At 39.0% G+C, this 72,089-nt stretch overlaps 1 protein-coding gene across 4 annotated transcripts; it reads right to left on the reverse strand.

Moving 5' to 3' along the window:
• Positions 1-204: 204 nt before the first annotated feature.
• CPSF6 (cleavage and polyadenylation specific factor 6) lies at positions 205-30,324 on the reverse strand. 4 transcript variants are annotated; one of them, XM_057740817.1, is made up of 11 exons: positions 30,100-30,324; positions 22,282-22,491; positions 20,717-20,820; positions 16,149-16,294; positions 15,048-15,221; positions 14,808-14,918; positions 13,860-14,364; positions 10,988-11,103; positions 10,041-10,194; positions 7,177-7,369; positions 205-632 (listed from the first exon to the last, which is right to left on the reverse strand). In XM_057740817.1, the coding sequence occupies exons 1-10, from the start codon at positions 30,157-30,159 to the stop codon at positions 7,180-7,182; spliced, it is 1,770 nt and encodes a 589-aa protein (XP_057596800.1). In that variant the 5' UTR covers positions 30,160-30,324; the 3' UTR covers positions 205-632; positions 7,177-7,179. The 4 variants fall into 4 exon arrangements, with proteins under 4 accessions (XP_057596800.1, XP_057596801.1, XP_057596802.1 ...); XM_057740818.1 differs by having other exon boundaries at positions 7,177-7,366; positions 30,100-30,320; XM_057740819.1 differs by lacking the exon at positions 14,808-14,918 and having other exon boundaries at positions 30,100-30,318.
• Between the last annotated feature and the right edge of the window lie 41,765 nt (positions 30,325-72,089).

Here is a 72,089-nt window from a genome sequence, read left to right on the forward strand (position 1 = left end):
CAAAATCAAGGGCAAGAGACACTTAATTAGTATGTTTAATTCACTGAACGCAAGATTAGATTGATGCATATCCAAAACCGCTACTGCAATGTTTTTTTAAAGGACAGTATAAATGTCATAGTAACATTATCTTTAGATATTGCTGAACACAAGACTTTCCCTGAGGTGTAAACATCAAATAACTTGAACAGCTTTACACATCAGCCCCATTAAACAGTTTATTACAACACTACATCTATTGTAATCAAAGTGGTGCTGTTTACAGACATTATCATATGAACATTTTTAACAAGAACAAACTACTATAAAACAAGCATTTACTTGACGTTTTTTTCCAATTGCTTGCACATTATAATGGCCAAATGTATATAACCAGTAATAAAGTTGCAAAAGCTATAACTTTTTAAATCACACAGGTTTCCTTCAAATAAAACAGTTAAGCAACATAAAAAATAAAAGTAGAGCTACTGGTTACCATTTATGCAGATTTGCTTTATTCAGATCTATTCCTGTTCATTTTATCCATGAATCCTTACAGGTTCAGTTCAATCACAAGAAGCAAACTGCTGGACAAGCGTCATTTTTCCCCCATGAAGACTGTTTTGTCTTGGAAGGTGTTCCTCTTCCTTCAGCTGTAATGTGTCAAAATTTATGATGTAGATTTTGCTATTCCCCATAATACACAGAAAAACGCTGGCTTAACTATACATACACAAGTCGTGCATCTACTTCACTGTTACGTATTCTAACACAAAATAAGAATTAACTGAAACAGTAGCTGCCTTTGTGATGGAGAAACGCTCCCAATGTATGTGATGATTAAAACTAAGACATTCTGATTTCGTTCTTCTTAAATATTATTGCCTTATAAATTTAATGACCGAAACAGAAATGAAAATGTAGCAGCTACTGTTTCTGTGAAGATGGAAACATTTATAAGTCATTTTCTAAAGTATGCATACTACAAAAATAAATGGAAAAATGCTTGGATGATTTTAATGTAAATATTTTTCATTCACCCACATAAATTCTATATAACTCATAAACAATTAAATGAGAACTGAATATAAATGCAATAAATTATGTTACAAATTAGTTGTATTTATTTGACAGCATACAGGAACTTCTGTAAATGTTATATATCAAGCGGTCCTCCATGTTACAATATAAGCTCAGTATGCACATTTAAATAAATATAACGACATCCACATACAAATCTTTACATATACAAATTTATAACATTACTGTCACTCTATTCCACCTATATTGAAATATCTAATGTAGTATATAAACTAAGCCAAAACAAGCTAAATGGCAATCTACAATGATAAATTTCATTGAAAACTCACATAAAGAAAAAAAACCCCCAATAAATGAGATAACTAAAATTTCAGGAATACATAAATATGCAAACTTCAGGTAGAGGTTCACAAAAGAAACATTCAATTGACATGGATATAAGTGATCACGGAAATATCAGATATTTAAAATATAAATTCCAAGAGAGTGTTTCAATAAGATGACGTAAGAGGCAAAAGGGCAAAATGCTTAGTGACAGTCTTCCATAAAAGTAACTGAAGAATACTTTTTGCTCTACAATTAAGAGTAATTAATATTCTGTCACAGCTATAAATTTTCTTTTATGTCCTTTCCTCTTCAATTAGGGAATAAGCATCTTAAGAGCATCAGTACACATATGCATTCCCACTACCTAGCAGTAAAAACTTAGTTTTTATTTGCCTATTTTTCAAATAGATACTTAAGCCATTTCTAATGTTTCCTTTTATTGTACTTTATCTTACGCTAATAAAGCTTTTGGTGGAATTATTTCATGGAAAAAATCTAGAAAGGTAGCTTTCATATATTTTATCTTTACTACTTTGCAATACACTTAAAAAAAAACTGGTACTGAGGTATTAAACAGAGACAAGGCATGTGTTCTAATCTGAAAAAATAGATTAAATGAGAAATTCATAAATCTTACTGCAAAAGAATGCTATGTCCCTAATTATTTTGTCATGCTGGAAGGGATAAATGAGGAAAAAATTAAGTCAGAGTGAGCAAAACAAAAATACCCAACCCTTCCAAAAAACATATGGCATATGCTGCAATTTTATATCCTCCAACAGAGAATTTTTTACTACTGTAGAGAATCCTGTTTGTGAAATTACAACACATGTCTTTAGGATGAATGCACTTATCTCTTGCTTTATAGATAGATCTGTACTATTAATATTCTCTGATTTTCACCATACAGACATAAAATCTGGGGGTAATCTAACAGTTTTTATTTCTGTTTCTAAACACTTTACATTTATTTATCCATTTGGAAATACAAATCGTACAATCTCAAAAAAAAAAAAAAAAAAAGCAAATTTGAAGGCAATACAACCCATTTCCAATAACTCAATTCCATATTATAGTCTCATGTTTCTAAGTAGAAATCTACATAAACAAAGATACCAAAAAGAAGCTTAGAAGTGACAAATACATTCAATACTTATGTTTTCAGAATACCATGTGGTCAAATCTGTAATGTCAAAGCCACAAAATTTCTTGCTTTAGCTATCAGTTATAGAAGGAAGATATATGTAAACAGTTATTTAAAAAACTAAGACAGATGGAATCTACGGCTCTTTAATGAAGTATATAAAGTGACCACTAAGTTAAAATTTCAATACAGAGAAGCATCTGCATTTTGAGATAATGTAAGAGCAAGTCAATACTAACAACTCAAATTGAGTGTTTCTGTTAGAAACTTATCCGAACAAATTTATTGTTATCAGTTAATTCATCTTTCAAGTAAAAGATCCAAATATATATTAGATATGTCTCTTTTACAGGTTTTCACTTTAATGTACTGAATTAGGACCGTAATATAATTTGAGAGAGATACTTTTATTTACTCAGTATAATAAAATTCACTTTTACCTGAAAATTTCTCAATGAGAAGAATGAAGATGAGGTGGGCAAAAGAAATAGAAGTATCTAAATACAAGTTAACTTTTTTTAAAATCAAAATCCCTTCTTGCATTGACTAGAACATATTACACAAAATCCTGTTTATTGTAGCTGTTTACAAAAAACTCCCTCACTACCAGGACATTTTGTACTTTCATCTTTTCACCTCTGGAGATGGTACTTACCTCATTTTAACTAAAGCATTTCATTACACTATAAAATATACACATGACTGTTGCTCTAGGCAGTCCACTAAATAGTAGAAATAAACTTCACAGTTAAAGAATACTCATCTTTGCCCCCAAATGTGACAAAATGGACATTTGAAAATAAGCTGCTGTGTGATTTAGATTTCACTATGAGAGTTAAAACATGCTACCACCAAGGCAAATTAGTAAATCTGGATAGCATATGACACCCTTACTCCTTTTTTGGTTATTAGATTTCCTTTAAACAATGCTAACTATTCATTCAAATCATTATTTATTCAAAACAATCTAATTTACAAACTAAAACAATGGTAGTAAATTTCACACTGAGATGAAGGTGAGAGATCAAGGTGACACATTGGCACTGATTTTTTTTTTTTTTTTAAACAGGGAACATTAATCATTTGTAAACAAAACCATATTCTTAAACCACAGTGAGCAAAACACACACTATACATCCATTCTAGGGATCACTTCCTATCCTCTTCTCACTTCAATTAACATAACTGTGTAGTCAGACAGGTTTTGCAAATAATACTAAAAGCAAGGAAAATTAGAGTGAAAAAAGTGACAGCTGGCACATCCAGATGAAGCAGTTAGGATATACGGGGAAATCATAAACACACGGCCGGACAATATTAGTCACATGACCCAAGAGTTGCAGAAATAATTTTTTAAATCTCATTACCACCAGCATCATTCATCACATAATTAGAAGAATTTAATTTTCACATAAGACTCAAAGTAACACTAACTCTTAAGGAGATAAAATATCTTAACATTTAAGAAAGAATTTTTGATTCTTTTGCCTTTTTGTTTTTCCCAAATTAACGCAAAGCTATAAATTGAATAAGGAATGAGAAACACCCTAAATCTTGTACAATGACAACAAAATCTAAGATCATGATATTTATGATAGGAGAAAAGTATTCATACAGCAAAGGAAAGTACTGAACCTATACTCCACACACTGCTTAAAATTTAACCAAAGGAATGGACGATCATTTGAGAAAGTGTAAGACGCATGTGTCAGAGAGAGGGAAAGCACAAATAAAAGAGCACTTTAAACAATCATTTCATTTCGTTTCCTTTCAGTGTACAAAGAACAGTGGAACTGTTAACAGAAATTTGCTGAGTAAGGTTGTTCCCAACAAGTAATAAGAGGAACACAAAAGAAAATACCTATGAAAATAAAGTTATTTCTGTAAAAACTATACAATCCTAAACCACTAAGTACTTTTGTTTTGCTCAGAGTGGTCTGAGAATAGAGGCAGAAATTACAGAATATGAAGCACAATGTATTTACATGCTGAAATTTACAATACCGATAGTCCCATTAAAATATTATATATTTGAACTTAGATATTAAATGCTTTTAGGAAAACTAATACATTTTTTAAATGAGAGAATGCAATTAACATTACCAACAGTTCAAACACAAAAAAAATTAGATGGGACAGACATTAACAGCTTGCCAACATCATTAAGTTTCCAGTTAAATTAAGAACTTGACCTTTTAGCCATTCATCATCACTTTAATAATAGATTACATTATTGTTTTATTTGTATACAGACTTACTACTGACATTCACTTTAGCTTCCAAATTACTCTTATTCCATTTAGCCCATTTAAGATTGACACGAAAGTTCAAAAGGACTCATATTTTAAAACTTCTAAAAAAGGTCAATAGACCTTATTATGATGGTGATTAAATGTGCAGATATTTTTTATTTGCTTAAAAAAGTTTTTCACTTGGATATATTTAATCCCAGTCCCCACCCATTTATTCACATCTACAGCCGCAATAAATACTATTTGGCATAGCAAAGTTACAATACTTCAGGATAACAGAATTTTTTGCACTGGAAATGCTTATGTAAAATTTTGTTTGGATGAAGGCACATAACAATATTACAACTCAATTCTGATTAATGTACAAACAAAACATGGGAATTTTGGTATGGTACACATCAGTGATTAAGGAAAAATGTCAACAATAGTTTGCAAGTTAGGAATTCATAGTTAATGTCTGAATGTAATGAAACTCAAACCATGATATAGTTAGGTGTACCCATTACTGGAATGTAATGTTAGTTAATTCAAAGTACTTAACAATGGACTTTTCAGAAGGAGTTTACTTGATTATGATAGTTTAACTAAAACCAGTAAGAAAACCTGTTAATTAACTTCGGGTAAACTGGTTCAGAATGCCCTTAATGGGCATATCTTGGAGAAGACTGAAAATGTATGCAAGTTCCATTATCATGACTTCAGTAACTAGAAGCTTGCTGATAACTGACAAAGTCTACATAAAAATATAACTTGAAGGACCTGTACCTTACTTTAAATAAATGGCTGATATATGTTAAACATTTCAATAAGTTAGCCACAATTCACCTTAAGCAACTGATAGATACTGAGAATATTTTCATGGATGGGATCAGATCTATTCAACTTGGGGAGGAGACGGTGGGCTACATCCTTAAAATTTAGTGGTTAGTTTTACATGATACAACAATTCAATTCTTATGTCCAAAAACAGTATCAATTTCAATAAACTTAGTTTTAAAAATAAAAAAGTGTTTTGCCTCATTAAAATGTTTTGAGAATTATTTATATTAAGTTCTTTAATACAGTACATGGAGAACTATTTTAAAATTAAGGTTTTGATATATACTCAAGATGCATATTCAAAATGTAAGGAAAAGTATTAAAACTTGCCTTTTCACTTCAAAAAGCCCTTATAACTGTAAATAATGTAACAGCTTATTTGTGTACCATAAAAATAAGACTTACATGCTTGTTTTCTAAGTAGTATGACTTAAAAAGGATCTTGTTTGCTAAAATATATCTACTTCACTTAAAGAAACGCTATTCTGTCACAGAATTACATACAAGTCTTTCATTTCGCCCATAACAATTTAAATACTAATAATTACCATAATTGAATTTTCAATATTTCCCAATTTTATTCATGGAAAATAATCATGTAAAGAGTAATTACCTATAAGGGGTTTGTTTTAGCCTAATTTAATTTGGATATGCCACCAACATATGAAGGAAAAAAAAATCTGTTTACAGAATAACCTTTGTGTCACATGCACAAGCCTTACAGTGCCCTCTCCCCACTTTTCACATGAATAAATGCTGTTCACAAATATAAAAATAAAATTACACGTGAAAATGAAGTATAAACAGACAACTCTTCCCGCTTTATGAAAAATGTACACAGTAGATAGTTTTAAAATACAGAAAAAAAAGACACAATGATTATGGTTTATGAATGAAACATTAAAGAAAATTATTTCAAGGTTATTCTAACCTGGGATGTATGATTTGATACAATTTAAAATTCTCTATATGGAATACCCTGAATCCATTTTAATTGAGTAACTTTCTTATCTTCTATGCAAATTAAAGAATACGGTTTCTTTTCTTTTAAAAACAAAACCCAGATGGCAGGAAAAGTGTCTTTTCTAAAAAACAAAAAAACTTTTTTCTCAATGCTGAGAAACCTCCTGTATTTAAACTATTATCAGATTTTCTTTAAAATTTTTAGGGATAAATAAAGTTAGTTCAAGGAGAGAAATTTTAAATTTATTTTTTAAAGTCCAAGCATATTATATATAGTATGAATTAACTCTCTATTTTATATTTTAAATCATATGCAAACTATGTATGTGATTAAAAGAATTCCAATTTTTAGATTTTAGAAGTAGACAATGAGTCCTCTTGATTATTTTCTTGCTTTCTTAGGACCATTAACAATCTGAAGCCTAAAAGCTGTAACTCAAGCAAGTAACAATATTCAAGGATAAGAGGTCAAAATGTTTACCTGTCATTACTCACCTGTCATTTATCTCAGATGTTCCCAGAAGATTAAATTCAGAACAAGTAGTTGGACCATATAAAATGTGGGTATATACTGTATAAACAATAGCCTCGGAGTTATAATTACTATTAATAATACACATGCTGAAGACAGCAGGAACAAGGAATACCCACCTTCTAACGATGACGATACTCGCGCTCTCGGTCACGCTCGCGGTCCCGGTCCCGGTCCCGGTCCCGGTGTCTCTCTCGTTCTCTGCTTCTCTCTCTGTAATAATCATCATGACGATCTCTACTGCGGGATTTATGACGCCGACTCTTTTCTCGTGATCTACTATGATCCCTTTCTCTTGATCGTTCACGTCTTCTAAAAGAAATTACTGGATTAATGCTCTCCATAGATAGCTTAAAAAGATATTTAATATTTTGGTTTAAAAATACCTAATGCAAAAAATAATTTGGACAAATCTAGTTTACACTAAAATATCCTCAACTGCCAATAATGATTTGCCAACTCACCTACAAGCATGAACTAGGAATCCCATTTTTAAAAACATTCACCCCAAAACTGGGAACCAGACACACCACGGCAACACATAATATCATCTATTACATGTACTATAACTAGTAGCCTAAAACAGGTACGCAGCATTTACTGAATGAAAAACATGAAGGTAAAGGAGATAAAATTTCAAAGGACTTGTGTTTCAAGCTAATGAACATATATAGAAGGTAGTTTTCTAGACATAAAATTCACGAAATCACTCAATATACAATAAGACTTAAATACATGAAATTACCTCCCATTAACAAAGGTTACCTAAACCAATATGTAAATATCAATTTTACATTTACAACTAGCCAAAATTTGGTTCATCACGAGTGTTACCCCACTAAGAACCTTTCTAATGAAATATATACATATGTATGCTTCGGCGGGGGGGGGGGGGGGGGAGGTGCTGAGGGACATAGTGGAAAGCAGAGAAGAAACTTAGTAAACATGACCGGTAGAAAAGACTGAGATGCCATGCACATTGTTACTTAATAAAGAGAAACGTTTCATGAACTGCCTTTAAAAACAACAACAACAACAAAACAGGTACTTTAACCAAAATATATACCTTAGAAATCCTATTCGTCTAAATTCTGAAATTCACAATAAGGAAATAACTGCCTGTTAGTTTAATCTCTATTTTGTATTTCTGCACCAGACAGCTCAACTTAGCAAACATTATTAAGCGCTAAGCTTGTGATCAAGGCAGAAGTTATTATTCTGGACTTAAAAAGGTAAAAGAAGACTGTAAGGGGACTTTCCCTGGTGGTCCAGTGGTTAAGAATCTGCCTTCCTGCTGGGCAGTGGCAGTGAGCCACAGGTCCTAGTCAGCTACGTGATCACAAGGATAAACAACCGATACACTTATAACTCTTCTGTACCCATAAGATCATTCTCTTTTTCACTTTCAGTATAGTATTCAATAAATTACATGAAATAAAAAAAAAAAAAAGAATCTGCCTTCCAATGCAGGCAATGTGGGTTTGATCCCTGGTTGGGGAACTAAGATCCTACATGCCGTGGGGCAACTAAGCCTGTGTGCCGCAACTACTGAGCATGCAGGCCACGACCACAGAGCCCGTGCACCACAGTGGAAGATCCCGGGTGCCACAACTAAGATACAACACAGGCAAAAATAAAATAAAATTTAAAAATAAATATTAAAAAAAAAAAGAAAAAGACTATATAAGATACAGTCTTTCACTATGACAAATTTATTCAGATCCAAACATCCATATACTGGATCACAAAGGTAAAAATTACAAAGTTGGGGACCATGACAAAGACAAGCTCCTTTTCCTAACTTAATGAAGACAACTCTACCACCAAAGTACACTAAAGACCTAAAAGTATCATGTCAAGATTAAAGATCTACCTTTCAAAAATACGTAAAATCTCAAGGTTAGCAGTAATACCAAAAAAAATAAAGAAAGGAGCTGCTTAATTAAAAATAAACTAAGAGGGACTTCCCTGGTGGCGCAGTGGTTAAGAATCCACCTGCCAATGCAGGGGACATGGGTTCAATCCCTGGTCCGGGAAGATTCCACATGCTGTGGAGCAACTAAGCCCATGCGCTACAACTACTGAACCTGCACTCTAGAGCCCGAGAGCCACAATTACTGAAGCCCATGTGCCTAGAGTCCATGCTCCACAACAAGAGAAGCCACCGCAACAAGAAGCCTGAGCACAATAGTAGCCCCAGGTCTTTGCAACTAGAGAAAGCCCGTGCACAGCAACGAAGACCCAGTGCAGCCAAGATACATAAATAAACAAACAAAAAACCTAAGTAGATCGTTCATTTATTAACTCCCTTGTTCAAGAAATATTTATTTAGCACCTATTCTGTACCAAGCACTGTTTCATCATTACAAATACTGTAGTGAACAAGACAGGTAAGGTCCCTTCCATCTTTCAATGTATTCTAGTGAAATGTGCGTTAGTAATAAATAAGAATAGACTGTAGTTATTATTAAAGAAATAAAGAGAACAAACATGACAGAATAACCTGGGAGAAGACCTCTCCTAGCAAGTCAGATTGAGTTGAGGCATGAAGGATAAGGAGCCAGCTATGTGAAGAGCCAGGGAAAAGGGCTGCAAGCAGAAGAAATACCAAGTACAAAAACAGTGAGGTGGGCAACTGCTTGATGTGTTAAGAGGAAGAGAAGGGAGACCAATATGCCTAGAGAATAGTGAGCAAAGAGGAGAGGTACACAGTGAGGCTGAAAAGATAGGCAGGGACTGTATTACACAGCATTTCAATGTTTACAGTCTTATTCTAAGAATAACTGGAAGCCTTTGAAGGGTTCTAAGCAAGCAAACACCTGACATTTGATTTAGGGTTTAAACAACAATGACAACAAAATCACACTAGCTGCTGAGTAAACAGTAACAAGTAAAATCAAAGTCCTATGTAGTCCCAAACACAATACTTTTTTCTATTTGTAAAGTAGCAGTTTTAAATAAACATGAGACAGGAAAGTTTTACCTTGATCCAGAACCATAAGACTTGGATTCAATTCCATGAAGGCAATCTTGCAAAGAGCTAATAAGAACTTTGCAACGATCATCAGCAGATACTTTGGATTGTTTAATTAAAGAAATTGCAGTTACCAATGTCTCAATAGCACTCCCATAATCACCTGTGAGTGGAAGGAGAGAAGCTAAAGTCAAATAAATTTTGTTTTCAAAATACCACCAAACCATTTGGGGCAACCACTTTACAAACGGAATGCACTTTAAAATAAAAGGGACTTCCCTGGTGGCGCAGTGGTTAAGAATCCGCCTGCCAATGAAGGGGGCACGGGTTCAATCCCTGGGAAGATCCCACATGCTGTGGAGCAACTAAGCCCATGCATCACAACTACTGAAGCCCGCACACCCTAGAGCCCGTGCACTGCAACGAAGAGTAGCCCCTGCTTGCCACAACTAGAGAAAGTCTGTGTGCAGCAACAAAGACGCAATGCAGTCAAAAATAAAAATATTAATATACTTAAAAAAAAATAAAATTAAAAAAAGATATTTAAAATAAAATAAGATAAAGTAACTACAGACAATGTCTTAATTTTTTTCAGTTTCACCACTGGGAAAGGCTTTAATGCACATGAAGTTTACACACTGTTACTATTATAGTTGTGTGAAACACATTATCATTTAGTAAATATGAGAATAAATGAGCTGCCTTAAGGCCTCTGAGCCATTAAATGTCAGGGCTAATATTTAAATTTACACCTAAAATTTTTAAATTGGGGGTCTTTCTACTATACTGTGACATTCAGTTCCCGTCAATGCATTTTAAATAAAGTTTACATAATGATTTAGAAATATAAAAATAACTACATGTACATGACCTCTCTTCAAGATTGTAATTACAAGTCTTAGGTCATTTCTAATAACATACATAAGAAATATTAATACAGAAAGAAATATACAAACCAGCACTGGCATCAGACACAGCTCTTGAAATAGCACTGCTTGAGATTGCCCTATTTCTATTCATGATTTCTTCAAACTCAGCTTCACTCAATGGCGTTCTTGCGGTATCCATTTCCCTATAAAAATAAACCTTAAATCATACTCAGAAGATTTTCTAAATTAGTCATAATAGTGTAAAGCAATTCAAATAATTGCTTTTGACAAATGCCTTAGAGCTGGTACTTTTTCAGACTGAAATATGCTCCTTTTCCTACGAACAGTGCTGGTCTAAGGAAGATTCCCTTACCCCATTTATCTTTCAGCTGAAATACAGCAGCAACTTAGAAACTTCAACTTTCTGGAGGCCAAAAATGATACATTTACATAACTACAATATACTGTTTTTCAGAGTTATACAAAAACAGATATAATAAATTGTTCTGATGTCTCTCTCTCTCTCTCTCTACTACGTATGTATATCTAAACAAAAAAAGGCTGACTGAAAAAAATATCACCCCATCAAAGCCCAGAATTTGGTTTCATTTATATTTGGATCCTCTAGGTGCAGGGCGCAATTCACAACAGAAGGATAATAAATGTCTGTTTGACTAATATAATTTCAGCAGGGACAAGATCTTAGACTTATCTTGTTTGCCACTGAAACCCTAGAAGAATATCTGGCAAATAAAAGGTATTCACGGTACCTGTAAATATTTGTTGGGAAAAAAATAATAAAATCTCAAGATTTTCTAAAGCTGCTGGACAACTTTAAAAAATTGTGACTACATGTGTAGTACAGGTAAAGGTAAGCTTTTTGCCATCTTAGTTATTAGTTACTAGGTAGGATGTTTAATTGAGGCAAACAGTAGCAGTTCATTCCAATGAAATGAGGAAATAGCTAATATAATTTGCTGCATGTTTATAAGGTATTATTGTCATTCTCAAACTTTATAAACAGCCTGACCAAATTACAAGTTGTTCAAAATCCATGTATCATTTCAATTAAATTCTGTGACTTATACCCATCTTATCCCCTAAAAATAGCCCATGTAAGATACTCAGTTTTCTCCAATTTTCTATTAAAAATACTCAATAACCAAAAATATATATACCCACAAATGTATTTTTAGAAAAACTGATACTGTAGAAATTCTACTATGTTAGGAAAAGGACATAAGATTCAAATTTTAAACTGTGAAACCAGGCCACCTAACCCACCCCCATACAGAGTGAACACTTAATAGGTAGTTGCTCACTAGAACTAAGCTGAACAAAAGAAAAGTTGTGCTAGCTTCCTAGTTATAACATTTCTCAAAAGAAAACAAAGCATTTTTGGCAGTCACATAAAGACACAACCTCTATGGATAAATAACTGTCAGGAGACTTTGTTCACAGCATCAAATGTATTTCTCTGGCCCTGTGCAACTGTATGGAATTAGGCAGATGCTCAAATTCATCCCTGCAGAACACTGCCAGACAAACTGAAATACAGAGTACAAGGGTGAGTCAAAACTTCTCCACACTCTGGCTGTATAATTTATTTTAATTCATTTTAGAAAAGACAAATACATCATTTTTCGACATAACCTCCTTGCTTTTCAATACACTTTGTCCATCTGTCAACAAGCTTTCGTATTCCCTCATTAAAAAATGTTTTAGGCTCAGCTGCGAGCCACAAATGCACTGCTGTCTTCACTTCATCAGAACTGAATCCGTCTCCTTCTTGATGGCTAACACTTGTGCGACCTTCCTTGAACTTCTTTAGCCATTCATACACACTTCTTCGCAACAAAACAGTTTCTCCATACTGTGCATAAAGTCTTCGATAAATAACAGCACTAGGTACACCCTCAGACCACAAAAAAAGAATAACTGCACACTGCTCTTTCGTGTAAATCACCAGTGGGACATCCATTTTTGCTCAAATGAACTGATGTAACACATTCACACCTGCACAGCAGTGACTGGGGAGACAGTAGCCTTGAATGGAAATAAGACAGTGTGGCCAATAGAAGTTTTAATATAACCTGAGTGCAGATAATTTTTGACCCACCCTCGTAGTTCAACAGTGATAGTTAAAGACTACAAAATCAAATGATAAATTTAAAAGAAATTGAAGGGGGGCAAATTCAAGTAGTTTTTAGAGATTAAGAACATAGCTCTCCAGATTACGATTTGAGTATGGATAGCTTTAAAAGTACTTTGAAAGGGGGGCTTAGGGATCACTTGGTTCCACCGTGGTTTCCATGTAGCTTTTCTCTAAGGATTGCCATTAACTATTTTAATTTCCATAAAGCCTGTGTTTTACAAGTCTTTGTCTACCCAAATATGCTTGTAAATATTTAATGTTCCCATTTTAATTAAAAGCTAGTAATTTTGCTACTCAGGACTCATAAAAAAATAAATTTATTAGACAGGTACTATTTATGAATATTTATTATTTACTATTATTCCTAGGTAGTATTTACAGGCACTATTTATAGTACCTATCTAATAAACTGAGCTAATTCCTAAACAGTGAAGAGACTTTAGCATTCTATGTACTGTCATCAATGGTAAATGAGACTGACTTTAAAATCTTAAAAATAGCTTAAGGATTCCATCTGTTCATTTACATTATCTTCATTAACCTCTTTTAACTTAAAACAGATGGAAATAAAGTGACCTGCCCTAAAATCACATGGCTGTGTAAGAGCCAGAGCTGGATTACTCCCAACCCTGTTCAGTATGTTCTTCACCATATCATACTGCTTCTTCTAAGATAAAACAGTACAGAAAATTATGTATCTAGGGAAAAGGTAATGATTTTTTAAAAACTTCACTGACAGAGCGAAAACTATCTTTTGCAGCTTAAATACACCAAGTCTACTTTTATAAACACATACTAACTTACCTTCCAGGAGGCCCATAGTCACCCCTATCATATGGTGGAGGCCGACCATATGGATCTGTTGGTGGTGGACCCCGGCTATCTGATGTAGGCATGCCGCTGTTAGTTGGTGGAGGAAAGAAAGCCGGGTTCACATGTGGAGCTGGCGGTGGGGCACCTGGAGGTGGTCCAGGAAGATGCGGAGGAGGAGCAAGTGTAAGGGGTGGCCCAAGAGGGCCAGGTGGGCGAGGTGGAAAGGGGCCTGGAGGTGGAGGTGGTCCCTGTTGTGGAGGTGGTGGACCAGGAGGGGGGCCGTAGCCTGGAACTGGAGGTGGAGGACCAGGAGGAAGCGGACCCAATGGAGGCTGCCCAAAAGGTTGTCCAGGAAAAAGAACTGGTGGTGGAGGGCGATCTCCTCGATTAGGAGGCCCAGCTAAAGGAGGAGGCAGAACCTGACCAGGAGGTGGAGGACCTGGTGGACCAGGTGGGCCAGGAGGACCTAAGGGTGGACGTGGTGGAGTCTGTCCAGCTATAGAATAAAGGAGAGAGAGAGAGAGAGAAAAAAAAACACTTCAATAAGGTATTTTAGTCTTCATGAAAAATTATACTTTTAAAAGCATAACTCATAGACCAAGACTCTTTCTTTTTAAATGAAACCTATATGGTAAATGCTACACTAACAATTACAAAGGTGAAGTATATCCTTACACATTTAACTAGCTCAATTTATGCTTTAGAAAAATTACTGAAACAAAAACTTTAATAGATTACAATGCTTAGAGATAGTTTCCATCTTTCAGCGTACACACACTTTTTACAGTGAAATCACCCACCTTATATTCTACTCTGATGCCAAGCTAGAAAGTGAAACAAGGAAAAATGGTCTTGAAAGGATTTTTTAAGAGGTAAGAAAATAAGACGGATGTAAATATTCTATATATAAGTCAAGCAAGTTTGGAGAAAAATAAAGACCTTTTAGGCCAAAAATGGGTATTTCCTCTATGCTGTGCCCCATATGCCATGGAATCCTAGTTTCCAGGAACAAAGGCCGAGTTCCTTTAACAAGATGCTTGATCAAATTTCCTGGATTCCAAAAATAGCATAACAAGGAGAGTAAGTCACATTAATAATGCATTACTTGAAAAAGAGAGAAAAGGAAAAGAGGTATTAGGTAGACACATTTTATCCATGGTAATTTAAGAAAAATTTTACCTGGAAAAGGTGGAGGTGGCCCTCCTGGTCCTGCTGGCCCAGGAAATCTGTCCCCACCAGGAACAGCCCCTGGAAAACGGCCCCGTCCTCTACCACCTTGTGGAAATGCTGCACGTGAACTGCCTCCTGGAGGACCAGCTTTACCTTCCCCAGACATTTGTCCTGATTGTGTAGCTGCAAATATCCAAATACTCATAAATAGCATTTATTAAAATAGTTCTCTGATCTGTAACCACTGTTAGATATTAGAAACAACTCTATTTCAAAGTTCATTTACACCATATACTAACTTGCAGATGCCCTGGGCCTGTCCCAACTACATGAGCAGTACCGGTTTAGGAATACATTCACATCTATTTAAGTTCTTTTGAAGTCTCAAAAGATCCAGGCTTAAACGTATTTCCAATAAGCAAATACGAGTTACTTTCAAAATAACTCTGCAGCAGTACTCTGCAGCAACCAAGACCAAAATTCTCCAACAAAAATCTAAATTTCAGTAAGTATAAATCATTTAAATTTTGTACCATTCATCAGTTAAAACTTAGCACTTAAAAGCGCTAGAACATTAAGAAAAGCGATCACTTAAATTTCCATTAATTACATGATCCTCCATTTATCTCTTTCAGTGATAACATTCATAAGTGTACAATGGCAAATCTTTTCTATAATCACCTTACCAAGCGGTGAAAGGCCTTGGTGCCAAGCAGAAAATCAACGAATACTTTCTGATTATCAGTGGTTTCTCCCCCACCATAACACACATCCCCATAACTTTCCTTCAATCTAACGATTAGAATGTTGTTTCTTCCTTTCTTTAGGATGGGAATGACAGGACAAGAATGGCAGGGCTATAGAACTTCCACACTGTTGTATAATGTTGGGTCTGTGACATCTAGAGAAAGATGGGAGTAGGTTTCCAGTACATGGGACCAGTCATAATCAGTAATTTAAATCAAATTCAAAGCATGGACTTTCTAAAGTGGATTCTCCAATGAAGTAAACAAATATTAAGATGACTTCTCCAAAATAACAACTAACAAATGCTAGCAAGATTGGGTAAAATGCACAACTTTTAATAAAAGCCTCTGACGGGTTGCTTACTTTTCCTGGACTGCATTTCAAATTGACTCAGGAACTGTTTATTGCATGGAGTTACAACAGGATTCTGACCGTGAAGTTCTCTTTTAGGCAACAGATCCATTAACTTTTTTGAGGATGCTTCAGATCCAACACCAACAAGGGCAAACCTAAAAGATGTTTAAAGGGGTGTGGGCAGAAAGGGAGGAGGGATTACCTGTTACTACTGTTATTAAAAACGAAATGGACTAAATTCAACTTTACCTGAGAAAATGGAAATTAGTTCTTAGAACTACACAAAGCTCATACTTTGATCTTTAACTTTTTTTTCTAACAACACATCATATTACTCACTCACCTAAAGTGTACAGAATTCAGTGGGGTGTTTTTGGTTTTGTTTTTTAGCTTATTCAGAGTTTTACAACAATGGCTACAATCAACTTTAAGAACATTTTCGTCACTCCAAAAAAACCCCATAACTGTTAGCTGTCACTCCATTTCCTTCCATCCTCCAACCCTAAGGAACCACTAATCCGCACTGTCTTTATGGATTTGCCTATTATGGACATTCATATAAATGGAATTATACAGGATGTGGTCCTCTGTTACTGGCTTTTTTTCACTTAGCGTAATCTTTTCAAGCTTCAAGCACGTCACAGCATGTCAGCACTTCATTCCTTTCCGTGGCTGAATAATATTCATTATATGGATATACCATGCTTTCCAAAAATCCATCAATTGACAAACAGTTCGACTGTTTCCACTTTTTAATTATTATGCATAATGTCACCATAAAAAGATGCTCAATACCATTAGCCAATAGGGAAATGTAAATCAAAACCACAATGATACCACTTCACACTCACTAATCAAAGACAATTAACAAGCTCTGGTGAGGATGTGGAGAAAACTAGAACCTTCATACACTGCTTGATGGGATACACTGCTTGATGGGAAACGCAAAATGGTGCAGCCACTTTCACAAATATCCCGGCAGTTCCTTAAAAGGTTAAATATAGAGTTAAAATATAATCCAATAATCTTCTCCTGGGAGTTCCCTGGTGGTCTAGTAGTTAGGACTTGGTGCTTTCACTGCTGTGGTCTGGGTTCAATCCATGGTCAGTGAACTGAGACCCTGTAAGCTGCATGGCAGGGGGAAAAAAAAATCTCCTGGGTGTATACATGTACCTAACAGAATTGAAAATGTATGTTCAGGGGACTTCCCAGGTGGCGCAGTGGTTAAAAATCCACCTGCCACTGCAGAGAACATGGGTTCAATACCGGGTCCAGGAAGATCCCACATGCCGCGGAGCGACTAAGCCTGTGTGCCACAACTACTGAAGGCTGCACACCTAGAGCCCATGCTCCGCAACAAGACAAGCCCGTGAACTGCAACAAAGAGTAGCCCCCAATCGCCACAACTAGAGAAAGCCTGCGCACAGCAATGAAGATGCAACACAGCCTCCCCCTCCAAAAAAAAAAAAAAAAAAAAGTATGTTCATATAAATTGGTATATGAATTTTCACAGGGGCGTTATTCATAAGAATAAAAATGTAAATTTTTTATAAATGTTTATAAATTAACTTTCACTAAAGATTTGTCTGTCTATATGAAAGGGTGGTTTTGGAACAGTGGCAAATCATATGGGGACTACAGTGTAACCTATTTTTTTCTCACATGCTACACTGATGTTGTTTACTATTTTTCAATCAGAATTATTATAAAGTTCCCTATTTACACAATTAACATACATAAATCTGGTATAATGTATAATGTGTTGCACCAACAATAATAACCCCCCCCCAAAGACAAAAAAAGTTAAGAGTGCAATTTAACCTATTGTTTGCTCTCAGAGAATTCGTGCCTTAGAATAAAGAATGGGATGTTTAATAGTTTCCACAGTCAGATCTCATCCCCATGTGCCTCTCATAGGACGAGCAGCTCATTTTGCTTATGAGAATCTACCTACTATTTAAAAACACAAAATTATTTTTAAAAATTAAAATTAACATTTTTAAAAACAGCCCCAAATTCAAGCTATTTAATTGAGTAGCAGCAGAGGTAGAAGAGACAGTAACAGTGTAACCTATTTGGATGAAAGAAACAACCCCCCCCCCACATATGCTCATGCAAAAAATGGTATATAAATATTCATAGGGGCCTTATTCGTAACAGCAAAAATGGAAACCACCCAAATGTCTACAAAATGATGGATGGGATTTTTAAAATGTGGTGTGTATCCACGTAGTGGAATATGTACTGACACACGCTATAACATGATGAACCCTGAAAATATTATGCTAAGTGTAAAAAGCTAGTCACATGGGACCACATTCTTTTTATTTTTTTATTAAAAAAAATTTTTTTAATTTTGGTCTGTGTTGGGTCTTCACTGCAGCACGCAAGGTTTCTCTAGTTGTGGCAGAGTGGGGGCTACTCTTTGTTGTGGTGCGAGGGCTTCTCTTGCTGTGGAATACATGCCCTAGAGCTCTCGGGCTTCAATAGTTGCAGCACGTGGGCTCAGTATTTGTGGTGCATGGGTTTAGTTGCTCCATGTCGTGTGGGATCTTCCAGGACCAGGGCCTGAACCCGTGTCCCCCTGCACTGGCAGGCGGATTCTTAACCACTGCATCACCAGGGAAGTTCCAGCACTACATTCTTTATGATACCATTTCAGAATAGGCAAACCCACAGAGACAGACTGCTAATGATACAGCATTTCTCTTGGGGGTGATTAAATATTCTGGAATTAGACAGTGGTAATGGTTGTATAACTTTATAAATAAACTAAAACCCATTGATTTGAACATTTTAAAAGGATGAATTTTACAGTGTGTGAATTATATCTCACTAGGAAAAATAAATTCAAAACAGAAAAAAATGAGTGTCAATTCATAAAGTTACAGAATATTCTAAATTATTCTCAGAAGGACTCTTAGGAGCCTTTTCTCCTTAGTATTCAAAATGGTCCTTTAACTAGGTCCCTGGCCAACAAAGTCTGCTGTTTGATTCAAGACTATCTTGGGTCACAACATTTAGAAACAATTTAATTAATTCGCTAATTCAACAAATATTTATTGAGCACCGCCTCCTATATGCCAGGCACCATTCTAGGGTTAGGGATACAATAGTGAACAAGGCTCTTATGGAGCTCTGGATCTAAATCTAACAGAAGACAAGAAAATAAATGAGTAAAATACACTATAAGAAAAACTAAAAAAAGGAAACAGTGATGAGAGCAGAAGGGTGGCCCGGGAGGCGTGCTCTTAAGCAAAATCCTGAATGAAGTGAGAGATCCCAAATATGGATATTTTGGGGAAAACTAAACCAAAAAGAAGAATAGTGTAAAGGTCTTAACTAGCAATGTGTCTGAAGAACAGCAGAGACTAATGTGACTGAAGCAGCACAGAAAAGGTAAAGAGTAGTAGGAGACAAGGTCAGAGAGAGAGTGGGGAAACCAGTTTTAGTGCCTTGCAGGCCACAGTGAAGATTCTGGGTTTTATTCTGAGCAGTCAAATATTGATGTCACTTTTTTTCAACTTCTGCTATGTGTCGTACATATAGACTGTAGAGAATTAGAGTGAAGGCAGGAACACCAGGTAGGAGGCTACTGCAGAAGTTCAAGTAAGAGATAATAGTGGCTCAGACCAGGTAGTAGAAGTCAAGTTCATGAAAAGCAGTCAGACTCTGCACATATTTTGAAAATATTCCTAGCTACCATAAACTGGCACCATTAACCAATATAAAATAAGCATATTAAGCATTTTTTTACTTTATCATTCTGCATCTAGCAAAGTATCTTTTAAAAAACACAAAATCTGCACCTAAAGATTTATATAAAACAAAGCCTGCCACATTATTTATTATAGGCAAAAAATGGAAATCCAAATAACCAAAAATAAGAATCGTCTAAAATGTTACAGTAGCATTCAAGGTATGACTGAAAGAACTAATACATTAGAAAAGATGTAAATTTGTTGTTAAATATTTGTTTTAGTCCGTGTATCAAACACATTATAAAACATGAATTGCAATCCTACAGTTTTTGCAATAAAAATAAAAAACCCTGAAAATATATTCACTAAAATGTCAAGAGCTATCATCTATGAATATGAATGGTGAGACTGTGGCTTCTTCTTGTCTCACGTTTGGACATCTCTATTTTATACTGATCCCATAATGATCTTACCTCATTTGTGTAGTTTAACAGTTTAAAAAAATAAAGCAAAACATCCATGTTTCATTATTCTTCAGTTGCCCATCTTCCACTATCCCTTAATCACAGGGAGAGTAATGCTTCTTCAAACTGTCATTTCAACAATCATTTCAACCACAGATGGAGAACACTCAGGAAAATTGGAAAAGAGAGACCTAATCTGTCTACACTCCCAGCTCCACTAGTTTTAGTGAGGTAGACCACAGGACACATGAAATGAGTATGAATCTTTGTGCAAGAACCTCCTGACAATGTAGAAATACAACATCCTATACATGTGCAGTTAGCATTAATTTCAAGGAAGCTACCCCCCAAATTGTAATCACTAGCTACTACTTCCATTAGGGAAAAGAAAGAATTAAAACAAAATTCTTACCCCTTTGACTGGCCATTTGCCCGATTTTCAAAAAATTTTATCTCCAAAATATCATTTACTCCCAAAGAATGAACTGCTTCAGTTAAGTCTTCATCTGTTGTCCACTGCAAGATATTTCCCCCTCATTAGCCATCAAAACATATCCAAGATTATTATTGTTTCAATTTATTTTTTAAGGGTAAACTCAGGATAAACAAGAGAAAATTAATGCTCAGTGCAAACTAAGTACAATTACTGCCAGTCAGCTTCCAATTTTTAAATAGCACAAAAGCACGTAAGGACATAATTTCATTCCTTGATAAGAGTTTTGGAAATTAGAAGGTACATACCCTTAGAGAGAATATAGGTTTTTTTTTAAATTCTTAATGAGTTTTTGGTCTCTTTCAGCTTTCAACTGCTATGACTTTAAATTTTTAATAAAACCAATCTCACTTGTCGCTTCCTTTCCTTAAAGGAAATTATTTGGGGAAATAAACTCCATCTCACGCTTCAATGTAAGATGGAAAACAAACAAACAAAAAACCTAACGTACTGAGTACCTACCATGTACTTTATATCAAATATTTAATTCTTAAAACAGAGAAGTCCTATATCACTTCCATTTTACACATGATGCAACAGAGAGGTGAAAGAGCTTGTCCAAGGTTATAAAACTAACATATGTAGGAGCTAAGACTCAGAGGCTTACATAGCAACCACACTCTTCATAACTACATTGCTACTGTCTGCTTACGTAGCAACCACACTCTTCATAACTACATTGCTACTGTCTCCAATATTATAAAAATTGCTCAAACTGGGTGGTAGGAGATAGGTCAATTAGTTTTTAAAAAATGTAAACATTTAAAAATAAAATGCTATTAAGGAAATGGAACAGTAACAAGTTTTGATTTCTAGACAATTTTTAAATTTTCAAGTACGTGTAATAAATGTTTCTAAATAGAAATGCAAAAATTCTATAGGACTGTTTTAGTAAATATTTAAGATTTAATGCTAATAAAATATAGATAACACTAAACATCCAGCTAATGAAACTCCCAACCAATAATCTCACAGTCTCATAAACAACCCAAATTAAATACAGTGTATACAGCAGCATTTCCATAAATTAGATTTCAAATTTAAGAGCGAAAATGAAACTCAACATGTCCGCAGTATGATTTAGATAATGAAAACTCTTAAAACCAGGAGTGGTATTGTGTCTCTTTCTACACTTCTGAGTCCTGGTTTGAGACCTTATGTGAGCATTTTTCTTTGTAAAACTAGGATAGCTTAAGTGTAGGAATAGCAAAGTAAAAAGAATTGATTTGAAGATAAAGCTGAATTATATTTAACTGGAATCTCTACCAAAACAAGTTGAATGTCTACAAAATTCAGAACTAGAAGAATTGGAATTTACGATATTTTAAAAGTACTTGTATTTCCCTCCTTGTTGCATAAGCAAGCAAGTAGAACCAACCTCGCAATTTTAAATTCTTATTTTATAAAACTGGAGAAAAACACTAACTACTGGAACAGTTCAAAATCAATCACCAATGATTTAATTCATCTGTTAAGTCACTTACCCATGTTAGATTTCCAATATACAACGCGATTCTCTTTCCAGTATATGTATAGACAACATTTGGTGCTGCTCCTTTACCCACATCATCACCAACAGTTGGTGGGAGAGTATCCATATAATCCCGATCTTCTGGGGCATCTCCATTATTTGCCGATGGAGAGATGACATCATCATACAAATCTATCTGATCATGCCCACCATATTCAGCTTCCTGAGATACAGAAATAATGCTCTAGATTATACAATAGTCAGACTACTACTAAACAGATTTGAATGCAAATTCATTCAACTATTGTGTTTTAAAAATTTGGTAGAAGATAGAAAAGGCCAAAGATCTCAGTACAAATCTTTCACTTTATGCCACAGATGTATTCTTCCTGAACAGTGCCTATAAAGTGAATTTCTATACAAGAATCCTATTTTCCCACAAATATTTATTATAATATAGGAAATAATGTCCCTCTGGGAACAGAATAACATGTAGACAAAATAAAGTAATAATAAAGAAACTTTCCATGGAAGTAAAATACTCTAAAAGTAACAACATGTGAATAAAAATAGATAAGGCCTAAAAAAATTTGACACAAAAATATCACAAACAGAAATCAGAGCCATTACAAATCTTTAATATTTAACTGCAGAAAAATACAACTATTATTATCAATGGTATTCAGGATCTTGCTTCCCAGCTCTGTGAAAGCTATTAGTTTTAGAAAAAGCATAGTGAGCTAAGCCATAGGAAAGGGATAAAGAAATATGGGTATGTAAATGATTCCATGTCACAACAAATGAACAGGGATAGAGAAACAATAATTAAATACAAGTTAAACTATCCAAATTAGTATCTATTAATAGTTTTATTATTCTCAGTCAAAAAAGAGTTAATGCTTACCTGACTTCTTAGATACTTAATCAATTAGCAAGAGATATCTACATAGTCAAAGAGAAAAGGGATACAAACAAGGCTCTGGTAAAGCTTTGCCACTGAGTGTCACCAGCAGAATTAAAGCAATGCTAGTAGATGCTACTTACATGCCTAAGTGATAATGCAAGTAAGAGGAAAACGAAAAAGAAGCAAATATGTGAACAGGAGAAAAATGGAAAAATAGGGTTCAATCTGTAAATAAGCACAAGAAAAATGAAATGCAGGTATTGGCACAACACTGAACACCATGTAAATTGCCTTTGGTAACAGTTACTGGGCCACAGGCTTGACTAGCCAGTATCAGGGGAAAAGCTCTATTTTTACCTTCCTACCTTTCCACCACTCAGTACCTAAATGGATGTGAACTATTTTATTCTTATGAAGTAGAATATTTGCACTAATAAGGGAAGAGAGGCAATTACACTTAGAAAACAACAAATTGAAAAAAGAGTTCAGACATAACTCATATCCTCTCCATTAATACGATTCACTAAGGGTGAATACAAATGGCATATAAGGAGAAGCTAATAGTTTTAGGGACTAACTATTATATGGATAAAGAATGACACAGAAAAGGCATTTGTAAAATTACTGTGAATCAACAAAATACTGTTATTAAAGGCCCCAAGGGAACATGGCTATTGTTTTGTTATTCAGAAGGGAGCCAGAAAAAGATTAAAAAAAAAAAAAAAAAACAACAAAAAAAAGAAAAAGAAGAAAAAAATCTAGAAGGGGAAATACCACTTATAATACAGAGCCAAAGGGACCTGAAATTCGTAAAATTATTTCAGGTAATCTGCATAACGAGGTTATCTAATTTACCGATTATGTAACAGAATCTCTACATAACAATATTGTTATGAGATTGAATGTCTGTAATTTATGAGGTTGAATGTCCCTTGTAAGGGACAAGATCTCAAGGTAAGTCAGAGAACAAAGCCATCTTTAGCAATGGGCAGCAACTAAGACCACAAATCACTGAATAATGCCATAATTCTGTTTGCACAGCAATATCAAAATAACCTTTGAGAACTGAGTTTTCCTAAAACCAAGTAACATGATCAAATTGCAGTGATAGCAAAAATTAGAAAAAAGAAGGGTGAGTTTTGTTATGAAGTTTCAGTGCAGCTGAAGCTTCAGGTGGCATAGCTACAGCAGTGATTTCACATACTTAAGATACCAAAAAGCTTCCCACAAGGGACTGGGCACTTTAAATTCTTTTGCAGTCCAGCTCTGTACACCAAGTAGAATTATTATTACTATTATTCAAAAGAAGTTGTGTTTCTATCCTCCTCAGCAGAGACTATAATCACAATATATGGTCTGAGGGAGAGTAAAAAAGTGCAAGGATTATTAACATCATCACTAAAATAAAATTATTTAGATTTACACTTTCATGAAACAGGTTAACACATTATGATTTTTCATTAGTTGTAAATCTAGGAAAATGTTTACATAAGTACACAATAATTTACAAGCATAATTGCAGCTACACTAACCTGGTGAATCACAATGACTTACTATTTTTGTCCGTCCATGAATTCCTATGTTGACACCAACCAATTTTCCATATTGATATGATTCTACCAATATTTAGGATCAGCCATTTTGTCTGGTAGTTGGACTGCTTCCAATTGGTTGAAGTATGATGCTAATTGAAACCATGATCCTGGGGTTTGATCTCCATTTGGACTAGTTAGCTTCGCTCAGTTCCAAGGCCACAGCCTGTACTTCTAGCCCCAATGGTATGCATTTGGATTTGGTGAAAAAATAGTAATGAATCTGAATACATTTGCTGCCATTACTAAAATGCAACTCAAAACATACACTCTTCTGTGGTACTGTAATCTTCCTTTTCACCTTTAGCATATCACACCTATCCTCCAGATTTAAAAACACACACACACACACACACACACACACACACAGAGAACACAGCCTATTTTCTGTTCCCACTCTAAAAGGGGGGAAAACATGCACATTCTGAAATTACGTAAAATGTATATCACAGGTCATGTATAAAGAAGGTTAGCTTTTTTAAAAGTCTATGGACAAACTTTGTCAAAGAGAAATAGTCCACAGTGTCAAGTTCTACCATGCACTCTTTTCAATTATTACCATTAGGAAATTATAACGACATTCAAAAACAAACAAAAATAATCAACATTACCCCTCTAATTATTTTAGATACCAAATACTGCCCAATTGTAACTATCTACTTTTTATAGCAGCTAATCACCAACAGAGCTGTACATTATATATAACTTCCAGTAGGCAACAGCTCTTAGGGCTTGTTAAAAAATCCACTTAGGTTATTTCATTCCCTATACTCTAATTACTATAATCATTTTAAAGGCAAGGCATCCTTTCAAGATTTTACACTTCAAGATTAAGTTCCTCATGATATATGAGTAGCTGTCCCCGAGACAGAGAAAACACTTGAATTAAGATGGACAATAAGATAACCAAAATTCAATTAGTTCCTTTTAAAAGCAATGTTTCTCAACCTTTTTTTTCATTATCACCACTCCCTCCCTCCAAAGAGTTTTTTTTAGACATACTTTCCCTAATCACTTCCTATAAAATTTTAATGTCACAGATACACTGCATACTATTACTGGGATGACTGTGGTACAGTCGTACTACAATCTTCACACTCCTCGACAGGCCCAGCACTGCTTTCAGTGATTCAAAAACTGTATTAGGATCAATACATTGTATGACACTACCACTAACGGCACAGCAAAGGCCACTTGTTCAAAGTCCCTCTATTAAAAAAAAAAAAAAAGGAAATTTAATAGTCATTTCCATTTAGAGAAATATAAGCAGAAAAAAAAAGAAAAGAAATATAAGCAGGGGGAAAGGTTTTATTTTGCATTTAGAAAATGTAGTCTATACCATGGAAGAGCACGCAAAATCCAACAGCAGATAATCTAACACATACTTATCTTTTTAGAAAATATTTCACTTTCTGATTTTGTCTTTCAAGTAGATATTAAAATTAGTTTTTAATCCTTGTAAAAAGCTCAACTAATGGTAAGGAAGCCAACTTCGTACTAAAAATATGCCATGTAAACCACAAAGTGGACAACTGAATGAACTACTCATAAATAATAAAACTGAGTAAGAAGAGTTGCAGCTCCCCTAAACATTTCTACCCAAGTTTCTGAACCAAGCTCTACGTACCTCAGCTTCCACCTTACAAGCCTTATCTTAGAGGTTTCTCTATTCAACATAAATTAGAAATAAGATTTCACTAATACTTGCCTAATAAACTTATTTTCCAAAATTAGCTAGACATTGGCTATAGTAGATACACAATAACTAAACATACAGTATAATGACTCATGATATAAAGACAAGTAGACTTATAAGCATGTCTAAATCTGTAACTTTCAGGTGAATTTTTTCCCACTACCTATACACATTTTCATTTTAAAGTTGGATGGTCAGATTACTAAATGAGCACTGCTATCAGTGAACTACCACTAGGTACATCCACCAATAACTAAACGCTACATTAAGAGCTTTTGCTCCCCAAACAAGCAAAATACACACTACTTCAATGTACCCAGTATAGGCTTTCCTGAAGTTCACAGAATTTGACTTCCCTCTCCTCTGCCAACAAAAATTCTACAGATAAAGATACACATAAAGGAGTGGTTTCTACAACACATGACCTGTCAGAGTGTTATATTTATGTAGGTGTCTCTCAGTCCCACCACAGTGCACTCTAAGGGTAGAGACTATCGAAACTTTGTATCCTTCCTGTTGGTATATAACAAATAAGAAATGTATATTGAAATACTGAGTTAAATTTTTTTAAATTTAGTTTTGGTCAAAATAAAAGTCTATTAAATATTCTAATATTTAGTAGTAACTACTACCTTCAAGTACAAATCCCAGTTCAAACTGAATTCATACACTAGAGAGGCTGAAACCAACTGCTTTCTGCTCAACTCCAAATCCAAGTAATGCAGAGGTTTGGAAGGAGTTCAAATTCTTCCACTGCAGCAACTGTTCTCAATTTGGTTACATCCAAAGACCTTCAATTTAAGAACTAAAGAGCAGCTATAAAGAATAACTGAGTCCCTTGTGCCTTCTCCAATTTTATTCTCCATTCTTAATTCATCTGGTGAAGAAAAACTATTCTATAATTTCACTTTCTCACACCATCTCCAAATTAAAGTTTCTTCTAAGACAGCTGAATGTCTCAGACTTTTTGAAATAGGTTTACACCGTTTTTTACCAAAACACACACATGAAAAAAAAAAGCATCATAACAGTATGACCATTTAAAATAGAAAAAAAGAAAAATACATAAATTACAAAGAATTTCAAAGTATACAGTGCAATTAAAACTACAGCTCACACTGAAGAACAAAGACTTTTTAAAATGTTTACAGCAGTTTAGAAGTCAAAATAAGTCAAGACCTGTTATACTCAGAACATTTTACTCAACTACAGCAGAGTCATACAGTTTACTATTGCAACCAGTAGAAGTAATGTCACCAGCTAATGAGTGCCAATTAAACCAACGATAATGTTGTAGTTGTCTCTAATTCTGAAAAAATTTCAGATAAATATTTCAATGACAGTAACATTTTTAAAAATGAAGGATGAACCTCAAAAACCACCAACTATGCTTCTGTGGCCATATTTTGAGCAGGAATTACCACTGCAAGCAGAAGATTACAAAGGCTAGTGATACACAAAATAATAACAAAAACAAAGCCTCTATTTAACCCCATCAACCAATTCAAAAGTATAAAGATTTTACTGGTAAAAAATGACACAACTATGTGTGAAGTATAATGCTATAGGTACAAATCAACAAAACGTTACATTTTTAAAAGAACCCTGTAAAGCAGTTCCTCATCAGGGCCACAAAAATTTAATTTCTTCTTACCTCCAGCTCAGTCAGCACTAGCTACTACACAGGGATAAGCAAGTAAATCGCTCCATCCAGCTATACAGATTAGAGAAATGCCCATCCCAAATTAAGTATGCAAAAGCCTAAAAAAAAATGTCATTAAAAGGTTCTGAAGAAAGCTCAACTTCTAAACTTGTAGCCCAACTCTTCCTTTACTGTGGACAGAAAGACAAAGCAAATACCTTTTCTTGCAAGAAAGCTAATGAAGACTGTCTTGAACATTTAATTACTCACTTTCTTGCAGATATGGACTTCTTTTCGACGGAATGTTACACTCTGATAAATAAATTTCCTAGAAGTCTTTGTCTAGTGACCTTAAAAAAGGATTAGAATCTCACTGTGTTTAGCACTCAAGGTAATTTTCTGAATAGTCACTGACACAACTCAGGCATCACATATCCAAAATATAAGCACAACAAAAAGGAAGATTTTAAAACTTAACGTTCGATTACAAGTGGTTACATTTAAATATATTCAGTCTTTAACGGTGCAGGAAACATTTAAAGCTAACTGAAATTTTTTTCCTAATATTTAAACCAAGGGCACAATCATCCCTCAAAAGAGACCAGCAAGGATTTCCAGCTTTCCCTATTTAAAAAAAAAAAAAACTTTAGCTCCCAGTCACAAATAAGATCCTTAATGGGGGGGGGGGGGGGGGGGGGGGAGATACAGAAACACCTTAACCAGAATTTTAATAAGCTTCTCATATGGACCTGGAAAATATAAGAAGTAAAGCTATTAGGTGCACTGCAATTAAGTACAACTTGATTTTTAAAATGTGTTACTATATAAAAGGCAATAAAGATAGGAGCAATAGGCTCACAGCTTAAACGTCACGACTCTAGTAACAACCTTTTGCAAGGATGCCCAACAATCAGACATCATAGCTCCGCAGCTAGTCCTTCTAGGGAACTGTGGCCTGTGAGATACCGGAAAAACCCTGCATTCTCACTTTCTCCAGCCTTTCAAAACCCCTCAGAGGACAGTACACATTTTGCTTTCGGAAATCGGGTCATAGCTACAATCCTTTATTTTTAAACTAGCACCATGTGAATTTCGGGTGAGATCCTTCAGCCCCACTCCTCTGATCTCTTGGTGAGCTACCATCTTTTTCGTTCCATTCACCCCTCGCGCTTCCAAGTCTTCCTTTTCACCCCGGCCACCTATCTTCATAGGTATTTTCATCACAAAGGCCAAGAACGAATGGGCCTCAAAGGCACTTCAAGCCCTGGACCACGGAGGCAGGGCCGGCGCATGGACTTTTTAAACACATCCAAGGGCCCGAAAGTCAAAGGACTTGTTGCAAACGGGCCCACAACGACGCCGCCTTCCCAAAGTGTGAGGGGAGGAGGAGGAAGGCGCCACGCCGAAACCTGTCGCAAACGCGAGCAGGAGAGCACAGGAAGCTGGGCGCGCGGGATACAAAGGACCGTGAACTCGGCCTTCCACGAGGCGACCGTGGGCCGACAGAGACAAAATGGAGCGACCGGAGGAATCGGAGCCCGAGAGGCAGGGCCGGGAGCCAGGCGGCGGCCAGCGCGCGCCCCGCCGGGCTTCCTTCTCGCCGCGGCAGCGGGGGCAGGGACGCAGGGGCGGCCCGCTCTCCCCGCCGCGCACACGCCGCCCCGCCGCTCGGGCCTAACGCGGCGGGAAGCGCCCGCCGGCCGCCGCCAACAATGGGGAGCGAGGCGGCGGCGAGGGAGGGGCCGGCAGCGGCTGCACGACGGCCCGCATCCGCGCTCTGGGCCCCGCGGCGGATTGCGGCGCCCGCCGCCCGCGAAACGACGCGGTAGAACGAGGGGCGAGGGGGGCGCCGCGCCAGGGTCGGGCGACGCGGCCCACAGGCGCCAAGGGCGCACAGTCTGCAGCCGCGCCGGCTCGCGGCCCGCGGCGGGCCCCGGGTCCGCGTCCCGGCCGCAGCGCCGCCCACTTCGGCGGCGTGGGCCCGGGCCCTCACGTACCTGGTTGAACTCTTCGCCCACATCCGCGTAAATGTCTATGTGGTCCACACCGTCCGCCATCTTCCCTCGGCCTCTGCCGCCGCCGCCGCCGCCGCCGCCTCCAGCAGGTCCGCCCGCCGCGGCAGCAGCAGCGGATCTAGCGGCGGGGGCGGGGCGCGCTGCGTCACTTCCGAGGCCCGAGGGCCGAGGCGGGGGCGGCCGGGGGCGCCCGGCTCCTCCGCCGCCGCCCGCTCGGTGGGCCGAGGAGGAAAACCGCGCCTCCGGGGAGCCGGCTGGTTTCTTTTGTGTGTCTGGGTTAGGCTTGGGGGGCGGGGCGGGGGGTGGTCCCAGTCGTTTCCAGAGACTGTGTTTTCACGTCGTTCCTGGCACGCGCAAACGTTTTGTGGTATTTTCATTTCTCAGTTTTCCTGACATTTCTCACAGCCAGGACTTTTAGAGACGTGGAGATGTTATGTCACGATGAAATACAAAGTGTGGCCTCGCTTTCTGTGAGCGCCCCGAGAGGATGTCTTCCCCATGCATCCTCAGAGACAAGCAGAGTTTCGTTTGTAAACGCTAGTTACCCGTTGATGGTTATCTTGAGTTATTTGCATGCTACTTATGTCATTTGCATGCTGTTTATCTTGCCATCTGTATCTTCGGCATCGTCTTCTTTCTTCTCTCCTCCCCCCCCCCCCCCCCCCCACCTTCATCGCCTTTCATTTTTTTCCTCCTTTGAGCTGCAGTTAGTTTTCTCTCGGATAGTTTATATGCTTCTAACTTGAATGCGGTCCTTCTAGGGCCCAGTCTATAAAGTAGAGGTATCTTGAGGCAAGGGGCTTGTCTCTTAGACTCATAGAATGTCAGAGAGGGAAGGGAGCTGGAAAAGGTGTCAGGTCCTAACATCTTACTTTACAGATGTGAGAAAGAGAACTGAGGCCTACGGAGTCTAAGTGATTTAACCGGAGTCACGTGGCTGTTAAAGCTTTTGCCACCAACATAGTAGTTCACCGTTAGAGAGGGTTTCAGTTACCTGGGGTTAACTGCAGTCCAAAAATGTTAAGTGGAAAATTCCAGAAATAGTTCGTAAGTTTTAAGTTGCTACTTTTCCGAGTAGTGTCAAGAAACCTTAAGCCATCCCACTCCAACCAGCCCAAGAAGTGAATCATCTTTTTGTCTAAAGAAGTTTTTTTAATTTTTTTTATTGTGGTTAAAGTCACATAATATAAAACATACTCTATGAATTTGACTATTCTAGGTACCTCGTGTAAGTCGGATCAAACAGTATTTGTCTGCACCTAATATATATTAGAATGCATTTTTAAGGTTAACATATGTCTTGCAAACAGATTGTACCTTTTTTTTTTCCTGTGCCATTAGGTAGGCACTCACCAGCCATCTCCTTCATGCATAGTAATATACATACGTGGATCCCAGTCTCCCAGTCCACTCCCCTCCCCACTTGGTGTCCATACGTTTATTTTCTATGTCTGTGTCTCTATTTCTGTTTTGCAGATAGGATCATCTGTACCATTTTTCTAAATTCCGAATGTATGCTTTAATACATATTAATCCAGGAAGAAACATTGTATATGTTGGGTTCAGTACTATCTGCAGTTTCAGGCATCCACTAGGGGTCTTGGATCATATCCCTTCAGGTAGGTGGTGGCTACTACACTTTATTCAAAGGTGTCTCTCCAGTTTGAAACCTTCTCCCATTCTTTATTTCTTTTTCACCCTTTTAAAAACCCAACCAAGTTAGAGTGTGTTTCATAAGATAATACTGCCCAGAAATTCTTCATGCAATGATAAGCCAAGTGATATCTGTAATTGATGTGGTGGAAAAGCTTGGTTGGAGTCTTAGAGACCAGTCTGGTGATCTGGATACAAATTTCTAGTCAGACACTTTACCAGCTAAGGTACTTCTGTCAAGTTACCTATCCTTCTTCATGTTCAATCTCACAGTCTTTAAAATTGGGGTAATAATATTTACATCATCAAGGTTGAAGGCTGATAGTGGTTTAAATGAGGTAGTATGAAAAATGCCTATCCGCTTCTGCTTCTTGGAAATACTGATTTCCTTTTTTCCATGGGGCTGTATAGAAAAAAAGAGCCACTCACAATAAAAGGCAAGAGCATTTTTGAGATTGGTAACGTGGCAGGTACTATAATGGCCCATCATAGAGGTGCACATCCCAATCCCTGGAATCTGTGAGTATGTTACCTTACATTCCAACACAGACTTTGCAGCTATGATTAAGTTAGGGGTCGGCAGACAGGGAGATCATCCTGGATTTCCTGGTGGGTCCAAAGGAATCACAAGAGTCCCATATTATAAGTGAAGGAGCAAGGCAAGAGTCAGAGGAGAATTGAGGATAAAAGCAGTTTGTGTTCTTTCAGTACACTTAAAAATCATTCCAAGATTCTGACTTCCTTTGCTACCTGTGAAAAGTCAGCTGTTAGCATGACTATTTTTTTTGAAGGTCATTGGAGATTTTCCCCTCTGGCTGGCTGCTTTTAAGATTTTTTTCTCTTAGACTTTGGTTTTCTGCTCTTTTACTATGTATGTGTGAAAGTGTATTTCTTTTTAGTTATGATGATTGGAATTCATTGGGCCTCTTGAATATATTGATTGATGCCTTTCATGAGTTCTGGAAAATTCTCAGACACTCTCTTCAAATATTGCTTCTGCCTCACTCTTCTCTCCTATAATTCCAATTAAATGTTTGTTAGATCTTTTCTATCTACTTTTTATCTTACCTTCTCTTTTTTATTTTCCATGCCTTTATCGCCCCATGCTTCATTTTGAATAGCTTTTTTTGTGATATATATTTTGGATTACTAATTCTCCTATAGTGTTAAATTCACCTATTGAGCTGTTAATTTTGTTTTTTGGGTTTTTTTTAAAATTTTCGGTTCTGGAATTTCTATTTGATTCTTTTTTTAAATCTGTTAGGTTCATTTTAATGACTTTTTTTTTTTTTTTTTTTTTTGCCAAAACTGTCGATCTTAGCTTTTATCTCTTTGAATGTAGTGGGCATCACTGGTGTACAATCTTGGTCTCTGATAATTCCAATATCTGGAGTCTCCTTGCGTCTGTTGTTGATTCTTATAGTTATTTATTTTGCATTGTGTTTTTTTAATTTGGCTGTGTTGGGTCTTAGTTGTGGTACCCGGGATCTTCATTGTGGCATTCAGGATCTTTCATTGCGGCACACAGGCTCTCTAGCTGTGGAACGTGGGCTCCAGAGTGCATGGGCTCAGTTGCGTCACTAGGGCTTAGTTGCTCCAAGGCATGTGGGATCTTAGTTCTCTGCCCAGGAATGGAATCTGTGTCCCCTGCATTGGAAGGCAGATTCTTAAGCCCTGGACCACCAGGGAACTCCCTATTGTGCATTGTTTATGCTGGTTTTCACTCATGTTGTCTTGTTACCTGACTGTCTTTGTAAGCTGGACATCATAATTGAAACACTTGAAGAAATAATGTGAGACACATGATGATTTTTTTTTCCTTAGAGGATTTTCATTTTCTTCTAGCAGGCGCCTTGTGGTACCAGCAAACCTAGATGATTGGAATCTTGGGGAGACTGCTTTAGTTTGGTTTGCCCTTACTTTCCAGGGTACTGTCCTTGTGAAGACCAGTTCAAAACATGGTTTACCAAAATCACCACTTTTGACACGTTCAGAATTATACTTTTGACAGGTCCTAGACTCCATATTTTGTTCCCATAGATGTCAGAAGTGGAGCTCAACCTCTCAGGCGTCTCTTTTGAATCTAAAAACGCCCCCCAGGACAACAGCACTCTGAACGTATAAACACTATCCCCTTCTGCTTCTTGGCCAGGTAATTCCTCACTCACTTCCTGGTTAGCTTTTTGATGATTTTATTTTATTTTGAAAAATAATTTTTATACAGTTTTTATTATTTTTTTAATTTTAATTTTAATTTTTTTGGCCATGCTGTGTGGCTTGAGGAATCTTAGTTCCCCGACCAGGGACTGAACCTGTGCCCTTGGCATGGGAGCTCAGAGTCGTAACCACTGGACCACCAGGGAATTCCCATATACAGATTTTAAAGGTTACTTACAGTTGTTACAAAATATTGGCTATATTCCTTGTATTGTACAATACATCTTTGAGTCTGTCTTACACCCAGTAGTTTGTACCTTGCACTCCCCTAACTTTTTGATGATTTTAAAATGTTGTTGCGGGGTACCTCCTTATTTAGCCACAAAATGGAACATTGCAGCAGCTTACAAAGGAAAATGCATAATAATAATGACAACAATGACAAACTCTATTGCTTATTGAGTAGCTTCTACATAAGAGTCTCTTTGTTAGACATTTTACAGTCATTAATATGCATAGATGGGGCTTCCTTGGTGGTGCAGTGGTTAAGAATCCACCTGCCAATGCAGAGGACACGGGTTCGAACCACGGTCCGGGAAGATCCCACATGCTGCGGAGAAACTAAGCCTGTGTGCCACAACTACTGAGCCTCTGCTCTAGAGCCCACAAGCCACAACTATTGAACCCACGTGCCACAACTACTGAAGCCTGTGAGCCTAGAGCCCATGCTCCTCAACAAAAGAAGCCACCGCAATGAGAAGCCTGCACACCACAAGGAAGAGTAGCCCCTGCTCACCACAACTAGAGAAAGCCCACACACAGCAACAAAGACCCAATGCAGCCAATAAATAAATAAATTTATTAAAAAAAATATGCATAGATGAAAGACAGGAGACTTGGGTTCTTGTCCTGGCTTTACAACTGACTAGTCAAGTAACCTTAGACAAGCCCTCTCCCTCAAGTCCTCCATGAAGGTCCCTTTTAGTTCTGAAGTTCCGTTGTTCAAAGCTACATAGAATTGAAAGTTCAAGGTGCCTTGGGAGAAATTTGACAATAGTATATTAAATATTGCAGAGGAGTTTCCTTCTAGCCCACCTGCACTTGTTTCCTATTGCTGCTGTAACAAATTACCATAAATGGAGTTACTTGAAGCAATACAAATTTATTATCTTACAGTTGTGGAGATCAAAAGTCTAAAATGGATCTCGCTAGGCTAAAATCAAGGTGTTGGCAGGGCTGGATTCTGGAGGCTCTAGAGGAGAATCCATGTTCTTGCCTTATCCATCTCCTATAGGCTGCCCGCATGCTTTGGCTATGGTCCCCTTCCCATAATCACATCACTCCAATAATAGAAATAATATGAATTAAAATATTTAAGAAGAGTAGCAAAGAGATTGGAAGGGAGATAAATAATGTTCTGAGTTTCCCTGTACATCTGCTTTTTCTCTGTAGAGAAGAACTTTCTCTCCTTTTCCATGTACATGGCGTTGCAACAATGGCAACCTTAGCTTTAGAGTTCAAATAACCACTATGCAAGAAAACAGCCATCTATCTTAGTTTCAATTACAAAATCTAAGGAGAAAGCAGCCCATTAGCTCAATTTTAATAGAAGTCTACTCCTAGTCCAATCAAGTTTGTCAAAGACGGTGGGGTTGCAGAGTAACAACTTGGCTTACAAATTCTACCTTGTGAGTTAGGAAAGCATGGAGAATTGTTAGTGAAAGATGGTTGCTTCAAACTAAGCAGACACCCCAAAGGTTGTCAAACACATTCCATGTACTGAATGAGAACACATAGACAAAAGCCTGATAGTTGGGGAAGGCAAATCTAAATCCATAAATATTTAACACGTGCTATCATTCTGACTTACTCCAAATAAGTCAATGCCATAACTTCTGCAGGAACATGATTTTAGTTCTAACATACTACAGGCCATACTTTAGCCCTATGGTCCCCAAAATTTTTAAAATACCCCTATCAGTAGAACATTTTAAAACATGCAGCCATAATATATAAAAATGTAAATATTATTTTATTGAGACATTTTATGTTAATATTTTTATGCCATGGACATATATACAAATATACAGTTTTAGAGGATGAAATAAATAAGATTTTTCAAGGTCTTGCTAATCATAATGGCCTGATATTATCATTAGTAGATGTTAATCTGTGTTCCAAATCTTCTTGAAGTTTTGGGGTTTACTCTTGTCAAATCTGATGGCATCATCATTATTTTCATCTGTTGTGTACTTGATGAAGGTTCATATTAGATACAGATAAATGTTGGTTCTGCCATTTTCTTGCTGTCACTTGTACTTTCATTATTAGTATTAACGATGAACCATTGTTTCTTAGGATTATTTTTCAGACGATTGGGCGTTGTATGAAGGTTAGTTTAGTGAAAGCTAGAGAATATAACCTGTAAATCTATGTAACTGGGCTCTCATAAACTGCCATGTATCATAACACACTGCAAGTGAAGGATATTAAGTGCCTGTGTGAGGGAATCTTTTTAGAATCCTCTGCGTTGAGGAGGAAATTCCCCTCTTTCCTCAGGATTGCCCCCATTAGGAGGGATTATGTAGGAAGCAAAAGAAGTTAATGATTCAAAGCTTCTCACTTCATGGGCCCTTTCCACAATTTGACACCACTATTTTTTTCCACTCCACCTTCCTCTCTGTCATACAAGCCCCACTCATGCTGGATGGGGGCTGGAGTGGCATCTTTTTTAATCTAAGTGGAAATTGAATGAAGTTTGGGGTTAAAAGAAAATATTTATGTGTAAGTTATTGCTACCCATCCTGATATAGGAATGCTTTCCAGGAATATTTTTATTGCTACTGTGCCAACTCACCCAGCTTCTGTGATATGAAGATACAAGGCCAGATGTTATATTGTGATCTGGGCATGTCCAACCATGCTAGACTCTAGAGGTATGTGGGTAGTGGAGGAGGAACAAAGTTTGAAATGTATGGAATTATATACCATTCTTTAGAAAATTAACCTAAAGAGACATGCAAAATTATAAGTGGAAGATTTGATTCTCATTAATGCCTAGTCAAAATGAAAGTCTCTACTGGCAGGATATAAATTTATCATATAAAATTATCAACTCACCATACATTTTTTTTTCTCTTTATGAGAAAATCACATCAAATTGAAATTCCTGTGTTGTTTCGTCTAAATAACTATTTGCTTCCATACCTTATTTTATATTCATAATCTTTTTGTTCTTTTTCTTTAAGAAAGCTCCCCAAATATAGGCATATGAGGCCCCAGAAAGCCTTGATTCATACCTTCCACATACCTTACTGATATAAAACCACTTGACATATGAATTGAGTGAGGACGCTAGTGTTAATGTATATATTAAACATTAGTTCAGCTGAAGTTTTAAATTTTTTAAATAAAAATTATAACAGTACATCATCTAGCATCTTTCTGTATCCCAGTGAAAAGATTTGTGTACTCCACTTCAGTGACAATTGGTTAAAGCAGCTATTTTGCTATGGCTAAATAAGAAAGATCTATTAAAGTCCAAAAAAGTGGGGCATTCCCTCCTTGAATCAGTCAGTTCCACATTTCAAGCACTGCATTTCCTGTTAACCAAGTTCTGTTAGACTGAACCATCTAAAATTGCAGTTTTTATAGGTTGACAGTGATCTCGCATTGGCAAATTCATAGGTTCACCCTAATATATCATTTAGGATGAACTCAGCTGCAAATAAAAGAAAGAGGACTCAAATTGACACTAAAAGTAAGAAAATATATTGTGAGGTATCAGTGAACACACAAAACTGATTAAAAGGCTTGAGAACCGAGTTTGGAAAACAGGCAGAAAAACAAAAGGAGGCAAAGCAGGATCGTGCCGCCTAGGAAGCCTTCACTAGCATTGTTGTTGCTGGATACTTGCTGTCACTCTGCTGGACTCCACCCTTAATGGTTGCTCCTTGCTAGACTGCTACACCTTTGACTGAGCGGCAGCCACCTCGTACCTACTCTGTGTTGTTTTTTTGTATATTCCCTAAAGATTCAAAATCCAGGGCTGGAACATTAAGCCTATAGCAAAGGATCACGTACACACTGCCAGGATGATCGGATACTGCCCAAAATAAAAAGCTCATCTCATGACTTCCCTGGTGGCTCAGTGGTTAAGAATCCACCTGCCAATCTAGGGGACACAGGTTTGAGCCCTGCCCCAGGAAGATCCCACATGCCGTGGAGCAACTAAGCCCATGCACCACAACTAATGAACCTTAACTCTAGAGCCCGAGCCACAACTACTGAGCCCATGTGCTGCAACTACTGAAGCCAGCACACCTAGAACCCGTGCTCTGCAACAAGAGAAGCCACTGCAATGAGACCCAATGCAGCAAATAAATAAATAAATTTACAAAAAAAAAGTTCATCTCAAGTACATATAGGCAAAATACTGGCTAAAAGCACATCCAAATGTTAATATGATTTTTGAGCAGTGGAGTTCTGAGTATTTTTAGTTTCTTATTTATTTACACATTTCTGTTTTCATTATTGCTACAATATATATTTATTAACTGTATAGTCAAGAAAAATTTAAATTTTAGTTTTAAAAATAAAAAACCATAGAATTAAGATTTTATTATGCAGTATAGCTATTCATTTGGACTCAAGATGGAGCTTGGCATTTAGAAACTTATAATTCTGAGTCACACACCTGATTAAAAAATAAAAACATCTGAAGGCTACACTGTAGCTTGCCATAGGCTATTTTTCAGCATTTGTGTGAAAATGTGTTTAAAAAAACATAAACAGTTCTCGCCGTGACTTTAAAGTGTGTTGTTTGTTACAAGTGGTCTTATTTTGTGCTTTGTAAAATGTATGTCTTTGTGTTATTAATGATTTGTTTCTGGAAATTACTGGAGGTGAAATGGAAATATAAAGTCCATGTGAAGGACTGGACTTCAGCAAAATACAGTAACATTGATATGAGTGGAAGTATTTTTCAACATCAAAAATCACTTTTTAGGAGCTTAGTGGGGCTCAAAATTAGTAATCACGCTGTTTAGTTTTTCCTACAGTTTATACAGCAACTAAATAACATGCGATGATGTAATTTATTCATTCCATTATTCAACACACACACGCACACACGCACACATAAATATATATATTTTTTTTCAGCTGTGCAGCTTGTGGGATCTTAGTTCCCTGACCAGGGATTGAACGTGGGCCCTTGGCAGTGAAAGCACAGAGTCCTCACCGCTGGACCGCCAAGCAATTCCTTTCACACATATTTTTAAGGTAGCTACTGTGGGGGGCGCCACTGTAGAAGGTAGTAATGAGTGTTGCAAATGGAAATAGAATTCCGTCATGCAAGGTAATGTGCAGTGTCACAGATCTTGTCTTGAGACTCAACATTGTCACTTGAGACCCAAGCGTGACATTTGGGGCAATAATTACTTAACCTCAGTGGGACCCATTGACAAAAATAAGGGTAATACTATCTACCTTAAATAGAGGCTAGGTTGAGGCGAAAGAAATGGGAAAGAGCCAACAATTATTGAGCATATAGTACTATGTGGCAGCTCCTGAAATGAATGCTTTATAAGCATCGACTCAAAATAGAAAGTATATGCACAGTGTGGGCTGTGGGATGTGGGGGAGCTGGTAGTCCTTAGAAACACCGATATTCCTTTGGAATTCTCCGGGAAGATGTGCCAGTCAGAACTCAGCAAGAAAGAGCTGCCACACTCAACGGGGAAAGTAGAGAATTTGATAGAGCAATCATTTCTGAGGGTGTGGGCAGGGTTAAGAGAAACTAATATAGGATGATGAAGCACTGTAGGGCAAGCTTGAAGGGACAAAGAGAGCAATCAGTTACTAAAACTCAGAGAAATCTATGATGGTAAAAGAAGACTGCTTGCCTAGGCTGTAGCCTGCAGTAGAGGCACGCAGTGGAGAGAACCTGGAAAGTAAATACCTGATATTTCTCCTCTCTTGACCTTAGATCTCCTGGTAGGGCCTCCCTTTGGATGAAGCCAGTTGGCAGTGTGGAAGAGGTACCACTGAGATGGTCCATAAAGGTCACCATTGGGGTAGAGAGCAGGGTGGAAAGGGTGGAAAGCGGATCTGGAGGGGCAAAGAAGGATATGCAGCACAGAAAGTGTAGAAATGAGCAGATGTTACCTCCCATGTATATTCACTTGTGGGATCAAAAAGCTAGAAGGGATCTTTCTAGGCTAAGTTTACTTCACAATCTGCCTTGCTCTAAATTCTAGCCCCAGAGTGATGAGGTTAAAGTGTATCAGTCAAATCTGGTTAAGCCTTCCACATGGCCAATTCAGTGATTTATTTCTTCAATGGTGAGCACTTATATCAGTTTTTTTAAAAAAAAAAAATGCCCCTTCTTCACGAAGTCAAGAAGAGATAGGACTTCCCTGATGACACAGTGGTTAAGAATCTGCCTGCCAATGCAGGGACATGGGTTTGATTCCTGATTTGGGAAGATCCCACATGCCAGGGAGCAACTAAGCCCATGTACCACAACTGCTGAGCCCTTGTGCTGCATCTACTGAAGCCTGTGCACCTAGAGCCTATACTCTGCACCAAGAGAAACCACCGCAATGAGAAGCCCATGCACTGCAACCAAGAGCAGCCCCCACTTGACCACAACTAGGAAAAGCCCGCACACAGCAACAAAGACCCAACACAGGCAAAATAAATAAATTAACGTAATTTAATTAAAAAAAAACCAAAGTCAACAAGAAATGTTTCATTTGAGGAGCTAAGGAAGCTATTATGGAGCATAAGTTCTAACTAGCAAGCTAGTGTATCTCCAGCTCCACCTGATTTTCATGGATCTTTCAAAAGGAAGCGAATCCTGCCACGCACTCATTTTTTTGTAGGCCGTCTCCCTGCTTCAAGAAACAATCCCAACTACCTGGAGCCAGGAATGAAAATACCTAGAGAGAAGTTACAAACTATCTCTGAGCTAGGCTACAACAATGTCAAGACTGGCCCTGGAAGGAAGCAGGCCTGAAGAAAAGAGCATGGGTGTTGACAGTGATGATGATGGTGATGGTGATAAACCCTAATGTCACACTTATTATACTGCGAATTCCTTGAGGTCAAGCAACACATTTTATTCATCTTTATATCCCCACAGCATCTGGAAGAATGCCTTAATTGTAAAAGGTATTAAATGAATGTTGGCTGAATTGACTTGTTCAAAAAGAATCAAGAAATTTCAAAGCTAAGAAGGATCCATGAATCCAAGTTTCCTTTTTGTTTTTTTTAATAGAAGAGAAAATCTAATTCTAAACGGGTTGGTGGTAGAGCAGTGAAGATCCCACATAAATCTTTGAATAAACAAGTAAAAGAAGTTAGAACTGAGATATACGTGTTTACTAGGTAATGTTGAAAGAAACAAAAAGGAAAAAAAAAAAACTGTTGAAAAGCCTGAGCTCATTCCGTCTCAAACATGTTAAATTTTCCTTTAACTATTTCTCAAATACTTTCCATTCTGCTACTATTTTTAAAAAATATTTATTTATTTGTTTGTTTGTTTGTTGATTTATTTGGCTGCATCAGGTCTTAGTTGTGGCATGCAGGATCTTCATTGCAGCATGCAGGATCTTTCATTTTGGCTTAGTTGCCCCGTGGCGTGTGGGATCTTAGTCCTCTGACCAGGGACCGAACTTGCATCCCCTGCATGGAAGGCAGCTTCTCAACCACTGGACCACCAAGGAAGTCCCCCATTCTACTATTATTATTTTGCCCCCGGCCTTCATCCCCATACATCACCAACAAAGATAATCTAATGTGCTAATTTTGCAATGGAGGAAAGTGACTTGCTCCAGAGCATAATTAGAAAGGTTGTATTTTGTTTCTTTTTTATAAACCATTATCAAGTTTTGTAAAGTGGGAATGGAATCTTGATCTATTAGCAAATACTTTGTTGCCTTAGTTTTCCTGGCTTCCTTTGCAGCTAGGAACTTGGTTCTGGCCAATGCAACCTAGTTGGAATTCTGCTAGTAGCATATGGGAAAAGTTTTGCTTTCTTAATAAATAGGATAGATATAAAATTTCTGTTCACCACCACCCTCTCCTTTTTTCTGCCTTGAGTGTAAATTTGGTACCAAATGGAGTTATGGCAAATGTACGGCAACCATGAGGCAGTAAACATGTCACAAAAGCCAGCATGATAGTGACAGTAGAATAGATAGAAATTGCTTGTGCTAAGGTCCTATTCTGGACTATGATAGAACTATTGAATAACTTCAGATATAGGTAGAAAAAAATTATATGTTAAATTGTTATATTGTTATATATGTTAAATATGTCATTCAAAGAATTCAAGGTAACCTCCAAAATCAGAGTTCTGGAGATCAGAAGTCTGAAATGGGTCTTACTGAGCTAAAATCAAAGTGTCAGAAGGACTGTGTCCGTTTTTGGAGGCTTTAGGGGAGAATCTGTTTCCATGCCTTTTTTTCAAGGTTTTTTTTAAAAATTATTGATTGATTGATTGATTGATTGGTTGTGTTGGGTCTTTGTTGCTGCACATGGGCTTTCTCTAGTTATGGCGAGCAGGGGCTACTCTTCATTGTGGTGCACAGGCTCCTCATTGCAGTGGCTTCTCTTGTTGCAGAGCACGGGGTCTAGGCACTCAGGCTTCAGTAGTTGTGGCACATGGGCTCAATAGTTGTGGCTCATGGGCTCTAGAGCGCAGGCTCAGTTGTTGTGGCACATGGGTTTAGTTGCTCTGCGGCATGTGGGATCTTCCTGGAGCAGGGATCAAACCTGTGTCCCCTGTATTAACAGGCGGATTCTTAACCACTGCACCACCTAGGAAGTCCCACCCATGCCTTTTTGATAAAAGATCAGTCAGTCTTTAGCCTTAAAAACTATCTAGCAGAAACCTTTGGCTGTGTGATTACTTGAACAACAGCCCCCAAGCCTGTAGCACGGAAATCCCTTTTGAAAACTAAGCAGCCCCAAATAGAGCACGTTCTACAAGGCCTAGTTCGGACGTGGCCACAGAGAAGAATAGACAGGAAGAAACTCCCATAGAACAAAATTTGGGGTCATGGAGAGAAAAGGACAAGGATTTAGGAAAAAGGCTCCCACTTCTCCTACCTGTCTTCCCCCAGACAGCAGTAATAGCAACTGCCATATTGGATAACCTAGGGACTCGCTCCAATACTAGGGCAGGGAGTCTTTGCAATTACTGATCTGCAGGATTTGATGATTGTGATGAACCAGAAGCTGTTGTGTCTTTCCCATTCTTTTTAAAAATAGATGGTTTAAAAGACTATGTGTATATATATGTATATGTATGTGTGTATATATATATATAGGCAATCCTGTTGCTGCTGTACAATTTATAATAGGATGACTGGAGGCACGTGATGCTCTTTTAGTTTATAGCTACCAGATGATAAGGAATTAGACGTGGGTGTTATAAGTCGGACTGAGAATTAACCAGAGATTGTGAACTTTGAGCTGGATGCAGAAACTGGATGAGACTTTTGTGGTTTATGCCCCCAGAAAGGAAATAAATGTGTGGGAAGAAGGGTGCACATAGATATTTGGGTGGTTGGAGGGGCAGAATGGGTCAGAGACTGTAAGTTATTCCTCCAGATGTCTTCTCTTCTTTGTTAGTATTAGAAGTCTTTAGTTTGGCATATGGCTACCCAGGAAGACAATACATTTCCCTGCCTTGCTTGCAGCTGAATTATTCACATAATTAAGTCCTAGGCAATGGGATCTGAGTGGGAGTGATGTTTGTGACTTCTGGGTTGCACTCTTTTTTTTAAAATAAATTTATTTATTTATTTATTTATTTATGTGTTGGCTTGGCTGCGTTGGGTCTTTGTTGCTGCGCTTGGGCTTTCTCTAGTTGCAGTGAGTGGGAGCTACCCTTTGCTGCAGTGTGCGGGCTTCTCATTGTGGTGGTTTCTCTTGTTGCAGAGCACCGGCTCTAGGTGCATGGGCTTCATTAGTTGTGGCACGTGGGCTCAGTAGTTGTGGCTCGCGGGCTCTAGAGCACAAGGTCAGTAGTTGTGAAGCACAGGCTTAGTTGCTCCACAGCATGTGGGATCATCCCAGACCAGGGCTCGAACCAGTGTTGCCTGCATTGGCAGGCAGATTCTTAACCACTGTGCCACCAGGGAAGTCCCTGGGTTGCACTGTTAAAAAGAGTGGCATATTCCCTTCCTCTTCGCTTTCTTGTTGGTTGAAATGTGATATGATATCACATCTGGGACCATGAAGGTCAAGAGAACACCATAGGGATAGGGATGCAATAAGATAAAAGGAACTTGGGCCCCTGACACTGTAGAGTGATTTACCAGATTTACATGAAAAAGAAATACCTTTTCTCCTGTAAAGCCACTATTATTTTAAGTCTTTATTTATGTGGCTGAAATCACATCTTAACTTTCATATACATGTTGAGTTTGAGGTGCCTTTAAATTTCTTATGAAAAGTGTCAAATATATGCAAAGTAGAAAGAAGAGTATGATAATTTCAAGCGTACTCAACTTTAACTTCAACAACTACCATTTCATCTATCTGATTTAAGCTAAATCCACAACTCCCCCTCTTTCCATTGGCATATTTTGAAGCTAATTCCAAATATTGTATCATTTCTTCTATAAACATTTTAACATGTATCTCTAAAAGACAAGGATTTTTTTTTAAAGAAAATTTCAAATGCTTTTGAGTGAAAAAATGTAGACATCTAGTAGGCAGTTGGGCGTATGTCTTTTTTTTTTATAAACTTTATTTATTTATTTATTTATTTTATTGGCTGTGATGGGTCGTTTTTGCTGTGTGCGGGCTTTCTTTTTAGTTGCGGTGAGTGGGGGCTACTTTGTTGTGGTGCACAGGCTCCTCACTGCTGTAGCTTCTCTTGTTGTGGAGCACGGGCTCTAGGTGCGTGGGCTTCAGTAGTTGCAGCACATGGGCTCAATAGCTGTGGCTCACAGGCTCTAAAGTGCAGGCTCAATAGTTGTGGCGCACAGGCTTAGTTGCTCCGCGGCATGTGGGGTCTTCCTGGAGCAGGGATCGAACCCGTGTCCCCTGCATTGGCAGGTGGATTCTCAACCACTGCACTACCTACGAAGCCCCGGGCATATGTCTTTTAACATTCAGGAGAACAGTCTGGCCTGAAGGTACTGATTTGAGAGGCCTCCTCAGGGGTGATATTTAAAGCCTTGACAGTAGATGAGTGAACCAGGGAAGGTGGCCCCCTGGTTTGAAAAGAGAAAAATTGTTATCAGTTTAGATGAGCGAAGGTTTCTTTACCTGATGTCAGGTAGCATGGGGGGCTTTTGAAAGACAGTGCACATGGGAGGAAACTTGCATAGACATTATTTTCACTACCCCAAATCCATTCCATGTCTTGATTTTCTTTGGGGTAGAAAACTCCAATCTTATTTCCTAGGTGCGTGCTATTTGTTCAGGGATGGTCATATATCTTCGTCACGGCTGATGAGACCCAAGGAATGTTTGCTGGGACTTATAAGAAACCCTCCCAGTTCTTGAGGAACTACTTGTATCTGCCTGGATGGTGTGGTGTGTTGGAATGTGCTGGAACTGCTGCAGTCACTTTGTTATGAGAGGATTCTAGAACTACTGAAGGCCTTGCTGTAGAGACTGAGGATGAAGTCAACACTGAGTGGAGAGAGACAGAGAAACCCAGTCCTTAATGATACAGTTTGTGCTGCAGGTTTAAGCGTCTTAAAGCCAGCCCTCGCTCTGGATCTTTGAGTTAAGATCGACTGATTTGCTTTGTTATTTAAATAGTTTTAAATTGGATTTTCTGTCACTTGTAATGCAAAGTGTTCTGACTGACAGAGTAGGCCATGAGGTTAATCTTTTTCAAGACGTGGAGGGACAACAGTGCTGGTCATCTCAGTTTTAGCATGGATGAGTAATGTGTTCGCATAAGAAAAATAACTACACAACGTCCCCCACTCAACGTGTTTCACTGATGCTTAGCATCAATAAACATGGATTGCTTTCTGGCAGATAGGAGGATTTCCTACAGGCTTTCTCTAGTGGCTTATACCTTCTGCAGGTACTGGCCCGTTGATGGGGGTAATGGTGGTACTCAAAAGTATGAGTAAATAGCAAATGTGGAACCAGCTGCCATGAAAGAAAGTATTCTGGGTAGTGAAATGCAGTGGGTTGTGTATAAAATCCTCTTTGGTTGTGGGATAGACCTAGTTCTTCTCTCTAGAAGCACAGCATGGAGTATTGCTCTAAGACTTACCTAATACACCCAACCAGGCAGACTGGAGGATACAAAATTATATGTTTTTGAACCTCCTTCAAAAAGCAGCCAACACAGCAGTTCTTAGAGGTGGATATTTCTTTGACAAAATGTTGAGGGGAGGGAGGATGCATGGTGTTAATGTCTGGCTAGAACAGGAGATGAAATGTACCATATTGACACAGGATGACATCAACCTTCAAGGTTGTATTGAATTCATGGGGCCGTCATCACCTAAATGTGGTTTCATTCTGCAACACTGACACTTCAAGGAATCATTAAGCCAAGAGTGCTCAGTGATGTGGACTATTACTAAAGTCACCCCCTCAATGATTTTTCAATATGCAGAAGGGGGAATTTCTATGCCTTTTTATGCGCCATTGAGAAAAAAAATGGCAGCCATGAGGACTATTTGCCAGGAAGAGTACCCACACTTCTTGACAGTGATTTGTCAGGGAAATTAGCTGAGGTCACATATCTCTCATTGGGTTAATGGAAGACGGCATGTGAATATTTCAAAAAAGCAATTCATATCTATTCAAAATTTAGCTCAGAATACTATAGTTTGTTAAAACTCCATAGACAAAGGCCTATAGAGGACAGGCTTATTTTCATTTTTTTTAAGTACCTAGAACCCAGCATCTGGAGAAGCCAAAAGGGATTTACAATTTAATTATAAAGTATTTATGAATATCTGCATTAGCAAATCAAGCATCTTCTTTGGAATGTAGGTACTAGGATGACAGGATTAGTAACCACATTTGACAATGTTAGAATGGGGGGTAGCTCTCTTAGAAGAAAGCAAAGTATCTTAAGTGGTAGAGGGAACTCCTAGAGACAAGAGTATAGAGCCTCCTGCTGGCAAAGATAAAAGACCAAAGAGAAACAGTGACCAAAAAAATATAGTAGAACTATTCATTGGAAATGCTGTCAGAAATAATGAAGTGGGAGACATAGAGAACAAACTTTGGTTACCAAGAGGGAGGTGGGTGGGGGAGGGATGGATTGGGAGTTTGGGATTAGCAGATGTAAACTATTATATATAGAATGGATAAACAACAAAGTCCTACTGTATAGCACAGGGAACTATATTCAATATCCTGGAATAAACCATAATGGGAGAAAGAAAGAAAGGAAGAAAGAAATAAGGGAGGGAGGGAGGAAGGAAAGAAGGGAAAGAAAGGGGCTTCCATTAACAAGCAAATAAAAAAAAAAAGAAAGAGATAAAGGGAAAGAAAAGGAAATAATGAATTAGATCAGAGCGTGAAGGTTTAAGGTTGACAAGGAAGATTAAGTTTGTTGTCATCCTTGGCAGGAGAAGCTGAGAGTTTGCAAGTGTATCCTGAGAGACAGGTGTAAAAGTTGACCCAACCAGCACAAATGAAAATGGCAGATGACCAGAGTAAGAGTCAAAAAATCGGTAAAGAAGTAGAAGCAGCAGTGGTGTGACAAACCAGAGTTACAAGTGTTGGTCTCGTTTGGGATAAAGAAATTGGTCAGCGTAGATGTGGCAAACCAAGTCTGAGGGCAAGTTTAGCGAACAACTTCTCCAGAGCTTCTGAAGTGGTAGCCTCTGGATGTCCCTGGCCAGGAACCTACAGTGCATATTCATCTAAGATCTACCTTCACCCCCAACTCCCACCCCCACCCCTGCGCCTGTTTTGGAAAAGATTAGGAGATCTGCCTTTATGGTGATGATGGGACCTCAAAGAGGTCACTGAATTTGCTGCCTGCTGCTATTGGGTCCCAAATTTCTGGGCCACCCTCAGGCATTCTGTTTCCCTGAAGGCAAGGATTACGTGTGTGTGTGTGTGTGTGTGTGTGTGTGTGTGTGTGTGTGTGTGTCTGTGTGTGTTTTAATCTTTTCAGCCCCTACCCTCCCTAATATAAGGCCTGGTTCACAGTAGGTGTTTAATCCATATTTGTGAGGTAAATGAATAAATCATTACACCAGACCTGTGGGAGGCCTACAATTTGGTGAGGTCTCAAAGAGTAATTTACTTATATATTCATTTTCCTTTCACTGTATTTCTAGTCTATCCTCTTGCATAAGAGATTTGGAAAAGCTTACAAGAATGGATATGGTCCATTAGAAAATATAAATAATAAATAAGTCAGGATCATTAGAAACATATTAGGCAAAAACAAGTCAGTGGAGTGGAATGAGTTATATAAGCAGTAGGATTCCATCTAATTATCTAAGGTGAGCCACAGATAAGGATTTGAGTTTTCTGCTGAAAAAATGAAGGCCAGTCATGATTTTTTTCTCTTGACTACAAAGGCAAAATATTCTATTTTTTTCAAGAATTTTATTGGAACTTAACCCTAAAATAAATTTCTGGTATGGAGTTTTATACCTGGGACTATGAAGAGTGTGGTAAACAATGTCTTTAATGATATTCTTACAACAAATTCAATAAGGTGTTTCTTTTTTTTCTTTTCTTTTTGGCCGTGCTGCACTGTGTGCTGGATCTTAGTTCCATGACCAGGGACCAAACCCGTGTCCCCTGCATTGGTAGCTCACAGTCCTAACCACTGGACTGCCAGGGAATTCCCCCATAAGGTGTTTCTAAAGCTGTGTCTTAATAGGGTGCTTCTAAACCTGGCACATGACCCATAGAGCAACTCGTTGAAAGCAGTTTTATGGGAGACCAAGGAAATATGGTTCGAGATTGAAATTTTCCAAAATTTTAGCTAAATCAAAGCATACATCTAGAAGATCTAGAGGAGTGCAAGTCTTTCAAACAATGCTCCATTAGGATCACCTCTCTGAATTAGATCTCTTACGAGGGTTGGGAGCAGATCATTGGAGTTTATATCTTCTCTCAAAGCCTGAAGTGTCATTGTTCTGTGTTGTTCATTTAGGATGGCATTTACTATAGTTATCCAAAGGGATTTTTATCAGCTTTTATGAAAATTGAGGCACCTAACCAAAGCATTCTTCAGAATGAATGACTCGTTCTCTTCTTTTGTTATCTATGACTGCCTAGCAAACTACCCCTAAATTTAGTAGCTTAAAACAACAATGGTTACTATTAGTACCTCTCATAGTTATAGCGGTTGAATGGGCTTAACTAGGTGTTCTTGCTGTGCTTTTCTCATGCAGTTGTAGACAGTGCGTGGGGCTGGAATCACCTGAAGGTCTTCTCACTCACATGTCTGGTACCAGGTTGAGAAGACTCAGTCAGCTGGGTGCTGGAACAGCTGAGCTCCTTGGGCAATTCTATCTCTATGTAGTCTCTGCATGTAGTCTGTCCAGTTACATGGCTTTAGGAGAGCTGGACTTCTTACATGGTGGCTCAGAATGAGAGGGAGAGAAAGAGAGAGAAAGTCAGGTAGAAGTCATATTACCTTCTTTGACCTAGACTTGGAAGTCATGTACTGTCACTTCTACCACATTCTGTCCATTGAGGCATGTACCAAGGTCTGCCCAGTTTCAAGAGGAAGGGATATAAACTCCAGGAGGTACTGATGGGGAAGTGGTAGAGTTTAGAAGTGCATATGGGGAGGCTTCCCTGGTGGTCCAGCAGTTAAGACTCTGCGCTCCCAATGGAGGGACCCTGGTTGGATCCCTGATCAGGGAACTAGATCCTGCATGGTACAGCTAAGAGCCCCCATGCTGCAACTAAAGCTCCCGAGTGCAACAACTAAGACCTGGTGCAGCCAAATAAATAAATAAATATTTTTTAAAAAAAGAGAGCATGTGAGCCGGGCGCGGTGGCGCGCGCCTGTAGTCCCAGCTACTCGGGAGGCTGAGGCAGGAGGATCGCTTGAGCCCAGGAGTTCTGGGCTGCAGTGCGCTATGCCGATCGGGTGTCCGCACTAAGTTCGGCATCAATATGGTGACCCCCCGGGAGCGGGGAACCACCAGGTTGCCTAAGGAAGGGTGAACCGGCCCAGGTCGGAGACGGAGCAGGTCAAAACTCCCGTGCTGATCAGTAGTGGGATCGCGCCTGTGAATAGCCACTGCACTCCAGCCTGGGCAACATAGCGAGACCCCGTCTCTAAAAAAAAAAAAAAAAAAGAAAGAAAAAAAAAAAGAGAGCATGTGGGACCAAAAATATTGTTGTAGCCATTTTTGTAAAATACAATCTGTCACAACCTCCTCATTTCAAAGGTCCACCAAAGGAGTAGCTATAACCAAGACAGGGTTATTGTTAAGAACCTATTCTGGTCTTCAATAAATGAACAAATTCAAGTCCCTGATGCTTTTTTATTTTCATCATGGAGTATGGACGAGGTGACTTAGCATGGAAGCTTTTCAGACAGGCTTTTACTAATCACTCACCACAGATAGAGGAAAAAGTGCATGATGCTCCCATGAAAAATCCAGGAGCACCTTTGAAGCCATCCCTAATTCATGTCTCCAGCAGGAGAGAATGTACCCAGGTCATCCAAGGGTTTTCTGTCATTCAAAGAGCATTTAATAAGAAAGTGTGGTGGGGGGAGAACATAGTCCTCCTTTAAGCCCTTCAACATAGTTATCTGGTTTGCCAGGAGACAGATTTGTCAAAAAACAGATACAGACTCTTGCTAAGTTGTTAAAATGCAGCTTTTGTATAAAAACCAACAACTGGGAGTTAATACTCTGCTCAAGAAGATTAACACAGAATCATTCTAGTTCAGGATTAAAGGCAGAGGAAAGGTTAAGTTTAAAAGCAAACAGGAAAAACCAACTCTGTAATTTATTTACTGTATTTAAGTTTTTAAGTTGTGCCCATTTAATTCCAAGAATGTGAGTCAACTAATAGTCTATTATGTTATTCTTGATAATTTTTTCTATTAGGTAATAGTGGAGTATCTATGCTTGAAACTTGTATAAAATATTGTTCCAGAAATCCTCAGTCTGACATATCTTAAGGAAGAAACAGGCATCAGATTTAACTGGAACGTTTAACAAACAGATGGGTCTATATTTCAAAGGACATCATTTAGAACAGGCCTTGAATAATTTTGATAACATAAGGTCTTCACCTGCTGCTTTATTTAAATTAAGCCTTCTAACCAAATGAGATACATGAGGAGCTTTTCCTAGGGACCAGTGAAGACTTCAGGAACTGCAAATTTCAATGTAGTCTTAGGATGACACTAGCAGTAAGAAAAGGAGGCCTCCCAATTGTCAACTGAGATTTGTGCTTATTTACACTTATCATAAATAATTGTGTCTCCAGATCTATCTTCATTATTGGCTCTGGCAGTAAAAACCAGGCCTCCCACAACATTCACTAAAATCTCATTTTAGGCAATAGGTTTAAATTTAAGGAGCTCCTGTCTGACCCTTTGTGTTCTTTTTATACATCATTGCACCACTACAAGTAATGATGAGAGGAGCATTAACTAGAATTCTGAACTCCTAGGACTCCAAATTCCACCAGCCTCCCAGGTGGATGTCCTGAGAAAGTGCTCCTCAGGCCCTCCTCCTTCAGTGACCCAGTGGGAAACGCGCGCAGGTAGTATAGGGAGAGTAGAAACCTCTGTTCTCAGACCCCCGGGAGTGGTTGTTGCAGACAGTGTTCATTGTACCCAACAGTCCTTGGGAATAGAAATCTCTAGTGTTTGTTTCTTTTTTTTCTTAACTTTCATAGAGGGATAATACCCATACACCAAAAGCACCAATTCTAGGTGTAGAGCTCAATGAACTGTTGTATCTATATATACTTGTGTCATTACCACATAAACATCTAGAAATTTTCCAGCACCTCAAAAGATTCCCTCTTGCTTCTTCTAAGTCTTCACTCCAAGTCCATGGAGAGGAAGGGTGGGTAGTCACTACTCTAACTTTAATCATCATTGATTAGTTTTGACAATTCTTGAACTTTGTATAAGTGGACTCGCATGTTATGTATCTTTTTAAACTTGGCTTCTTTCATTCAATATCTATGAGATTCATCATGCTCTTGCATGTACCAATAGTTTGTTCCTTTTTATTGCTAAATAAAATATGTTCTACTTTATGACTATACCTTAATTTATTTACCTATTCTTCTGTTGATGGGCATTGAGTTGATTCTGTTTTGGCTAATATGAAGAAAGCTGTGATGAATCTTCTTAAGCATGTCCTCAGTGGACATATATAATCACTTCTGGATAAATTCCTAGAACTGGAATTGCTGTCATGTGGTCAGATGCATTTAGTTTTAGCAGAAACTGCCAAATTGGTTTACAAAGTGGTTACACTGTTTTACATCAGCAATGTAGGAGAAACCCAGTTACTCCATACCCTTGCCATCACTTAGCGCTATTGGTCCTTTTAATTTTAGTCATTCTGGTTGCTGTCTAGTGGTATTTCTTTCTTTTCTTTTTTTTTTTTTTAAGAATTTTTTTATTGATTGATTGATTTTTGTCTGTGTTGTGTTGGGTCTTCATTGCTGCATACCAGCTTTCTCTAGTTGTGGTGAAAGGGGGCTACTCTTCATTGCGGTGTGCGGGCTTCTTATTGTGGTAGCTTCTTTTGTTGCGGAGCATGGGCTCTAGGCGCGGGCTTCAGTAATTGTGGCACATGGGCTTAGTCGCTCTGCGGCATGTGGGATCTTCCTGTTCCAGGGATCGAACCCATGTCACCTGCATTGGCAGGCAGATTCTTAACCACTGAGCCATCAGGTAAGTCCACTGGTATTTCATTGCAGTTTTAATATGCATTTCCCTAATGAGTAATGATGCTGAGCATCTTTTCATGTACTTATTGGATGTTTGGATATCTTATTTTGTGAAATGCCTGTTCAAATCTTATGTCCACTTTTTAGTTCAGTTGCTTATTTTTTCCTTATTGATTTGTAGGAGTTATTTGCATATTCTGACTGTGAATATTTTGACAAAAATATGTATTGTAAATATCTTTTCTCGGTGTGATTTATCTTTTTGTTCTGTTAATGGTATCTTTTTTTTCTTTCTTCCTTTTTTTTGGGGGGGGGGCATGCTATGTGGCCTGTGGGGTCCCAGCTCCCTGAACAGGGCCCCAGCAGTGAAAGTGCTGAGTCCCAACCACTGGACTGCCAAGGAATTCCCAAAAGAATTTCAATGAAGTCCAAATTGTTGTTTTTTCTGTTGTACTAGTGCTTTTTGAGTCTTGGTTAAAAAAATCTTTGTTTACCCCAATGCAATGGTATCAGTCAAGTTTCAACCAGAGAAGTAGAACCAGGAGATTCATATTTTAAGAGATTTATTGCAAGAAATTTTCTTATGTGAAATGGGGGCCTACTAGGCAAGTTCGAAATCCACTGGGCATGCTATCAGGAAGGGTAGGATGGAACTCTTGGCACGGGCTGGAGCTGATGTCTACTGGCAGAATTTCTTCTTCATTGGGGAAGCCTCAGCTCTGCTCTTAAGGCCTTCCACTGATTGAATCAGGTCCACCCAGATCATCTAGGATATCTCCCTTACTTAAAATCAACTGATTATGAACTGTAATTACATCTGCAAAATGCCTTTACTGCAACACCCAGGTTAATATCTGATTCAATGGCTGGGGACTATAGTCTAGTCAAGATGACACATTAAAAGATCATCATATACAAAACAGCATGGAGATTTCTCAGAAAACTAAAAATAGAACTATCATATGACCCAGCAATTCCACTCCTGGATATATATCTGAAAAAAAAAAAAAAAAAAAAAACTCCACTAATCTGAAAAGATACATGCACCCCAATGTTCATAGCAGCATTATTTACCATTGCCAAAATATGGAAGCATATTTCTCTCAATAGAAGAATGGATAAAGAAGACATGGTATAGATATACAATGGAATACTACTCAGCCATAAAACAGAATGAAAATTTGCCATTTGCAACAACATGGATGGACTTGAAGAGTATCATGCTAAGCGAAATAAGTCAGACAGAGAAAGACCAATACTGTATGATATCACTTCTATGTGGAATCTAATATATAAAAGAAACTAGTAATAATTATAACAAAAAAAAGAAACAGACGCATGGATGTAGAGAACAAGCTAGTAGATAACAGTGGGGAGAGGGAAGAAGGGAGGGGTAAGATAGTGGTAGGGGATTAAGAGGTACAGACTAGTATGTATAAAATAAATAAGCTACAAAAATATATTATACAGTGCAGGGAAAATAGCCAATATTTTATAATAACTCTAAATGGAGTATAGCCTTTAATAATTGTGAGTCACTATGTTACACCTGTAACTTACATAAAATTGTACATCAACTATACCTCAATTTTTTTAAAGAAGGATAACCATAGCCATTAACACATTTTTCCATGTTTCCTTCTAGAATTTTTTTGTGTTACCTTTTTAATTTAGTTGGATGATGCCTCTTGGAATAATTTTTGTGCCGAGTGTGCATGGCCAAGCCTTCATGGGGTATGGTTATGGGGAACAATATGCTTGGGGAAGATGGGCTCTGGTCACTGTCTCAGGGGATGAGTCGCAGATTGATTCAAGCCAATCATGGTGATTCCATGTCCTTTGCAGTTATTCGGCAAATATTTATTGAGTACTTACTATGTGCCAAACATATTCTCAGTATAACAGTGAATAAGACAAATTCCCCGCTAGAGTGGAATTTCCCTTTGCAAGTAATTGGTTAAAGATTAGGTATGTGACCCTGTTCTGAGCAATGGAACCTGACGGGAAGTATGCTGTGAACATCTGGAGAAGGTGTCAATTCTTGATAAAAGGGACAGTTACAGAGAAAACCTCCCTGCCTTGCATATGGGAGCACATGATATTTGGCGTTGCAGCAGTCACGTTCTGACCTTTAGGGTAACACCCAGAGAATGACAGAGAAGCCAACCCAGAGCCCTGACATCTTTGAGCTCTTTATTAACCAATTCTGGAATGGCCTACCTCCAGGTTTCTTATGTGACATAATTAGATATTCTTATTGTTTAAGCCAGACTTGGGCTTTCTATTACTTGTAACCACAGATACATAGATTTCCTAGCGTACACCACTGCTCTCTAACACCTGTGCTATAACTTGCCTCTGTTTCTTTCCCCATCCAGCTCCAGCCTTAATTCTTAAACCTCAGACACTTAGAACTTCTCCATCTACCATTCTAACTTGCTTTGGCCTTTAATGAACTAAATGACCTCTTCTGCTGAGGTCACTCTACCCCCAAAGTTTCCACATCAAAAAAACATCCACCTCAATTTTCCTGCCACTTTTATCTTCCCTGTCTAGTTTGGCTTCCATCTCCCCAAACCCCACATACACTAAGCTCCAGTTGAAGAGGTAGGCACTAGACTATGGTTATATAATGTTTGAGCCACAGTTGGTGTATTTTTGATGGAAAGCCACATGAAATACAATTCTAAGGAAGAGCAAAAACTAAGAGCCTTGCCCTGAAGCCAGGCTTCAAAGACGAAAGTGGACATAGAGTAGAGTTGAGAGAACATGTTGTCCTAGATAAAGAAAGACAGAGAATAGCTGTACAGCGATTCCCAGTTACCACATGGCCTGACTATACTTACTGCAATTGAGTGCCTTGGAAGTCCCCTGTATTCTCATACTAAAACTCTTGCTTTAAGCAACCCTGAAAGGCTTCTGTTCCTTGCAAACAAATCACCTAGACTATGTGGCTCTTGCAGTCCCCACGGGGACTTATTCTTTTAAGTGTACAGTTCCCTCTGTTAGAGAATGTTATCAAGTGTTTAGGAGTTAAGCCAGGTATCTGTTTAGTACACATCCAAGTTGCACCAGCAATAACGTCTACAGATTCTAGCCTAGGATTCCGAAGTGGGGAACAAATCTTTCCTCAATCTTTCCTCAGAGTTCCTAAATTCCAGGAGTTCACTTTCTAGAGAAGCTGAGGGCAAGCATTTAACTCCTCTTCTGTCTTAATTTGGGTTGTTTACTCCCAAAGCAGAGGCTGGGACTCTGAGTTGACTTGAGTTCAGGTGGTTCATATGGGAGCAGAAAAGAGAGAGCAAGCAGAGAGTGACACAGGGCAGGAGGAAAAAGTCAATAAGTGGTGTATTATTGGGCTGGTTACCGCTGCAGGTGACTGAGGCTCAACTCCACTGGAAACGTTTTGAAAACCCAAGTAGAAGGTGCCTTAGAATCCATCTGCTCTGTCCACCATTAGTTAAGTTTTGTCCCCAGGGTATTAATTCCCCTATACTTTTGGACTGTCCTACATAGGCTGAGGGAACTCTGTGGTTTCAGAAAAACCCCAGAGGCAGAACAGCTGAGAGTTACGGGGGCATTCAATGTGGGACACAGGCAGTGCACATGGGGACTGTTCAACTTGAGCTGAATTCAGAGGTGGGCTGAGGGGATGCGTCACAAACCATCTGCTACATCCCCTCTTTGAGTTTTATCCTGGTATCCTTAGACCTGACTACCAGTCCCCAAAAGCAGGGACCCAAGAGGCAAATTTGGTAATCCTTTGTGACAGACTGCTATCTGCTAATTAGAACACCACGTGGGGGTCTTCCCTGGTGGTGCAGTGGTTAAGAATCCACCTGCCAATGCAGGGGACATGGGTTCGATCCCTGGGTCAGGAAAATTCCCACGTGCCACAGAGCAACTAAGCCTGTGCACCACAACTACTGAGCCTGTGCTCCAGAGCCCTCAGGCCACAGCTACTGAGCCTGAGTGCCACAACTACTGAAGCCTGTGTGCCTAGAACCTGTGCTCCACAACAAGAGAAGCCACTGCAAGGAGAAACCCGCGCACCGCCATGAAGAGTAGCCCCGCCACTCACCGCAACTAGAGAAAGCTCACCCGCAGCAATGAGGACCCAACACAGCCAAGGAAGAAAGGAAGGAAGGAAGAAAGAATGAACAAACGAACAAACTCCACGTGGTTCTCTTCTTCCTGGGTATTCTCCTCATCTGTATTTTCCAGTCTCCCTTGCAGCTGGATATGGCCAACTGACTGAGTTCCAACCCATGGAATGTGAGAGGAAGTAATGACTGCTAAAAATCCTCCCATGCATACTTCTTCAAGTCCTTTCCCCTTCTGCTGGGACATGGAAAGGACATGGAAAGAACATGTTGATTCTCAGGTGACCTTGGAGACCACATGCTGAGGATAGTGGGGACTCTGCCAGCCTGGGTCCTTGAACGACTATGTGTAACACAGCATCTCTTCCTCCCCTTCCTCCCATTCCTGCAGAGCCACCTCACCCACCTGGAACTGCCTTGCTCTGAAACAGAGAAGTAAACTTCTATGCTGTTTAGGTCATTATACATTTGGGGATTAATTTTTTATAGCAGCTATTCTACCCTAACTACTTTACCCACCACAGTACCTTATCACTCTCCAGGAACAGAAATGACTCTTTCGGTGTCTCTGAACTGCACTGTTCATAAAAGAAAGTTTGGAAAGATAATGATAAAATTAATACATACAAGCAGAGCAAAACAAACAAAAAACAAACAAAACAAACTAAATAGTACAAGAGAGTCTAAAATCAAAGTAATAGCAGTACTATTTGCAATAGCCAGGACATGGAAGCAACCTAAATGTCCATCAACAGAAGAATGGATAAAGAAAATGTGGTACATATATACAATAGAATATTACTCAGCCATAAAAAGGAACAAAATTGGGTCATTTGTAGATACTTGGATGGACCTAGAGAGTGTCATACAGACTGAAGTAAGTCAGAAAGAGAAAAACAAATATTGTATATTAACGCATATATGTGGAATCTAGAAAAATGGTATAGATGATCTTATTTGCAAAGCAGAAATAGAGACACAGACATAGAGAACAAATGTATGGATACTTAGGGGGAAGGGCAGGGTGGGAGGAACTGGGAGATTGGGATTGACACATATACACTATTGATACTATGTATAAAATAGACAACTAATGAGAACATACCATATAGCACAGGGAACTCTACTTAATGCTCCATGGTGACCTAAACGGGAAGGAAATCCAAAAAAGAGGGGATATATGTATATGTATAGCTATTTCATTTTGCTGTACAGTAGAAACTAATACAACACGGTAAAGCAACTATACTCCAGCACAAATTAATTTAAAAAATAAAATTAAAGTAAAAGTCTCCTATCTCCCTTCTCACCCCATTTCCAGCCCCACTCCCATTTGGTAATAATTTTAAACTATTTATGCCTTTATTTCCCTGATTGTTACCTCTATATAACCTGCTCTGTTTCTGTTTTTGTCATTGCTAGAAAATATTTAGTGGCATTCCATTATGAAAGGCAAGTGGTTAACAAAGATTTCTTTTAACCTAGGAAAGTGAGAAAGAGTAGTAGGCAAAAGAAACATCAATAATATGGTGGTAGAAAAACCTCACACCTGCTTTAATTATACTAAGGAGAAGCTACCTGGTGATGTGTGGAGTTTAGCTTCTACTACTTATTTGCAAGGTTAGGAAGTTTTTGTGAAATGAAAAAAAAAAGCATCTGCAGGTATTTTGCTGTGGATTCATCCTTAGGTACATTCTCAGGGTCTTCACACACCACCAGGCTCTGTGGTGGGTGCCAATTAATCCTATTGTCAAATCTTACAATCAGACTGTTCTGGAAGGTAACCTGTATAGAGTGAAGTGCCTTGCACATCTCTTACTAGAAACAAATCTTAGTTTGCTGAATTAGCAATTCCTCCCAAGCCAGCACCTCTTGCTCCAGCCAACAGAGGGCAGTAAGAGACACAGTGCATTGGCTTTCAGAGCACCAAAAATCTCACTTAGAAACTGTGCCAAAGTCAGATTTGAATTGTCGTCAGCCTATCAAAGTGCTGGCCAGAAGCCCAGAAGTATATAAAATTGTCCTTCTCAAATGATAGATCGATCAAAAAGGACTTGAAAAAAACCTGGCATATTTCTTAAAATATCATTAAGTGATACAAATTCCATGTTAATTTAGAAATAATCAAGCTACATAGTAAACACTTTGCTTAACCATCAGGTATCAGCCATGAGAAGATTATGGTTTTGTGGATACTCAGCTTCCATATGAGGAAAACAGCTCATTTTCCTGTTATCTGAATTACGTCCAAACCAATTCTTGTGCTGATGCGTGTTACTAAACAAGTGATATCATCTTCCACAGAGTGTTCTTCTTTAGTGAAACTCTTCTCCTTCAGCCTGATTAAGGGTTCCACTATGGAATGTTTTTTAGATTGAAACAAACTCCTAACTGACTACTCAGCAATGGGAATTCTCATGAATCCTTAAATTACATGAATAAATCATGGAGCGAGTCTGCCTCAGACTGCGCAGGCTAACATGGATTAAAAGATAGATGTCAGGCTTTCAAATGTGGAAAGTAAGTCACTTTTTCCACTGCTACTTGATCTTAGAATTTAGGTGCATTTTGATTCATTCCAAGTTTCGGTGGGAGGGTAATGTGGGGGAGTGGGTGGAAGAGAAGAAGGAAGGTGAGGATGTGTCTCTTGTTGAACATCACGCTTGAACTTCTTTATCAGAAGTAAGCCTGCTAGGATAGAATTTGGGAGCCTCATTTTGAATAGGTATTAGTTTAGAACAATGAAACATCTGACACACAAATGAATTTAATATTTAAAATAAATAATAGATCATTAATGTATATTTTAAATGTTTCTATGTAATAATAAAGGAAACAGTGTCCATCAGAAATTTTCCTATTCCTATGCATTCTCACTTTTTCGGCATGTATTGCTAGACTTTTGACTGAGAATCCTTGCTGACCCTATGGGTTTGCACATTTAAGTACAAAAGGATAACACTGTCCATCAAATACTCAGAATTTATTTGGCATAAGTGTTAGAAAAGAAATTTGCCTTTTTAGATAAAACTCATCAGGAGGGACTTCCCTGGTGGCGCAGTGGTTAAGAATTCGCCTGCCAATGCAGGGGACACAGGTTTGATCCCTGGGCCGGGATGATCCCACATACCATGAAGCAACAAAGCCCATGTGCCGCAACTACTGAGCCAGCATGCCACAACTACTGAAGTCTGAGTGCCTAGAGCCCATGCTTCACAACAAGAGAAGCCACTGCACTGAGAAGCCAGTGCACCATGATGAAGACTAGTCCCCACTCGGCACAACTAGAGAAAGCCCGTGCACAGCACAGCCAATAAATAAATAAATAAATAAATACTCATCAGGAGGCAATATTGTGAGATGGCTAACAGACAGGGCTTGGTTCAGACAGACCTGGTTTCCTTTGTCAGTTCTACTACTGACTAGTTGTGTGACCATGAGCAGGTTACTTAGCCTCTCTGTGTCTTAGTTTCTTATCTGAAAGATAAGGATAATGACAAAATGCTCAACTCATAGGGTTGCTGTACTTGGAATAGGGTAAGCATTCAGTAAATACCAACTTTTTTAGCGTCAGAAATAATTTTTGAGTAAATGCCTAATAAGTGTTAGCTGCAATCATCATTATCTTGAGCCATAACTTCAGTAAATATCAGTTATTTAATTATTTTTTAATAAATTTACTTTATTTGTTGGCCGTGTTGGGTCTTCGTTGCTGCACGTGGGCTTTCTCTAGTTGCGGCGAGTGGGGGCTGCTCTTCATTGTGGTGCACAGGCTGCTCATTTCCTTGGCTTCTCTTGATGTGGGACATGGGCTCTAGGCATGTGGGCTTCAGTAGTTGCGGCACACAGGCTCAGTGGTTGTGGCACACGGGCTTAGTTGCTCCGCGGCATGTGGGATGTTCCTAGAGCAGGGATCGACCCCGTGTCCCCTGCATTGGCAGGCGGATTCTTAACCACTGAGCAACCTAGGAGCCCCAGTTATTTAATTTTTAAACCAGCCGTAGTTTCTCGACTACATACATCTGCGAACCTAGGACAGTACACCCACTGATGCTTGTTTCTGCTGCAACAAGAATTTTACAGCATTTCTCATAATTACTGGTCCTTGACAGGGACAATAGTGCAGACTGGAGAATGTAAGCAGATCCCAGGACTGGAATGTCGGATTCACGGGTAAGCCTTCAAGTCTGAACATGGGAACAAAGGCAGGGGCCATGTATTTAAGACTGAATTTGAGACATTAGCTTACATGGGAGATGGAGATGGAAGGAGTGAGGGGAGAAAGAAGTATGGAGACCTCATTCACCAATTATTTATACTGAATCTAGGATCCTAGGTACCTGGGCCTCAACGCAGGTAATCAATAGGACTTAAACAACCAGTACCTGGGAGATCTTTATGTACGGGTGGCATTCAAGAGAGTCATCAGCTATATTAGCACCTCAATCATGAGAACACCGGGATTTAGAGGGAAGAAATCAAGATTGTAGAGAATGAGTTACTAGAAGAGATTTGGTTTGGGGGAAGTTGGGGAAAGGAGAAAGTGTAGGGAACCTGGGCAGATGCAAGGATTTATTTCAAGGGAATGAGTTAAGATTCTTTTGGGCAGGACTATCCCCTGTCTATATAAGCAATTTGAGTCACCCCAAGTCAGTGTGTCAATACCATCCTAGTGGCTCAGTTTCACGTGATTGCAAGGGAAGAAAGGTGCCTGATGGCCAGTGGAGCAATTTGTTCACCAGTCCATCCTGGAACTGGAGCCATCCACAGGATCCCGGGATAACTCTAAAGGCACAGAGCCCAGAGGTCTTTGGGGCATCTGGTTGACCCCTCCACTTGAGTAGGGAGTTTTGGGGGACACAGTGTTGGAAAGTGCCCCAAAGAAGAGAAATGGGGACCATAGCCCATGCAGGTCCTGGTCCAGATGTGGATCCCACGCACCAGAGGGGGACTAGAAAATTTTTGAGGAAGGTTCTCCAAAGAAAGAGGAAATGTGGGGCCTATCTTAAGAGCCCTGCTTGCCCAGGTCCAAGGGTGGTACTCAACTTAGATTGGAATCAATAGCACTTATATATTAACTTATTTGGCTAAAGTAATTATATGGGAATGGGATTGGTCCCAACTTATGGTAGTTAGGGAGACCCGACTTATGGTAATTAAATGCACCTAGCCTTGAAAATTAAGCATGTTACAACTAACCTAGACCAGTGGTTCTCAATGCTGGTTACCAAGTAAAATTGCTCGAGAAACTTTAAAACGGTGTGAAGTACACACACACACAGTGCTCAAGCTCCAGCATAGACCAGTTACATCAGAATCTATGGCAGTGATGGTCTGGTATGATTGTTTTTAACTCCCCCCAGGTGGTTCAAAGCACAGCCAGAATTGAGAGCCACTGCTCTAGATGTTCTTCACCCCAGGGTCAGAGTCCCATCAGCCACTTCTCCAGTGATGGCATTCTTTCTTGCTACTTGATTCCTGGGATTCCACTTGATAATTATTGATCACAGATAACTGTGCTCTCCAGCCACTTCTGGATTATCTACAACTGAGGAACACTCATCTACTCTTTAATTCTGTCAGCCACAGATTTGTAGCTCTTTGCTCACCCTTCCAAATGCTCTGACTTCAGTCAGGTGCTCTCTTGCCCAATGCCCTTATTTTACACGCACCATGTAGTACATCCTTATTCAGACAATATAGAGCTATAATTCTTAGTGTTGTTGGAACAGACAAAGGGGTTATTTGACTCTGAGACCCTTCAATCATACCCTTTTGCTAAAAGTACTCTGTGGGTTCCACTTATGTTTAAGCCATAAAGTAAAAGAAAATTAATTTGCTTTGGAGATTTTGGAGATGCTTTAGAATGTCATAAACTAGATTGAAAATAATTGCTGTAGAAATAGCTTATCTCTTTAAAACAATAAGGAAACCCTGGCAGAAGATTTACTGCCAGCCCTTTCTGAAAGCTTATCTATGTGGTTAAGCAAATGTCCCAAGCATTTGTAGGCAATAAGCTCTGAATTCTTGTTCAGAATCCCCTCCACTTCTTTCATTCATACATATGTTCATTCATTCATTTATTTTAGGCCTTAGATGGCTTTAAGGTGCTCCTGCTGGAGGTAAAAAGATGGAACAAAAAAGCTACTGGAATACTTTTTAGCCTCACAAATCTAATTTTTTATTAGGAACAGACAGAAACTGCAGTTGCAGTTGATTTTAAAAGTGACTGCGAGGGTGTCAAAAATTATCCGCACTCTGGCTGGAGAATTTATTTTAATTAACTTTTAGAAAAGACAAATACATCATTTTTCAACACAGTCTCCTTGCTTTTCAATACACTTTGGCCACCTGTCAACAAGCTTTCGTATTCCCTTATTTAAAATGCTTTAGGCTGAGCTGCGAGCCACGAATGCACTGCTGTCTTCACTTCTTCATCAGAAGTGAATCTTCGTCCTTGTAGGGCTGCTTTCAGGGGACCAAGCAGGTGAAAGTCCAATGGAGCAAGGTCAGGACTATAGGGAGGATGCTTTAACGCCGCAAAACGAAGTTTTTGCAGAGTGTCCACAGTGTGGGCAGAAGTGTGCAGAAGTGCACACCCTCAGACCACAAAAAATGAATCACGGCACACTGTTCTTCTTTCGTGTAAACCACAAGTGGGGCATCCATTTTTGCTCGCACCACATTTACAAATGAACTGATGTAACGTTCACATTTGCACATTAGGGACTGGGGAGACAGTGAAAGTGCTGATAAGACAGTGTGGCCAACAGAAGTTTTATTATAACTGGCGTGTGGATAATTTTTGACTCACCCTCATACTTCTGTTTCATTGAAAGCTGTATTTTGGCTTCAGTGAAAGCGTGAATATTACAGGTACTACTGATAGTAAAATCAACACAAAGATAAAAATGCTATATTTCTGTTTCTGGAGTGAGTCCAGAAACAGAAATGTGAGGTCACATTTTACGGAGAACCTTGGTAGAGGCAGATATAGTTTGTGATACTATCCTTGCACCAGAGAACTTACCATCTGTTGGTGAGGAGATTAGCACACAAGAAATTCTGGTATTGCATGTGAGGTGTGGACTACCTGTAGGTGCTATTACAAACAGAGAGGGAGGTCAGCGAGGAAGGCTTCCTCTAAAAAGGGAAGTAGGACTTGGACTGGGTTTAAAAAACCAACGAACGAATGAACCAACCAACCAACCAACCAACCAACCAACCAACCAACCAACCAACAAAATGCAAACATGGCAAGAATTTGGATGCAAAGAGGTAAAAAAGGAGGACTTTTCAGGCCAGGGAGAAAACTCAAGCTAGAAGAAGCAAAAATCATTTGCATGAGAGTGACTGGACCGGGCAGATATATTTGGATAGGTGAGACTACCAAAAGAATAAGGCAAAGTAAAAATTGTATTTGAGGAAGGAATCATCTGACAGAAAAGGAAAGATGGATTGGAGGGAGAGTCTCAGAAACCAGCTACCTTTTGCTAAGTGCCTGCTATGTGCCAGGCTCTGGGATAGAATTTTATATGTATTATCTCAAATTATTGCAACAATCTAAGAAGTATGTTTTACTGTATCTCCATTTTGCAGATAAGGCAATTCAAGCTCAAGAAGATTAAGAAATAGTCCAAGGCCATCGAGTTGATAGGAAGCTCAGTAAAAATTGCAACCTAGTTCAGTCTGACTCCATAGTAACTGCTTATTCCACCAGCCCATACTGTCCCTCCCAGAACCAGGAGGCTGCTGCCAGTGCCTTTCCCCCAAATCACCCCTAAACTGATCACTTGCTGGATTTTGCCACCGTGACAGCTGGTTACTGAGCAATTTATTACCTTGCCTGGCAGTGATTTGATTCAGTCACTGTGAATGTCTAAATAACTGTCAGCCACTTTGTGATCTGTCTTGAGGACAGATTCCAATCCAGTGTGTGGCAGGCAATGTAACCCAGGACAGAGAAGGCAATCAGACTGGTAGCTGCTCTCCTTATTGACTCCTCGAGGCAAACTGCAGAGGCAGTCCTATGAATAGCAGCTGTAATCACAAACCGAAGGACAGTCCTGTATTCGTGCCTATGGTGGAAAAACCGTGGGTCACACATCAGTCGTTCAGTAACACCTGCATGTTCTTGGCTTTTGAGCACAAATTAAAAGCTAAATTTTAATTCAGACTTTGAAGTTATTTACATGAGCTGCTCTGCAATCATACCGAAGATCAGAAGGAGGGCCAGAAGTACAATAGAAGTTCTAGCTTTTAATTCCCATGTATCTTGTGTTCGTTTCCTAAAGAAATCAAAAGAGGGATGGTCAAGTGTGTGTTTGAGCGGGGAGGAAGGGATCCTATTTCTGTAAAAGAATTTCTTTTAAATTGTATTATAAAGAACAATTATTATAAACCTCAGTTCTGGAAACCTAAGGCTTTTCTTTCTTTAAGAATAGAGTTGGGGAACCTCCTAGGTGATGCAGTGGTTAAGAATCTGCCTGCCAATTTAGGGACACCAGTTCGATTCCTGCTCCAGGAAGATCCCACATGCTGCGGAGCAATTGAGCCCATGCACCACAACTACTGAGCTTTCGCTCTAGAGCCTGTGCACCACAACTATTGAGCCCATGTGCCACAACTACTGAAGCCCGAGTGCCTAGACTCCATGCTCCACAACAAGGGAAGAAACTGAAATGAGGAGCCCAAGCACCACAATGAAGAGTAGCCCCCACTCACCACACCTAGAGACAGCCTGTGTGCAGCAATGAAAACGCAACACAGCCAATCAATCGATCAGTCAGTCAATCAATTTACAAAAAAAAAAAATGGAGTCAGGGGACTTCACTGGTGATGGAGCAGTCGTTAAGAATTCACCTGCCAAATCGGGGGACACGGATTCAATCCCTGGTCTGGGAAGATCCCACATGCTGCAGAGCAACTAGGTCCGTGCTCCATAACTACTGAGCCCGTGCTCCACAGCTACTGAAGCCCACAAGCCCTAGAGCCCATGCTCCACAACAAGAGAAGCCGCCACAATGAGAAGCCTGTGCACCACAAGGAAGAGTAGCCACTGCACCACAAGGAAGAGTAGCCCCTGCTCACTGTAACTAGAGAAAGTCTGTGCACGCAGCGATGAAGACCCAACGCAGTCAATAAATAAATAAATAGATAAAGAGATACAACCTCCTCCCCCCCAAAAAAGAATAGAGTCGGTACTCCATGCCCCACATCACTGATGCAGTTCAACTCAGACATAAACAGGTTGATTACGTCATGCTGCACACCCAGCCAGCTTCTCTACTAAAACCTTCCAAGGTGTGTATTTCAGTTGTGAATTAATCATTATTCTAACTGAGCCAGACTCTTGTTTTCCTTTTGAAGCTTCGCATTATTAAGTTCGCTTGACTTGGTTGATGTGAGGACAACGTCAAAGCGAATTATCATTCAGTAATACACGATTAAACACGCAGTTTTCATTAGGCACTCTACCGCGTGGGATGGTATATGTGGAAAAGACATCATCAACCACTTATTCTAAAATTCTGTTTTCTTTCCTTGATAATTTTCATGAGTTCAGGGTTTCTGCCAGGATCTCCTTTTCTTTTCACATTCTGAAACCTAAAATGAAAGCCACAATGGTTTGCCTTTTCAGAAAGTGGCCTATTTCAAAAAAGAAAATCAAATATTTTGCATGAGTGCTTTTCAAAAGCGATATCTCTTCTCTGCCTTTAGCAAAGCTCCTATAACAGTTTCACCATGATAAAAATAATTCAGCAAAACTGGTCATTCATATATCAAGATTAGGATATATAATTCTCCTATTTTCCAGAACTTTCTTGTGCTGGAACTAAGGGCTTTCAATAAAAGTGCCTCTTCAATAATAGCTAGAGGAGAGTTGCTCCTGTATCTGAAGAACCAATGGGATTCAGTAAGGGTCTAACCAGGAGAAGGTCTAGCATTTGGCACAGAACCCCTCACTGGAGTGGGTCAGGGGCTGGGGATGCACTCACTGACAGCTGAGGTCCTAACTGACAAGCATGGGTGTTCAGTGGGTTCCAGTCTGGGCCTGGGGTTGGAAAAGAGAATTAAGATACAGAGATTGGATCCGTTTGATGCTTGGTGGGTACACACTTTTTCAAAGAGACAAAATTAAAAGACAGTCAGAAATCCAGGCAAGAAGTCACCATCTAACTGAGTTATCAATGAGCCATTAACCTGGGGTTCAAGGAGCAGGGTGAAGGGCTATCTCAAGGCCAGGCTCCAGGCTCACAAAGGGAGAGAGGAGCAGCAGGGTATTATAGAACCTCTGCTCCATGCACTCACGGGACTCAGTACTCACCCCAGCTGTGAACACTAGTTTAACATATTCCCCAGAAGCTCCAGGAAGGCAGAGACCCAGCCTGTCCTGTTCAGCCCTGTGCTGTGCACTGTCACACCCCAGGCCAGGCCATTAGGAGTTCTTACCCAGCTCACAGCAAGAGCCTCCAGACTAGTCTCCCCACTCCTACTCTTTCATCTATCCAATATATGATTCACATAGTATCTGGCGGAGTTTTAAAAATGCAGATCTCATTTTGCTGTCACCCTGCTTATAGCCCTTCAGTGATTTGCCATTGTTCTTAGGAGAGAGCTCAATGTCCAAATGTGGTCTTCAAGCCAAGCCAGCTACTTGGGCTTATTCCAGTTCCTCATGGCACCCTCTTTGCCGCCTCCTCCCCAGCCTTCCCTTCATCGAGCTACTTCCTTCTCATCCTTTGGTTCTCTGCTTATTTCTGTGGGAAATCCTTCCCTGAAACCCTGGTCTCCCTGATATTGACTCTGAGAACATCCCGTGCTTCTTTTTCACAGCACTTTCCCCAGCTTGTTATTCCTCCCTTAGTATCATTATTTGATTCATGTCTGTTTCTCTAACCCGACTTGTAAATTCCATATATGTAGGAAATATACCCATTGTGCTCAGTGCCTGCAACATAATAGGAGCCCTAAATATGTGTTGAGTTAGTTCAGGATACTCCAGGTACTAGGTTCAGTCATGAGAATTGGAGACCTGAGGCTTGTGAACCCGGCAAGAGGCCAGTTATGAGAATTGGGGAAGGATGGGATTAGAGCAGTTTGACCCACAGCCCCTGAAAGGTGGTCTGGGAGGGCGTAAGCACCTCTTGCCTCAGCTCTGGAGGGGCCTCACCGAACTCTCCCAGCAACCCTGAAATCAGGTACCAATTAAGAAATTCCACCTTGCCCAAGATCACACAGTTGGTCGATGGAAGACCTAAGATTCAAACTAGCATTACGTTCAGGTGTCCCCTTTCACACCAAGGAGCTACTTTTCTTCTGTGTAAGAACAACCAGGTAACAGATAAATAATTACTGAGGTGTTTGCCTGGGACGTCTCCTGTCCTGCGTCCGTCTGGCTCACTCTAAGTAACAGGAGCATCTGTGTTACTCATGCATTCTCCACTCATATCCAGCTTGGGGGCCGGATTGTGATGCATGTCACCTCGAGGTGCATGCCAAATATCTGCATTCCAAGCTTAGCTGTTGCGATTGTCTTCTGCCGGTCCCTGTGGGCTCTTGTCACGGCCAGCATGCTGATGGAACTCCTTGGGAAGCCAGCCGGGAGCTCGGGCACACTGCAGAGAGGCTGGTGGCAGACACAGGCATCAAGCAAGCGATCTGGAGGTTCCTGTCTCGGGAAAGGCTTTGGACAGCAGCAAAGCAGGCTCAGAAAGAAGTGCGAGAGGAGGGATGTGCAACTACCGATCAAGTGACGTCCCGCATGCCCGTTTAAAACAACATTAGCTACATTCCCACCCAGACTGCGGACTCTAGCAGGAGAAAGACATTCCAATTTGTCACTTGCTTCAGTGTGAAAGCTTTTGTGAGTGAGGACATCTGTGGTGTTGGGGGAACGCTTTCTTGTGTGTACTGTATCCTACTAACAATCTTTTAAGGAATTGGTAACTTAGTGCCTACCCAATCTTTGTTCTATTGTTGTGTTCTATTGATTAAAGGAACTGCCCCTGGTATCCTATTTGGTTTGCTTCACTGACCCATATTCTTGATTTTAAATCAAGAAACCAGAATTTGCACCTAATGAGAAAACCTTTTGTTTTGGAAGTAATTTCTCTTGAGCCGGTTAGAAATTATAAAATCCTGTCTCTGCTTCAATTCCACATTAAAAATACACTCAATGAAGGTCTCATAAATTGATACTTTTTGCCTTTTAAAAATATACCTAGAATTCTCATTTCTAGCCATGTATGCAAAAAATGAATTTTTATACTTTTGTCTCTCCTTGAACAATTCTAAAAGCTTTATTTCAAATGTCTTTGCTAATTTCTTTTTTAATTTATAAGGTATAGTACCAAATGATGCAACTTAGACAAATGTTTGAAATTTAAAAAGTAAGTGGCTATAGGAGGATAAAGACAAACTGTCCCTTAGTTTACAGGCTGTAGAATGTTCTTCGTGTGTCCTTGGCATTCTTTAGAGAGTTCTGTCTTTGTATCTAGATAGGCAATATCTGCAGTGATACGTGAAAGTGTTTAGAATCAACCTTTGAAATGTTGAACCACTGACTATTTTGGATACTAAAATCAATCACATATCCGAGTCATTTTAGAAATGAGGGTTACATAACTCACTTATTCCTCCATACTATATTTTGGGAAGCTACCACAGACTTAAGATATTCTTTAAGTAAGGCATCATATTTATCATTTATCTCAAGCCACCTTTCCCCTTAGTTGTGCACATTGGTGAAGCATGGATCTTACCAACATAATATCAATTCAAAATGATTTGGGGGGGGTTTGTTCATAAAGTGAAAGTTTGTACTTTCCTGTAGTCTTTCCAAATTTTTAACCTGACAGTTACTGTTTAAATAAGTGGCATAGAATCTCAGGGTTTGAAGAGCCCTTTTGAAGTTTCTCTGGACAGCGTAAGTGCCCTTAATGTCGCCTCTGCTCAGGAATTTGACCTTGGGCATCAGTGAAAGACTCTCAGCCCTGGGGATGGGAGCTCGTCACACTTCCCTCTGAACTTGCTTACTGTGTCTGTGTTGTAAACCAGGGGTCCCCAACCCCTGGGCCACAGACCGGTACTAGTCCGAAGCCTGTTAGGAACAGGGACGCACAGCAAGAGGTGAGCAGTGTGCGAGCGACTGAAGCTTCGTCTGCCGCTCCCCATCACTCCCCATCCCTCGCATTACCGCCTGAACCATTCTCCACCACCCCGCCCTGTCCGTGGAAAAACTGTCTTCCATGAAACTGGTCCCTGGTGCCAAAAAGGCTGGGGACCACTGTTGTAACCCCAGACTTCTGTTCTCACTCTTGTCTCCAAGAACAGAAGCTTCAGGCCTTTCCAGGCTTCCCAGCAGGCCTAGATGTGTATTCCGTTCTCCTGGGCTTTATCCAGCTTCAGCCTTACTCCCGGCTGTGTCTTCCTCTGGCTCTGTTTCTCCTCTTAGGCCAGCCTGGCCAACCTTGGGAGGGAAGATGGGACAACATCTTTTTCCTGCGTGTAAAACACACCCATCATCTAATCTGTAAATATTTTGATCCTGGTTTGTTTATTCACCAGATGTTTATTGAATACCTACTCTGTGCCAGCCCAGTGTGGGGAGCTGGGTATAGCTCATTTTACATCAGGGTCCCTTTCATCACCTGGTTGACCAACTAGTGGGGGAGGCAGGCATTAATGGAAAAGTCACGTAAATACGTATGTCAACAATTAGAGACTGATAGAAAGAATGGTATAGGATGCTCTGAAAGTGTATCAGTGTGACTTGATCTGATCCAATAATGGGGGTGTAGAGGAGAAAAAGCGATGGAATGATTTTTAGACACAGTCCTGTTATGCAGTTAAATCAGCTCTTCTCAATTCTGGCTGCATGAAAAGGCTGCTAGGGGGCCTAAAAAATGTTCAAGCTTGGGCTTCACCCCCAGAGATTCTGATGTAATTGGTCTGGGCGTCAGTGTTTTTCCTCAAAGCTCTGTGTGATTGTAAATGCAGCACAGTTAAGAGCTTACTGTATTAAATCTATATGTTGATGATTTCAAGGTCCTATACTTTTATCTGATGTTCAAATGCAAACTTCTACATTGGAATATATCTAACTAAAAGTTTCAGTAAGGTTGAAAACAATACTTGTCATTCCTTATTCATTTGGAGTAACTGCCAGTGAATACCTTGCAAGATATACTTTTGTTATTTTTAAAATAGTTTTCCTTTTAAAAGTAACATGAGCGTATTATTAAACAGTTGAAGAAGAAGAAGGAGAAGGAGAAGAAGAAGAAGGAGGAGGAGGAGGATGAAAGAAGAAAGAAGCAGAGAAGAAAAAGAGAGGCACACCCACAAACCCAGCAACCTGACTCACTATCCTACCACAAGCACTGTGAAAATTCTGGTGTATTTTCTCTGCCCCCGCCCCGCCATGCATCTATATAGACAAGAATTAAATGGTGATTTGAGACATACTAACAGTTTCAATATAAATTATATATTATATATATTACATAAATTGTATTTTTTGAATTGAGAAAAATCCTTGAATTCTGTGACCAACCCCCCTCCCTGCCCCCACCCCAGGCTTTTAGGATCTGTTAAGCCTTAGAGTTAAAGCTTATGTGTGGAACCAGTAGCCCTCTTTGGTCTGAAAAATACAGATACAACAACAATATGAGATAAATTTATTCCATTATTGAGAAAATTAATCTAGTTATAAAGGTAATTATGTTTCTGAAAATAGAAAGGGTTATACAAAGAAAGTCACCATTTATTTTTCTTACCTGAGCTATTACAGATTTATTATTTTTTAAGTGATGATTATCTTACTTTTCCCAAATAATCAAGAAATAGGAGAATTTTTTGTTTGCTCATTTTTGTTTTAATAACTAGAACTTTACTTCCCACAACTTAAATTATATCAATCGTATAGTCTCTAACACCTTTTTGTTGTTGTTGTTGTTGTTGAGTCTCCTGAGGGACTTGAGACCAAGGATGGAAGCTCAGGTATCTTCTTACATTAGAACACAACATGACTAAATGGTAGAGGTATATTATGGGGCAGGAAAGTGCATTCAGGGGGCTGAGGAAGTAAAGACAGTGTTCTCACAACATACAAAGCCAGTACCAATATTTAAAACAGCATTAGGTGGGGTGGGGGGTTGGGGTGGGATGAATGTGGAGATTGGGATCGCCATATATACATTACTA

The sequence above is a fragment of the Hippopotamus amphibius genome, chromosome 7 (genome assembly GCF_030028045.1).
Source record: "Hippopotamus amphibius kiboko isolate mHipAmp2 chromosome 7, mHipAmp2.hap2, whole genome shotgun sequence".
Taxonomy (NCBI): Eukaryota; Metazoa; Chordata; class Mammalia; order Artiodactyla; family Hippopotamidae; genus Hippopotamus; species Hippopotamus amphibius.

What these genes read in the sequence shown, in the direction of transcription:
- CPSF6 (XM_057740817.1), bottom strand. Translation starts at nt 30,159, where the DNA reads ATGGCGGACGGTGTGGACCACATAGACATTTACGCGGATGTGGGCGAA. An exon ending in TGAAATGCAGTCCAGGAAAA is followed by an intron (nt 15,222 to 16,148) that starts GTAAGCAACCCG and finishes GGATATTTGCAG; the next exon opens with CTACACAATCAGGACAAATG. An exon ending in TCTTATGGTTCTGGATCAAG is followed by an intron (nt 7,370 to 10,040) that starts GTAAAACTTTCC and finishes AATTTCTTTTAG; the next exon opens with AAGACGTGAACGATCAAGAG.